We start from the raw sequence: 72,089 nt of genomic DNA, 5'->3' as shown, positions 1-72,089 counted from the left end.
AAGTTATCAAAGCCCTGCTAAGATGTGATGTAGTAAATTTAGCTCCCTATGATTTCTATGAAATCACAGAACATAATATTCACATAAGTGAAAAAAGTTTCCCTAATAATTATGAACCAGTGTCTTAAGTTGTATTGTGACTTATCACACAATACCATAATTTCATGTGATTTCAACATAACTCTGTCATTCCTTTCTTAATTCCAGAATTTTCAATATTTACACCAATATATAATCCCAAATATTTCCATAGTTACAAACATACCAAGCTTCATGTAGAACCTCATAACTTTCCTCTAAACAGACTTAATTATATTATTTTGAAGTCATATGTGAGTCAAAGTCTTTAACCAAATAATGTACTAAATATTGACTTTGACTCTATACAGTCATTTTCATTTTGGAGCTTCTCTGGCTTTTTTTTTCTTTAGGACTGGTGAGTAAAAATAAACTGCTGTCTAAGAAGTGTGAAGCATCCTAAAAACAGATGAACTTCACAATTCAATTAGCCATAAATCTGCTACTTAGCCAATGAACATATTTTTTCAAAGTCCAAAACTTACCATCTGTGACTTTAAAAATATGGAACCTCAAAGAGTAGGATGAAAAAGGGGGGAAATCAGAATCTATAATATTTTTTTAAAGTGTAGCATATGTAATGGTCAGTTCATAGGGCTGCATTTTAAGTGATTTTTTAAAAAAAAATTTCTACTTATAAATAATTGTTTAAAAAAAACTAGTAGCAAAACATTAAGAATTATGAAAAAAATTACAATGTAAAAAACAGGCATAAAAATGACGCAAAGGATAAAAACCATCTTCATATAAGCACACAAAAACATTCACAACAGCCTATTAGAAAACCAGATTTCAAGAGGTCCATGAATAGGGATGGAGAAAAATGAACTTTTTTCACTAGTGTCCAACTGAAATTTAGTATTTCCTTCAATTATGAATGTACACAACAAATCATTATTCTAAGGAGTCGGGAGGGCTCACCAGATTACAAAAATGGTCCATTATGGTAAAAAAAAAAGACTAAGAATCTTTCATCAAAACTACTGAGTTATAAAGCATTTTGAAATATTAACCAAAAAGTAATCAGGAATGAATGTTAAATTTGGGAATAAACCATAAATAATTAATTTTTGTAGCTAATTGATACATTCTAATTATTAAAGTTTTCTTATGGGAACTCATTAAATAAACTGGTTAGTATTTTTTAATATTAATTAATTTATTTTTAGTTTTCAACATTCACTTTATGAGATTGAATTCTAAATTTCCCACTCTTTTCCTCCCCCCTCCCCAAGACAGCATGCAATCTGATATAGGCTATACATGTATCATCATATTAAACATATTTCCCCATTAATCATGTTGTGAAAGAAGAATTAGAACAAAAGGGAAAAACCACAAGAAAGAAAAAATAAACAATCAAAAAAGAGAAAATAGTATGCTTCAATCTGCATTCAGACTCCATAGTTCTTTTTTTGGAGGTAGATAAAATTTTCCATCAGGAGTCTTTTGGAATTGTCTTAGTAGATCATTGCATTAATCATTGCATCAAAGTTGGTTGTCTTGCAATGTTGCTGTTACTATGTACAATGTTCTCCTGGTTCTGCTCACTTCACTCAGTATCAGTTGATGTAAGTCATTCCAGGTATTTTCTGAAATCTACCTGCTCATCATTTCTTATGGAACAATAGTACCCCATTACCATTCACACACCATAACTTGTTCAGCCATTCCCCAGTTGATGGGCATATGCTCAATTTCCAATTCTTTGCCATCATAAAAAGAGCTGCTGTGGATACTTTTGTACATGTATGTCATTTTCCCTTTTTGTGCTCTTTTTGGGATACAGATCTAGCAGTGCTATTGCTGGATAAAAGGGTATGCACAGAATAACTGGTTAGTGTTAAAGACAACATGTCAATTAGGAAAGTTTCAGGGTAATCATATTGTTGATATAGTCAGTATATAAGGAACATAAACTAAATTGATCTTTAAATTGCACTTATAAAATGTGGTGCTTATAAATGAGGTCAGCTCTCTGATATTCTTACAAAACCCTTCATTAAATCCTGATATTTCCTCAAAATGTCATCCTTTATGTCATCACCATTTAGGAGCTAAAAGGGCTAACTACTCTCCATTTTCTTAACACCTAACTCTCCTCTTGATTCGTTTTATTCAGATTTCATATTCTACTAATCTTCATTAAATGGTCCAAGATTACCAATGATATTAACTTCTAAACCTGATTCTCTCTTCCCTGTCCACATTCTTCTTTACTTCTCCGTAGATTATGGGACATTTGACCTGCCTTTTTCATATAATACTCTCTTTTTTTAAGCCTCTGTTATATTGATCTTTCCTGGTTTTCCTTTTACCTGATAGATTTTTTTGCACTATAACCTTTGCTTGTTTATCATCTATCACTCACTCCTCAAACCTGGGAATCCTTCAAGGCTGGGACCCAGATACTTTACTTTTCTAACTTTTTATTCTATTTCATCATTTCCCATAGGCTCTGAGCATCTCTATAAAGATAATTGAAAATCCATATATCTAGCCATAGTCCCACTCTTGAACTCTAGTCAGACATCACTAACTCCTTTTTTTTTCGTGAAAGCAGAGAAATTCCGTAGAGAGATAAAGTGAATGTGATGTTCCCAGTTCCTCAGATATAGTAGCAATTCTCATTGTTAGATTTTATTTTTAGAAAAATTCATTTTGTAGTTGTATTTACAAAGCATGTTTTTGTCTTCCACTGGTTGACCAGCTGATATGTAATACATTTTGTGGTCATCTTAGATAAAATTCTGTTTCCTACTTCTTTCTCTTGGGAATTGTTAATAATATAGAGAAAAGCTGATAATTTTTTCAATTTATATCCTAATTTACTAAAGCTAGTAATTCTTTTGGCTAATATTTCGGTTGATTCCCTCACATTCTTTAAGATTCTCATAATATTTGCAAGTAGAAAGAGTTTGTTTGGGGTTTTTTTTGCCTGTACTTAATCTCTATTTTTTTTTCTTAATTGCCATGGCTAATATTCCTAGTACTATGTAAAATAATATTGGAGGCCATGCACTTTGCTTCACCCTAGTATTATTGGGAAACATTCTCATATTTATCCATTACAAAGATCTTGGTTTCGAAAGATACTTTTAAATTAAGGAACAATTTTATTCTGTGGGTTTTCACATTTTAACATAAATTAGTGCTGCAAAATTTTTTGATTTGATCAATTATGATTTATTTTTGTGATTAATGTTTAATTATGCTAATATATTCCATAATATTGAACCATCCTCTTCCATATCTGTAACACATGTAACTTGATCTTGGTGAACATGTATTTTTACTTATTGCACTAGCTTCTTTACTAATATTTTATTTAGTACTTTTGTGTCTCCTTATTTTATCTCTCTCTGGTCTGGGTATCAGGTTCTTCTTTGTCTCACAGGAGGATATCAGCAAGGTATCTTTTCATCATTTTTTTCTTAAAATTTCTGTAATATAATAATTTATTTTCTTTAAAGACTTGACTAAATTGGAATAGAAATACATTCGGAAATATGTTTTGTTTTGTTTTCTGTTACATTTTCAGTTTTTTTTTAGCATTTCAATGTGTATGAGTATTTCTGTTAAATTTATTTTCTATTCATTGTGAATGCTTGTCTTGATTTTGATCTTGATAATCTGGACTTAAAAAAAATCAAATTAGCTAATGTGGTTTACTGATTTAAGAAAATCAAATAGCCATAGAGAGGATACTCATATTCAGGTAAGCTTAAGTAAATGTTTATACTTTCATGTGCTGTCCAAGAGAAATCATTTTTCTTTAACTTCTCTCTGACATGACAATACAATGAAAGGCATAAGTCTGAGTTTAAACAGATAATTAGAACAGTTCCAAGATGAACAAAATGTAGCTGTGTCTGAAATGAAAGGTTCTAGTCAGTATTTAGACAATCAATATGCCAACATCTTCTCATAAACAATTTATATATAGAGAAAAAAAAAGTAGTCAGATATTTTCTATGTTAATTATCACTTCATCTGCAAAAGGGATAATTTTCTTTTGGCTGAATTTGCAGTTTTAAGCTCTCATTTGTCATATTTTTACAGACAGAATTTCTGAAATTACCACACAAAACAGTGAGGAGAGAGAGAATTTTTTCCCCCTACTTTTGAACTAATTAGGAAAGTTTCAGTATTTCTTCAATACAAATAACAAAAGACACTGGTTGTAATTATACACAAGCATCATATTAAAGAAAGACCCATCAGTGCCTGTATTTTAGACTTTTAAAATTTTTCATAAATAGCTGCAATATTTAGTTGAAGTCTTTTTGCATGTCAATTGCCACAATTATGGGCTTTTTTGGTACTTCTGTTGACATTATTAATTTGTTAATTATTTTTATTTAGTTAGTATACAACTGATATAGCACAAGTTAATCATAATGTGTACATTTTAAGCCTATTGTTACAGTGTCTTTAATAATATTTTATGTAAAATCTGAACATCAAGTTGCAATAATGAACTTATATAATAGATTTTGTTCTCAATTCTACCCTCCTTTGTGTATGAAGAACTTATCTGTCTCATAAATTGAGTTTTGTACAATATTTCCTTCATTTTATTTATTAAAATAATTTTTTTGGAGGGGGGAAGGCAAGGCAATAGGGGTTAGGTGACTTGTCCAAGGTCACACAGCTAGTAAGTGTGTCAAGTGTCTGAGGCCGGATTTGAACTCAGGTCCTCCTGACTCCAGGGCCAGTGCTCTACTCGCTGAGTCACATAGCTGCCCCCCAAAATCAATTTTGTAGCATATAAATTAATTTTTTTTAATATTTGGTATAGTTCAACTTTAAATAATCTAGGTCAGAGCTACTGTTGTTTTTTGTTTGTTTTGTTTTGTTTAAGATTTATTCCATTTCTCATTCTGACATATGGTTAATACTTTTATTTCTTGTTTTGCTGCTATTGGCACTTTTATATTTTTGGATATAATCATCCATTTCCTCTCAGTTTTGCTAGTATATAATCAAGGTTGGTAGTTCTTGCACTTATTTCCTCCTTTATTAAAAACTTGAGACATTTATTTTGGAATGTAATTTTCTCTTTTCTGTTTTGATTACATATAATTAATGGTTTCTTGATTTTGTAAATCTTTAAAAAACAGCTCTTAGTTTTCTAGGTTATTTCTATAATGTTTTTGTTTTAATTTCATCCTTTATTCTCTACTTTCCAATTTTTTGTGCTAGTTTTTTCTTAATTCATTTCCTAGCTTCAAAAAATCTATGCATTTTGTCCATTAAATCCTGTCTTTTCCCATTTTCCTGATATATATTTTCAAAGATTTGATCTTTATTCTTAGGATTCCTTTAGCTACACCTCTCGCCCCAAATTATATTGTCTTAGTGTAATTGTTTTTGCTTTTTTATGGTTTATTCTTAAAACTATTTTTTATTCAGGATACAAATACTTAGTATATATTTGTAATTACTTTGATCTACATAGATTGCTTTTTTATCTCTGTATGATTTTTATTTTTTTGTAAGCTATGAAGTTTTTTTCACTTTTTACATTTTAAATGTTATTTATGCCCTAGCACATGTTTTTGTTGTTATTGTAAAATGCTGTGAAATATGTACATTCTTTAGCATTACCCTTCATAAATACCATGTCTTTCAAACTTGATTTTTCACCACTATTTTCCTTTCTGTTTATCTTTTTAAAATTAATCTACATCTGAATGTGGAAAATTAGTCTCTTAGAATTATTAGATTACTACATTTTTCTCTTAGTAATTGAGCTGTTTTCCATTAAGAATTTTGGTGCTATACTATTGATTACAAGCATATTTAATAATAATAGAATTTGATTATCTACAATACTTTTGAAAACATTTTGTAGCTTCCTCCTTTATTTTTTTAAATTGTGAACTTCTATTGCTTCAATGAGTTTCAGTGCTTCTTAAACTGCAATTTATGAATATAAAAAACAGAACTATATTTCACTATAATTGATTTATTTTTAATACTCTATAGTTTATATAGTTAAAAATATTATTCTGATAAAGATTCTACAGGCTTCACCAGATTGCCAAAGAGTTCTAGTATGGGGGGCAGGGAGTTAACTCCTGCGTTATACATGTAAGACATTACATGCCATTCTCATTTCATTCTCTATATGCCATTATTTGTAAACATATTTCAAGCAGCCTTCACCAATGGATTTCTCTCATTTTCAATCCATTTGTCTTTATATTTAGTCATCTTCTGGTTTATGTTCATTTGTTCTGGCTCTTTCATTAGATGGCAAACTTCTTAAGGACAGGGATCATGACTTTTATTTTATTAACATCTAACATAAGATTGGGCATGTTTGCTGGTGTTCGATGTTTCACTGATTGATAAGAATGCATTTAGTTTTGACACTGTCAATTTTTAAAAGCTGAATCACATTTAGTTAAGATCCAAGTAAACTGCTAAACCTATTTACAATTTTTTAAAAGATGCTTAAGAAAAAATAATACCACAAGCAATATTTTTAAATGTTAAGGATGTTTTTATTTTTATATTCATATATAATTCAGAAGTCACAATTATAATTTCTCTTTCTATTATATTAATAATGTCCTAAAAGGAGATTGAAAGGTGATGATAAGTCAAATTAAGACTGGAACTCTTTAACACCTAGCCTAATATCAACTATTCCACTGTTAGACAGTCTGCCAGGGTGCTTTGCATGCTTTTTCAGTAAGTGAGTTCAAGAATCTGATGGCTAAATCAAAGATTGCAATATTTGTTTAAGCATAGATAGATAGACAGATAGGTAGATAGACTTAATAATTTAAAATGACATTTAAAAATCCTTTTGTTGAATAGTTTTTCACATCTGCTTTACCTCATTTACACAATACTACTGAAGACAAAACATACATTGCATTCTGTACTTGTTGTGCACTTGAATTGAGTAAGCTAAACACATTCCCTAGTGCCATTTGTGGTTAGCACAGCCCAGATAATATCTAGTCAGACAATCCCCGAGGTGAATTCAGCTTTAAACCTCTTGGTTTCCCTTCATAAGCTGGGAATTAATGATTCAGCAAGCAGAGTGGGCTTCTCAAGAGCATAGCGGGGGGCAAGAATAATTGACTTCTGCTATCACCTTGCTCTCCATAAAATATTTGTCATTTAGAAGAATCCAGAGTTCACTACAATACTCTAAAGTTGAAGTTGAACTCATGGTGAATGCAAAAGAATGAGACAGAAAGGGAAAGAGGGAGAAAGGATGTCCAAGAGAAAAGAAAAAGGAATGAGCTATATAGATACGTACCTATACATAAATAATCAAGAATAATAATAGATATGTCAATAGATAATCAAGAATAATAAGAGATAATAATAGCTAGCATTTCCATAGTGCTTTAATGTGTGCAAATAATTTTGTAATTTTTATGTCTTTATTCTCACAGCAACCTTGGGAAATAGGTGCTATTATCATCCCTATTTTGCAGATAAGTTAACTGGGACAAAGTTATTTTTACTCACAGTCATACAGCTAGTAAGTTTCTGAGGACAGATTTGAACTCAAGTCTTCTTAACATCAGGTCCAGAACTATATCTACTGCACCAGCTAACTGCCCAGAATATAGTTATCATATAGTTATCATATATGATTGCATTACAAAGTGCAAAGCATTCAAACATTCTAGTTGCAAGAGTAGTCTAGCATTATAGGATATGAGAAGAAGACCTGGTTAAGTCAAGAAAAATTTGGGAGAAAAAATGGAACATGCATTCTCCATAACTATTTAGAGTATTTTAAAACAAAATGTCATTCATCTAGCCTGTTTCGTCCCCGAAACAGGTTTCTCTTTTGGCTAATGTGAACAATTGTCCAGCTGTCAAGAGAAAATTTGGTACAACTAAACCCACTAATCTGTGCCAAGAACACAAGGTCAGATGAAGAGGGTTGGCCTACCCTGTCACTTATTGGGTTTCATACTAAATTACCCTATGATGAACAGATGGGCTTGGAGAGATTAAAATTCATAATCACTGAGTTATCATGGGGAAGAGTGATCCCATTATTTGGGATCTTTTGTTGAGCCACCAGAGAAAGACATTTTAACCAAGCTAAGACATGTGGAGGTTTGAACACAATTCAAGAAACTGTTCTTGATAAACTGTGATAATTAGTCCACAGCTACTTGAAGTTCTTGTCTACTCTAAAAAAGTGGACATTTCATCAATTCTCTGAATAATTTAGATGTATGTACAATAATCATTACAGCATTACACTATGTCAATTGGTTATGAATTGTAGAAGACAATGGTGTCTCAGCTGATTTCCTCTTTTTAATCTAGACAGAAATTTTATCCTTTATTACATAGCAGTGAACAAAATTGTCTCTAGATTCCCTATTAAGTCACCATTCAAAACCATTCTCTTCCTTCTTTTCCAAAGACAGCACATCTGAGTATATAATTTCATAACTTGCTGTTCCTCATATAAGGCACTCCATCTTGATATTCTGAGTACTTTCCATTCTTGGAATTCTCTTTTTCTTCATTTCTGTACCAGTTTATCTAGTTTCCTTAAAATCTCAATTAAAATCTCACCTTTTATAGAAAGCCTTGCCCACCATCCCCTTTAATTGTAGTATGTTTTCTCTGTTAGTTATTTCCAATTTGCATTATATATGTCATGTTTGTATGTAGTTATTTGCATTTTGTCTCCCCCCATTAAGATGTGAGCTCTTCCAGGGCAGGGAGTGACTTTTGCCTTTGTATCCCTAATGCTTTACAGAACACATGTTTACTGAGTGACTAACTGACATATTGGAACCCTGCGCATGAGTGAACATGACAGTTTTGTTTTTTTTTTCCCCAGAGCCTCTGCACTAGTTGACCCTAAATTGTTATTTTAATAGTTTCAGTCATGATGTCACAGACAGGAGAATGGATAATCAGGAAAAAATAGTAGGAGAATATGAAGAGAATCATAGATTTCAGAATGAGAAAAGACCTACGGAATCATCTGGCACAAAACTATCTTTTTTACACACGAGGAACCTAAGTCCTACAAAAGTTAGAATTGATCTACAGAAAGATATATGTTAAATATGTGAGAAAGAATTCAAATTCAGGTACTCTGACTGCCAATCTAGTCTTCCCTCCCATTATACCAAAGGATTAAAGGATCTTAGTACTCTAGCTGAAAGAGATCTTGAAAGAGGTTCAGCCTCCTAATTTTACAGATGAAAAAACTGAAGCCAATGGAGAGTAACTGGCATGCCCATGGTCAGAAAGGCAGTAAGTGTCAAAGGTGGAAATGAACCTCAGTCCTTTAACTATAGAGCCAGTGCTCTTTGTGACAAATGATACTGCCTTCTTTCCCTCTATCCCTCTCAGAAACAATCATTTAACAAACATGTCAGTTCTACCTAAGTAATATTTTCCTCATCTATCACCTTATCTCTGTGTTCCTACTCCCTTCCTAGTTTAGTTCTCATTACTAATCACCAGGCCTATTACAAAAACCTTCCAAATGATTTATCAATATTTACTCTCTCCATCTCAATTCTTCCTTCATACCATGACCAAATTAATCTTTCTTAAGCGTAAACCTAGTTATGTTCCTCTTCTCCTCAAAAATCTTCAGTGACTTCCTAATGGTTACAAAATAAAGCTCAAGCACCTTTTTCCAACATCTGAGCCTTCTATAACACAGCATCATCCTACCCTTCCAGCCTTTCCTCATATCATTTCCATAAATCAAACCAAATGGAAATACTTAATGTTCTCCAAACATTTCCCATGCTTTCCTGCTCCTGTCTTTTCCATTCACACCTACTGTAATCCTTTTCTTAAATTCTGATGCAAATGCCCCTGCCTAGGGTATATGAATCATTTTCCAAATCCTCTTTCCTCCCAACACAAATTAGTAAAAATTTCTCCTCTTCTTGTACCTCAATTGGCACTAGGTTTAGGTCTCTGTAATTAATTTATATATTATCATATCAGAGTTATTTGTACATATACCATATTTTGCTCCTGGAATGGAGGCTCATTGAATTGAACTGAGTCATAAATTCTTTGAGGACAGAAACCGTGGTGATTTTTGCCTTTGCTGATCAAAATGTCCTGGGCATAAAAGTTTTTCATAACTCTTTGTTATTTTGAATTGAATGCAATATCTTAGATTTGATAGAGAATAACTGAATATAGAATTTTTGATCTGGAAAGGGTCCTAGAAATGATATGGTCCATCCCCCTCATTTTAAAGATGAGAAGACTGAAAATCATAGAGGTAAACTGACTTGCTCAAGGTAATACTTGACCCAAATTGTTGAAAAGGAAATCCATTTTTCTTTATTCAAGAATCCACATTGGGGATTCTACATCCAAATGCTTTCCTGAAAATTTATAGAAGCACTATGAGATGCGCAAACAGAAAGCCAGAGCAACTTAGAGAGAGGAAAATAGCCACAAAAATCTGACACCACTTCTGTGATCAGTCAGCCATTATTAATAAAATAATGCACAACAGAAGGTGAGTTTTGATTTGAAAATTGAAAAGGAAAGGTATAACTTCGTAACAGAGAGGAAAGAGCATAGCATACAAATGGCATACAAAAAGACCAGGAGAGAAGTATTATATATGGTTAATAGCAAGTAGAGTTCATTTATTGACATTGCAGTGAAGAGTCTGAGGCTAGAACTATTATGGAGGGAGGTGAATTTAATCATGAATTGAACACTATGGCTATAGAGTTAGAAGGTTTTTCCTTAAAAACAAAAAACAAGGAAACAAACAGAAAACCTCTAAATGACACAATTCTGAATCCCATAGGGCCAATGAATATACGATAGGAGACTCACAAAAGTGTGTATTATGTGCACACATATGTGTATAGCCAATGAATGAATCAAAGGAGATACTATATAGTAAATCCATATGCTAGGTAATAGAAACAAAAATATGAAAGTGAAATAGTACCTGCCCTCAAGAAACTTATATTCTAGTGCAGGGAAGCAAAAGATATAAGGGAACAGCAGCCAGGGAAGACAATTTTTATCTGATAACTCACAGAGTTTGTGAATGGAGACAGGCAATGATTGTCACAGCTCAATCTGCTATCAGATCAAAATAATTATGGATACATGAAGACCTAACACAATCAAGAATATATATCTTAAGTAAAAATATGTTTATTGGGGCCAAAAAAGATGTAAAATAAGTTATGTTACATTTCACAGAATGGATTTATATAATAGATTGACTGATGAGAAAATTAACTTTAAAATCCCATTTCTACCATTACCTTGTAGTCCCTTTATTACTTTATTCCACAAGTTTTCTCATTGAAATATTCAGTCAGCAGGCATTTCCTACATAAAGCTCTTAATTGGTTACTTGAAAATATGATGTTAGGGGAAACAGCATTACAGGGGGGCAGTTGGTTACTTAGGAACAATGCTGCACATGTTACAAATGAGAGATTAACTGAATGATGCTAGAAAAGGCTTTTAGAATGTAAGATGTGGCTTGGCCATAATGTTACAAGGTTACTGAGAAATAATGTTCAATGGGGTAATGTTATGTAGGATATGCCTATATGCCACTTGTTCTGAGATAAGAGTGGATACAAAATAAAGATATAGATCCCAATCACTTTGTTGTAGAAATTCTAATAGAGCATCTCTGTGTGTTTAGTATTTGTTTGGATAGGCTGGCACCTCACACAAATTATCCCTGATTGCTAGCACCTGAGATTAACCGAGACTTGAAGTAAGAGAGCAGCCAGAATGATTTAAATGCCCTTTTCCCACAATGTGTCCACAAAAGCCCAGGATCTCAGTGGTGAACAAGGAATAAATATGAGAAGACTGTGGTAGTGTATGAAAGGATGATACTTCATCTTGAGAGCAAGGAAGAAGATATGTCAGGACCCATTTACAGCACAGCTGCAGCCCCTTAAGTTGGAAGAGATGAAAAACCCATCCACCAACCGGTAGTATTAACTCTGCAGGTGAGCTGCTGAAGAGTGGGTTATGCAGTCTGTTCTGTCGGCTGCGTCTCTTGTGAATTCCTTCACCTGATCCTTCTAACCAAATTGGTGAACTTCCTAGAAACTCTCCTTTCTTCCTCTTGGTCTTCATTTGCAGATGGACCTGTGACTATTTTCATTTCTTATTAGCTGATTTCAGTGCCATTCCTCCTCTCCCCAAAAGGATTGATTCATTTGTTGTGCTTGTATGCCTAACTAGTACCTAGCAGAGTTACTGGAATGTAGTATTCATGTAAGAGATACTTGGCTGTTGATTTATTGATCTTCACTCTGGCTCTTCCCAGTAATTAATATAAGTAACAGTGTATGGTCTTATCTCCAATGTTGACTCTCTATAAAAACTTCTACCTTCATCTGCCTCAATGGGCTCCAGACAGAAAATCTAGTAACTGCATCCTACCTCAGAGCTTGCAGAGTTCACATTCCCATATTGCAAAGACACTTCCCTCTGTTATCATCCCTGTCTGTAGGGTGGAAATGTATGATTACTGGAAACTTATCTAGTGTTCTCCTATTTGTGCTCCAAATAAAAGCTGGTTTCTCAAAGGAGAAATTAAAAATCCTTGTAGGCAATGACTGTCAAAAGAAAGTTTCTCTCTCTCTCTCTCTCTCTCTCTCTCTCTCTCTCTCTCTCTCTCTCTCTCTCTCTCTCTTTCTCTCTCTCTCTTTTTTGTCTATTTTTGTCATTTCTTTGTATCCTCAACTCTTAGCTGAGTACCTGGACTATAGTAGGTGCTTATTAAATGCTTATTAACCTACTGAGAAGATGAATGAATTCAAGAGAAGACAGAAGGAGAGGGAAAAAAGGAAGAGAAGAAGAAAATGTTTTTTAGAAGGTATAGGTTGTCAAAAGCAACATGTGATGTAGGATAAAGAAAAGAAACTTTGCCAATAGAGTTATAAAGTAATGCTCTGCCCTAAGAGCTGAGATCTTTAATCTAAAGTCCGTGAAGTATGTGTGTGTACACACACATATGTATATATCTATGTGTGTATATATTTATATGTATGTGTATATATATATTTCAAAATAATTGATTTTTACTATATAATTCTGTTTGTTATATTTTGCATTTAAAAAAATGATTCTGATATGGGTCCACAGACTTCACCTGATTTGCAAAGGGGTCATAAGATGAAAAAGATTAAGAACCCCTGGCTAGGAAGATGAGGTTAGACATTCAGAAGCAGTAGCAGCAGGATCCCATATGTCACAGAATAGTGATTATTCACAGATATTAACAATTTGAGGAATTCTATTTCCTACCACAAAGGGAAGGCACACAAAATTGTGGTTTAAGACTCCCTGTTAAGGGATATAGAGGTGATCATATGTAGACCTGATGTTGCTAATTGAGAAAGATGGTATCTTCTTGAAATATCCATTCAAGATATAACTGAGAAGCTACCAAAACGTACCAAACACCCCGACTGATTTTTCTGCAGATTCATATGGGAATGGAAGACACTGCCAAAATAAATATAGAATGTATCTGTAAGGACATTGAAGTATTGGTTTAGGAAACTGAAGGATAGGGGCTACAGGTGGTGTTTTCATCTCTTCCTCCAGTTGAAGGTCATGTCTTTGGAAGAAAAAGGAGGTTATGAGAAATGAACAGCTGGTGGCATGGGATAGTATCAAACGAGAGGATTTGGTTCCTGGACCAAAATGATAGACTTTTGGCAAGTGATGGAGTTCATTTCATGAGGAATGGGAAGAAGATATCTGGCAAGACCTGATCAAGAGAACTTCCAATTGAAATTTGAGGAGAATGAGGAAAAAGTCCCAGAAAAAACATATCAAGCTGGATGTCATGGAAGAGAATAGATGGAAGAGAATGGAATGGAAGAGAATATATGAATACATATGCATGCTAAAAGAGGGTGTATTCAATAACTAAAAGGTGAAAGTAACAGGGAAAAGCTTGTCCTAACATTCATAGCCTTAGATAAAAAAATAATGATGATTCCACTGTACTCTGCCCTGCTCATCTACAATACTGCATTCAGTTGTAGTTTCTACATTTTACAAAGGATACTGATAGATTAAAGAGTGTTCAGAAGAGGGCAACTAGGCTGGTAAACCACATGGAGTATATGCCTGTTGAAGGAACTGGGTGTGTTTAGACTAAAGAAAACTAAGGAGTCTTCAGTTATTTGAAGGGCTGTTATAAAAAGCAGAGATTAGATTCACGGTTTATCCCCATAAGTTAGAACACAGAGAAGAAGCTGCAGAATCTTTACTCCAATTTCAGCACTATTTTCCTTTCTATAATGCCACACATGAAACCAAAATCTTGATTGAAATTTATGCATAAGTTTTGACCACGATAGAAATCATAGTAACCACAGCTGGAATGCACCTTGTAAGTCACCTAGCTAAAACCCTTCTTTTTAATAATAAAGAAACCAAGATCCAGAGAGGTCACATCACATGACAAAAGGAAGTAACACAGGTAGGACTGTGGTGCAGATATTCTGACTTTAAATGCTGCACAATTCTGTCTCCAAAGTTGTTCTTTACTTTCACAGTACTTGAGGAAAAAATATAAAAGTTTATGTCAGAATGTACTTTTTATGTTTTATGAGAATGATAATCTTAAAATAAAGCAAAGGGAAATCTGGATTGGAGGCTCATCGCTATGCATTAGCTGTGTGATCATTATCAAAAATTGACTTCTCTGAACTTCAATGTCTTTGTGAAATGGAGATAAAAAGATCTAGAATACTTAGTTCAGAGGGTTGTTATGGCTCTATAATGAGATGATGTATGTGACAGGTTTAAAAGTAAAAAAAAAAACAGGGATGAAGCCAAGATGGTGAAGAGAAGTCAAGACTTTTCCGAGCTCTCTCCAGTTGCCCTTGGAAACAATGTTAAGTCAAGCCTCTAAAATGACTGGAGTGACAGAATCCACAAAAAGACAGAGTAAAACAATTTTCCAACCCAAGATAGCTTAGAAGAACTTCACGAAAGATCAATCAGTCTCTCTTTGGCAAAAGGGGAGTGCAGCGAAATACAGGCATTGCCCAGGCAAGCCAGCAGGAGGCTCTTAGCCACAGCACAGATCAGAAACCAAGACCCCTCAGTCCTGGCTCAGTATGCCAGTGGCACGGCAAGCTAGCTGTAAGGCCTCCAACCCCAGCACAGCAGGCAAACTGACAGCCCCAGAAGCCAGGGAACAATAGGAGCAAATAGGCCAGGCCACCTTAGTGCAGTTGGTAGTCCAACAGCCCTGGAAGCTTCCGTGCAGAAGGCCAGTGACCAGACCCATGGACCACAGTGCAAAAAGCTTGGGACAGTGCCCTCTTTACCTCATGAGGAGACATCAACATTAAAAAATGAGCAAAACAACAAAAACAAAAAAGAGCCCTGCCCATAGAAAACTACAATGGTGACAGGGAACATTAAAACACAAACGACACAGAACAGGGCAACAATGTCAAAAAGCCTACAGGCCAAACCTCAAACGGGAACATGAATTGGTCTTGGAAGAACTCAAAAAGGATTTTAAAAATAAAAAACATTTCAGAGGTCGCCTCTCTGCTATCAGAGGTCTTCTCTTCCACAAGTTTCTGCCCTTAAGTGAGTTCCCCTCCTTTGTTAAGCAAATTCTTGCAGCTTAGCAAGTTCTTTATGTCCAGCGAGTCCCCACTGCTGCTGCTGTGACTGCTTTTCTCAATGCTCTTATGCTGAGCACTCAACCTCTCTCTCTATATATATACAGTTTTATTAGACACCTGATTGGCTTAGTGAAGAAAGGCATGAAAGCCCACATAGGTAGCGCTGAAATGCAGCACCTGATGTGTTACAGTGGTGCAAAATATCTGGGAACAAGAGATTGTTATGGCCATAGATCCTGGAAAAGCAAACTCCAAGATATCAGGGCAAGGGTAAAATATTGCAAACAGACTGAAAGAAACAATTTAAACATCATGAAGCCATGAGTTAAAGAATCAGAGGGCTTAGAATATAATATTGCAGAAGGCAATAGAACTTGAATGACAACCAAGAGTCAACTACCTAGAAAAATTGAGCATAATTTTTCAGGGGAAAAGATGGACATTCAATGAAATAGGGCAGTTTCAAATTTTCCTGATGAAAAGACAAGAGTTGAACAGAAAATTTTATCTTCAAATATTGGACTCAAGAAGCATAAAAAGGTAAACAGGAAAGAAAAAAAAAACACATGTTATTCAGTAAGGCAGAACTGTTTTTACATCCCCACAAGGGAAGGTGATACTTATAACTCTTGAGAACTGTATCCCCATTAGGGCAAATAGAAGTGGTATACATAGACAGACGATGTGGGTATAAGGTGACTTTGATGTGCTGATAAAAAAATAATTAAGGGAGGGAAAAATGATTATTATTAGGAGAAAAGGAAAGGGGAGGCAGAATAAATTATATCACATGAAGAGGCATGAAAAACCTGTTACAGTAGAGGGAAAGAAGGAAGGGTCATTGTTTGACCCGTACTCTCATTGGAGTTGGCTCAAAGAGGGAATAACATATACATTCAGTTGGATAAAGATATCTATCTTACCGGGTTTTTCTGAGAGTATTCTGCTCATCATTTTACTATTGTACAATAGTATTCCACCATAATCATATAGCACTTGTTCAGCTATTCCTGGAAAGATGTGCATGGGCTGAGGCAAAATGAAATGTACTGTGTACAAAGTAACAGCAATACTGCAAGATGATCAGCATGAAGGAAGCAATGCAATGATCCAAAATAACTCTAAAGGACTCATGATGAAAAATGTTACCCTTCCCCAGAGAAAGAACTGATGGTGTCTGGATACACAATGAAGCATACTTTTTTAAAACTTTATTTTTCTTGAGTTTTTTTGTCTATCTTTTCTTTCACCTCATGACTATTATGAATATGTTTTGCATGACTAAAAAAAAGAAATTTTTCTTATCTGATGTGGAGATAGGAGTGGAAAGGGAAAGGAAATGTTGGAAAGCTGATAAAAGGGAGGACAGATTGAGGGAGGTGGTGGTCAAAAGCAAAACACTGGTGAGGAGGGACAGGGACAGAAAATATGAACAGGGATGAATAGGGTGGAGGTAAATAAACAGTTAGTAATAATAACTGTAAATGTGAATGGGATAGACTCTCCCATAAAATGGAAACAGAGAGCAGAGTGGATTAAAAACCAGAATCCTACAATATAATGTTTACAAGAAACACATTTGAAGCAGAGACACACACAGAGTAAAGGTAAAAGGCTGGAGCAGTTTATTATGCTTAAGCTGAAGAAAAAGAAAAGCAGGGGTAGCAATCTTGATCTCAGACAAGGCAAAAGCAAAAATAGATCTAATTAAAAGAGACACGGAATAAATTGCATCTTGCCAGGTGGTACCATGGACAATGTAGTAATTTTAATATTAAACATATAAGCACCAAGTGGAACAGCATCCAAATTCTTAGAGGAGATGTTTACTGAGTTATAAGAAGAAATTATCAGCAACACTATACTAGTAGGGGACCTCAATCTTCCCCTAACAAAACTAGATAAATTTAGCCACAAAATAAACAGGAAAGGTGTCAAGGAGGTTAATTGAATTTTAGAAAAGTTAGATATGATGAGCTTCTGGAGAAAATTAGATGGGGAAGGAAGGGAATATAAGTTTTTCTCAGAGTACCTACAGAAAAATGAGGGCATAAAAACCTCACAATCCAATATAAAAAGGCAGAAATATGAAATGAATGTTTCAGATCATGATACAATAAAAATTACATGTAACAAAGGGGATGGAAGGATAGAATAAAAACTGGAAACTAAATAATCTAATCCTAAAGATTAAATGGGTCAAACAGTATATCACAAAAACAATTATAATTTCATCAAACAGAATGACAATATCAAAACTTATGGGATGCATCCAAAGCAGTACTTAGTGGAAATTTTATATCTCTAAATGCTCACATAAAAAAAAAATAGAGAAAGAGGAGTTCAATGAATTGAACATTCAATCAAAAAAAAGCCAGAAAAAAGGAAAAAAAAATTAAGCAACAAATTAGAAATTCTGAAACTCAAAGGAGAGATTAATAAAATGGAAAGTAAGAAAAGTATTCAACTAATAAATAAAACTAAGAACTGGTTTTATGGGAGGGGGGAACAAATGAAATAGATAAACCTTTGGTGATTTTGATTTTAAAAAAAGAAAACCAAATTACCAGTAGTAAAGATGAAAAAGGTAAATTCATCGCCAAGTAAGAGGAAATTATGGTGGTATTTAGGAGTTATCTTGCCCAATTGTATACAAATAAATCTGACAATCTAAGTGAAATATATGAATATTTAGAAAAGTAAAAATTGCCCATATTGAGAGAAGGGGAAATGAAATACGTAACCCTATTCCAGAAAACAAAAGAAATTGAACAAGCCATCAATGAACTCCTCAAGAAAAAAATTGCGAGGGCCAGATGGATTTACAAGTGAATTCTCCCAAACATTTAAAGAACAAATAATTCCAATACTATATAAACTATTTGGGGAAATAGGCAAAGTAGTACTACCAAATTCTTTTTAATGATACAAATACGATGCTGATATCTAAATAGGGAAGAGCCAAAACAGGGAAAAAATGAGAGACCAATTTCACCAATGAATATTGATATAAAATACTAAATAAAATATTAAGGAAAGAGATTAGAGCAAATTATAATGAGGATACTACACTATGAGCAGGTAGGATTTATACCAGGAATAAAGGGGTCATTCAATATTAGGAAAACTACCAGCATAATGGATCATATCATCAAAAAGCCAACAGAAATCGTATGATTATTTCAATAAATACAGAAAAAGCTTTTGACAAAATGCAGCACCCATTCCTATTAAAAACACCAAAGAACACAGGAATGAATGGAGTTTTCCTTAAAATGATAAGTAGCATCTACCCAAAACCATCAGCAATCATTTTCTGTAATGGGGATAAATTAGAATCTTTCCCAATAAGATCAGGAATGAAATAAGGGTGTCCATTGTCACCACTGTTATTTAATATTGTACTAGAAATGTTACCTTTAGCAATAAGAAAAGAAAGATAAATTGAAATCAGAATAGATGATGAGGAGAGACAAAAGGAACTAGCACCCTGATGATATGATGGTAAACTTGGAGAATCAACTAAAAAACTACTTGAAACAATTAACACCTTCAGAAAAGTTGCAGGACATAAAACAAAACATACATAAAATATCAGCATTTCTTTTTATTACCAACAAAACCCAGCAGCAAGTGATAGAAAAAAGAAATTATATTTTAAATAACTGTGGACAATATAAAATATTTGGGAGTCTGTTTGCCAAGGCAATCCCAAGAATTATTTGAACACAATTACAAAACACTTTTCCTACACACACACACGTCAGATCTAAGCAAATGGAATAATATCAATTGCTCATGGATAGGCCATGCTAATATAATAAAAATGATAATTCTGCCTAAATTAATTTACTTATTCAATGCCATACCAAACTACCAAAAATTATTTTATTCAGCTAGAAAAAAATAATAAAAAATTCATCTGGAGGAACAAAAGGTACAGAATATCAAGGTAATTAATGAAAAAAATACAATGGAAGGTAGACTAACCATACCACATCTAAAACTACATTTTAAAGTTGCAATTATCAGAAGTATTTTATACTGGCTAAGAAATAGAGTGGTAGATCACTGGAACAGATGAGTTATACAAGACACAGTAGTAAATGATGATAGTAATATACTGTTTGACAAACCCCAAAATTCAAGCTTCTGAGATTAGAACTCATCATCTGACAAAAACTGCTGGGAAAACTAGAAAACAGTATGTCAAAACTTCAGCATAGACCAACATCTCACTCTATGCTGAGATAAGGTCAAAATGGGCACATGATTTAGACATAAAGGGTGATACTGTAAGTAAATTAAGAGAGTAAGGAATAGGTTAGCTGAGATATCTGTAGAGAAGAAAATAATTTATGGCCAAATAAGAAAAAGAGAACATTTTGAAATGCAAAATAGATAATTTTTATTACATTAAATTAAAAATGTTTTCACTCAAATAAGTCCAAACATAACCAAGATTAGAAGGAAAGCAGAAACCTGGGAAACAATTATTGTTGCCAGTGTTTCTGATAAAGGCATCATTTCTCAAATATATAGAGAGAAATGAGTCAAATTTATAAGAATACAAGTCATTACCCATTTGATAAATGGTAAAAGGATATGAAGGGGCCATTTTCAGACTAATAAAAAGCTATCTATAGTCTCTTGAAAAAATGCTTGAAATCACTATTGATTAGAGAAATGCAAATTAAAAAAAAATCTTTGAGACACCACCTGATACCTATCAGATTGGCTAATATGACAGAAAAGAGAAATGATAAATATTAGAGAAGATGTGGGAAAATTGCAACACTAATGCACTGTTGGTAGAGTTGTGAACTGATCCAACCATTCTGGAGAGCAATTTGAAACTATGCCTAAAGGGCAATCAAATTGTGCCTATAATTTGATCCAGCAACAGCAACAGTACCACCAGGTCTGTATCCCAAAGAGATCATAAAAAAGGAAAAGGACCTACATATACAAAATATTTACAGCAGCTCTTTTTGTGGTGGCATATTATTGGAAATGGAAATGATGCCCACCAGAATGACTGTTCAGGTTGTGGCATATGAATGTGATGGAATACTATTGTACTAATAAGAAATGATGAGCAGGTGGATTTCCAAAAAAACCTGGAAAGACTTACATGAATTGATGCAGAGTAAAGTAAATAGAACTAGGAGAACACTGTACACTGTAATCATAACACAGCAATGATCAACTGTGATTGACTTAACTCTTCTCAGCAATACAATGATCCAAGATAATTACAGAAGACTCATGATGGAAAATGGTATCGGCATCCAAAGAACTGTGGAGTCTGAATGCAGATCGAAGGATATCATTTTAACTATTTTTGTGGATCCCTTTTCTTCTGTTTCTTCTTTCACAACATGACCAATGTGGAAATATATTTCTATGATTGCACATGGATAACCTGTATCAGATTACTTGCTGTCTTGGGGAGGAAAGAAAGGAGGGAGGAATTCAAAATCTTATAAAAAAGAATGTTGAAAACTATCTTTACGTGTAAATGGAAAAAATGAAATAACATTTTCAAAAACACCCCCATAAGTGTTAAAAGGTTTTTAAAGATGTAATCACTATGGGCTTCTGTGCAGATCTGTGATTTGATTGAGAAGAAATTCTACCAATCCCCAAAATAATATTAGCAATTATATTAATAATAATAAATAATTATCCTCCAAGCATAATCTGAAAAAAATTTATTTGGGTACTAAGAGGTTAAAGAATTGCTCATACTGAGAACTACATCCTCAGTTTAGGCCTTCTTGCCCCCAAGAACAATTCTCTCTATTCATTATATCCGATATCTCATTATCAACATGATTTCAGTAAATTAATTTTACTTCTTTTTCTTTATCTGCTACTACTTCTCACTTCAAAGTGAGTTTCAAAGTTACTTTCTTGAACCTAACTTGAACTCTGGCATTTTCTAGATCAACTAAAATTCTAACTCCCTGACTCAAAAGTGCCTTAGCCATCCTAACACTGAGCAGGCTGAAAGTTCAATAGTCTATCAACTCTCTAACTGTTGCCCCTGTACCCACAAATTGCTGCAACCATCTGTGAGGAGATTCCTAATGTTTCTCATGACCATAAACTCCTAAAGGGAAAATAACTGAAAAAAGCAATTCTTCAATACAATTGCAAGTGATTCTTATGAGGAAAGAAAGGGTGAGGAAATTAGCTAAATAAATGTGGTTTTATAGGGAGCTCTCATTGGTGAGCTTGGTTTTTAAATGTACATATAAAAAAAGATAGAAAGGGAAACGCACAATTGAAGATAAATGGGGGGGGGGAAGTAGCATATATTTGTAAAATAGTGTTGGGAAAGTTTGCCATACATGAACTGAGTTTTTCAAGTTCTTCTGAGGATATTTAACATCACATTTTTATATGTACAGAACAGGAGGATAAATCAAGGAAGGGCTATATTCATTGCTTTCTTATGAGAATGTAACATTACAGATGACAGAGACAATGGAAATCAATTCACACTTTATTCTTGTCATCTTGTTAAGGGACAATGACCTTCCAAGGTGAAAGTATAACCATAGTTGGAAAGGAATTGAAACCAAAGAAGAGTGAATAGATAGGATAGTAAAATTTCTAATTGCTTACTCTGATTTCACATCCCTAGATCCAGCTGAATTGTATCACAAGGTACTGAACAAATTTGCAGATGTAATTGTGGAAACACTGAGGAATCTTTGAGGAATCATGATAAAGGGGAGAGGAGACAAAAGACTAAATGTCCCGAATTGTTAAAGGGAGCAAATAATGAATTCCAGATATTATATACTGTAAAGCTTGATGCCAATTCCTATCTATAGTTCAGAAAATATTATTAAGCAGGTAATACAATCACTACTCCCTCTGTTGATTCTCACCTAAATGCTTACCACTATACTTCTGATTCCTTCTGAATTTCCTCAGAGGAACATGTATTCTTTTTTTTAATTTTCTTTCTTTTTGTATTTTAGTATTTTCCCTTTTATATGTAAAAACACTTTTTACATTTGTCTTTTTAAACTTTGAGTTTCAAATTCTCCTCCTTCCTTCCTCTCCACCTCCCCCCCCCCTACTCCATTGAGAAGGCAAGCAGCTCGATATAGGTTATACATGCGTAGTCACGCAAAACATATCCACGATAGTAATGTTGTAAAAGAAAACATAGATTAAAACATAGATCAAAAAAAATTAAAAATCCTTCAGTCTGTATTCAGACACCTTCAGTTCATAAGTCCTTCAGGATTGTCTTGGATTGTTGTGTTGCTGAAAATAGTTAAGTCATTCACAGCTGATCATCTTATAATATTGCTGTTACTTTGTACACAGTACATTCCACTTTGTATCAGCCCATATGCAAGGCTTTCCAGGTTTTTCTGAGAGCATCCTGCTCATCATTTCTTATAGTACAATAATATTTAATCATAATCATATACCAGTTTGCTTCTTCAGCCATTCCCCAATTGATGAGCATCCCCTCAATTTCTAATTCTTTGTCCCCCCAAATGAGCTGCTATAAATATTTTCATACAAAAGGTCCTTTTCTTTCTTCTTTTTTTGGTCTCTTTTGGGATGCAGAGATAGCAGTGGTATTGCTAGGTCAAAGAGTATGCGTGGTTTACATTCCTTTTGTCATAATTCCAAACCATCCTACAATGATTGAATCAGTTCACAGCTCCAAAAGCAGTGCATCAATATCTCATTTTCCCACATCCCCTCCAACATTTGTCACTTTTTCTGTCCCATTAGCCAATGTAATAGATATGAGGTAGTAACTCCGAATCAAGGAATATGTATTCTTAATGTACTTCACATTCTATCTAATCTATTCTTTTTAAATGATATATGGTATTGTATAACTTTATTTATGTCATGAAAAATGTATCATCAAGTCTCACTGTTATCTGTACAGGTGAATTACATTGCCCCACCAATAGTGTAATAGTGTCCCAATCTCACCACATCCATACCAGCAATGAATTTTGCTGTATTTTAACTTTATCATTTTAATAGATAACAGGGAGAAATTCAGAGTTATTTTAATTATTATTTCTATAATAAGAAATTTTGAATACCTCAAGCAGTTACTGATAATTTCATTTTTACTGTGTATGTTTGTATAAACATATGATTTTACACCAATGAATCACTTTCTTCATAATCATAATTATATCTGATAAAGCTTTTCGAATTTTGCACTTCACTTCACATGCATCATTTCATTTGAGGTTCACAATTATTGTGAATAATTGAGGAACTACAAACACAAATATTATTACCTCCATTTTACAAAGGAAAAAGCTGAGACCCAGAAATCTAGGTCATTTCTAGAGGTAGGAAAGTCCTCACCAAGAAACTAAAGAAGTTAGGGCCATAATATGTGGGTTTATTTTTTTAAAAATAACTTTTGCCAATTAAAGTTAGGAATTTCAGAAGAGAAAAGTAAATTTTTTTTTTGCTTTTAAAAATTTTTTCCCTTCTGTAATTTTTTATCTTTTTTTATTTTAAATTTATTTATTTAACATATTTAGTTTTCAGCATTGATTTTCACAAGAGTTTGAATTACAAATTTTCTCCCCATTCCTAACCTCCCCCCCACTCCAAGATGGCGTATATTCTGGTTGCCCTGTTCCCCAGTCAGCCCTCCCTTCTGTCATCCTACTTCCCTCCCATCCCCTTTTCCCTTCCTTTCTTGTAGGGCAAGATAAATTTCTATGCCCCATTGCCTGTGTATCTTATTTTCTAGTTGCATGCAAAAACTTTTTTTTTTGTTTTTGAACATCTGTTTTTAAAACTTTGAGCTCCAAATTCTCTCCCCTCTTCCCTTCCCACTCACCCTCCCTAAGAAGTCAAGCAATTAAACATAGGCCACATGTGGATCATTATATATAACCCTTCCACAATACTCATGTTGTGAAAGACTAACTATATTTTGCTCCTTCCCAACCCATCCCCCTTTATTGAATTTTCTCCCTTGACCCTGTCCCCTTTCCAAAGTATTTGTTTTTGGTTACCTCCACCCTCATCTGCCCTCCCTTCTATATTTTTTTTATCTTCTTCCTACTTCTTTCCTGCGGGGTAAGATACCCAATTGAGTATGTACGGTATTCCCTCCTCAGGCCCAATTTGATGAGAGCAAGATTCACTCATTCCCCCCTCACCTGCCCTCTCCCCTCCTCCCACAGAACTGCTTCCTCTTGCCACCTTTATGTGAGATAATCCACCCCATTCTATCTCTCCCTATCTCCCTCTCTCATTATATTCCTCTCTCATCCCTTAATTTGATTTTTTTTCTTTTAGATATCTTCCCTTCATCTTCAACTCACCCTGTGTCCGCTCTCTCTCTGTCTCTCTTTATATATATATACACATACACACTTATATATATACATACATATATATATGTGTATATATATATATATATATATATATATATATATATATATATATATATACATATTCCCTTCAGCTACCCCAATACTGAGGTCTCATGAATCATACACGTCATCTTTCCATGTAGGAATGTAAACAAAACAGTTCAACTTTAGTAAGTCCCTTGCCATTTCTTTTTCTTGTTCTTTTTCTTGATTACCTTTTCATGCTTCTCTTGATTCTTGTGTTTGAAAGTCAAATTTTCTATTCAGCTCTGGTCTTTTCACTGAAAAAGCTTGAAAGTCCTCTATTTTATTGAAAATCCATATTTTGCCTTGGAGCATGATACTCAGTATTGCTGGGTAGGTGATTCTAGGTTTTAATCCTAGATCCATTGACCTCTGGAATATCGTATTCCAAGCCCTTTGATCTCTTAATGTAGAAGCTGCTAGATCTTGGATTATTCTGATTGTGTTTCCACAATACTCAAATTGTTTCTTTCTGGCTGCTTGCAATATTTTCTCCTTGATCTGGGAGCTCTGGAATTTGGCAACAATATTCCTAGGAGATTTCTTTTTGGGATCCATTTGAGAAGGTGATCGGTGGAGTCTTTCAATTTCTATTTTGCCCTGTGGCTCTAGAATATCAGGGCAGTTCTCCTTGGTAATTTCTTGAAACATGATATCTAGGCTATTTTTCTGATCATGACTTTCAGGTAGTCTAATAATTTTTAAATTCTCTCTCCTGCATCTATTTTCCAGGTCAGTGGTTTTTCCAATGAGATATTTCACATTGTCTTCGATTTTTTCAATCTTTTGGTTGTGTTTTATGGTATCTTGATTTCTCATCAGGTCACTAGCTTCCACTTTCTCCAGTCTCATTTTGAAGGTAGTATTTTCTTCAGTGGTCTTTTGGACCTCCTTTTCCATTTGGCTAATTCTGCCTTTCAAGGCATTCTTCTCCTCATTGGCTTTTTGGAGCTCTTTTGACATTTGAGTTAGTCTATTTTTTAAGGTGTTGTTTTCTTCAGTGTATTTTTCAGTATTTTTTTGGGTCTCCTTTAGCAAGTCATTGACTTGTTTTTCATGGTTTTCTTGCATCCTTCTCATTTCTCTTCCCAATTTTTCCTCTGCTTCTCTAACTTGCTTTTCCAAATCCTTTTTTGAGCTCTTCCATGGCCTGGGACCAGTTCATGTTTTTCTTGGAGGCTTTTGGTGTAGGCTCTTGCACTTTGTTTACTTCTTTAGGCTGTATGTTTTGGTCTTCTTTGTCACCAAAGAAAGAATCCAAAGTCTGAGACTGAATCTGGGTGAGTTTTTGCTGTCTGGCCATATTCCCAACCAGCTAACTTGACCCTTGAGTTTTTCAGTGTGGTATGACTGCTCGTAGACTAAAGAGTTCTATGTTCCATGTTTGGGGAGGATGCGCCAGCTCTGCCACACCAGCAGTCCTCCTTCCCCAAGAACCCCCAACCTGGACTGGGCTTAGATCTTTAGCTGGCTGTGCACTCCTGCTCTGATCTGCCACTTAATTCCTCCCACCTGGTGGGCCTGGGGCTGGAAGCAACTGCAGCTGTAGCTGCCCCCCCCTCTGCTGCCCTGGGGGCAGTGGCCGAACCATGAACTCCTTCCACTCCTGCAGCTTTTCCCACTAACCTTCTCTGTTGTCTTTGGTGTTTGTGGGTTGAGAAGTTTGGTAACTGCTTCAGCTCACTGATTCAGGGCGGTAGGGCCGCTCCGCCTGGCTCCTGGTCTGGTTGGTCCAAGCTGCTCACACTGGTCTCTGCTCTGCTCCGTTCCCAGCTCCAGCTCCCAGCTCTGTGTGGGATTGACCTCACCCAGAGACCATCCAGGCTGTCCTGGTCTGGAGCCCTGCTTCCCTCTGCTGTTTTGTGGGTTCTGCAGTTCTAGAATTGGTTCAGAGCCATTTTTTATATGTTTCTGGAGGGACTCGGCAATGAGCTCACGCTAGTCCCTTCTTTCCAGCTGCCATCTTGGCTCCACCCTGCCCCAATCTAATTTTTAAGGTGGTATTTTCTTCAGTGGTCTTTTGGACCTCCTTTTCCATTTGGCTAATTCTGCCTTTCAAGGCATTCTTCTCCTCATGGGCTTTTTGGAGCTCTTTTGACAATTGAATTAGTCTATTTTTTTAAGGAGTTATTTTCTTCAGTATTTTTGGGGTCTCCTTTAGCATGTCATTGACTTGTTTTTCATGGTTTTCTTGCATCACTCTCATTTCTCTTCCCAATTTTTCCTCTACTTCTCTAACTTGCTTTTCCAAATCCTTTTTGAGCTCTTCCATGGCCTGGGACCAGTTCATGTTTTTCTTGGAGGCTTTTGGTGTAGGCTCTTGCACTTTGTTCACTTCTTTAGGCTGTATGTTTTGGTCTTCTTTGTCATCAAAGAAAGAATCCAAAGTCTGAGACTGAATCTGGGTGTGTTTTCGCTGCCTGGCCGTATTCCCAACCAGCTAACTTGACTCTTGACTTTTTCACCGGGGTATGACTGCTTGTAGATTAAAGAGTTCTATGTTCCATGTTTGGGGGGGATGAGCTGGCTCTGCCACACCAGCAGTCCTCCTTCCCCAAGAACCCCCAACCCGGACTGGGCTTAGATCTTATGCAGGCTGTGCACTCCTGCTCTGATCTGACACTTAATTCCTCCCACCAGGTGGGCCTGGGGCCGGAAGCAACTGCAGCTGTAGCTGTCTCACCTCTGCTGCCCCTGGGGCGGTAGCTGAACTGCGAACTCCTTCCACTCCCATAGCTTTTCCCACTAACCTTCTCTGCTGTCTTTGGTGTTTGTGGGTTGAGAAGTCTGGTAACTGCCGCAGCTCACTGATTCAGGGTGCTAGGGCCCGCTTGGCCCGGCTCCTGGTCTGGCTGGTCTGCTCCGCTCATGCTGGGCTCTGCTCTGCTCCCAGCTCCCAGCTCCCTGTGGGATAGACCTCACCCAGAGACCATCCAGCCTGTCCTAGGCTGGAGCCCTGCTTCCCTCTGCTGTTTTGTGGGTTCTGCCGTTCTAGAATTGGTTCACAGCCATTTTTTATAGGTTTTAGGAGGGACTCGGTGGGGAGCTCATGCTAGTCCCTGTTTTCTGGCTGCCATCTTGGCTCTGCTCCCGAATGTCCGAAAAGCAAATTTTAAATGTGAAAAATCTGGCTAAGAATATTGTGCTTGAGTATAAGGTCTGATACCCTTTCTCTTGATATCTGTGAATCTGTGTATCTTATACTCTGGAGAAAAAGAAGCTTTTTTATTCTGACAGGGTCCAAGCCTTTACTGGAAGAGCCTTATTTCTATTTTATGGATCCAAGGTTCCTTAGCCTTATCTTCTGTTTCTCTGCCACATGCTTCTATCCCTCCATCTCCAAACATAAAGTAAGAATCTTCTTTATTTCTTGAGAATCTTTTCCCTTAGCTTGCCCCTTTGAGTATCTCTTCTACTCTTTCCCTGAATAGTTCATTCTCCTTCAACTCTGGGCAATTGAGAAATCCCTCCAACATTTTCACATTTTCCTCTAGCAGTAAGACAAGCCCATATTTTGTATAGACCAAGCTCTTAATTGGCATACATAAAAAAAAATCCTGACCAACTTTTTTTTTTTTAAATCACTGTTTCCATGGCAGAGTTTTTCATACCCTTGTGCTGACTTGATTTAAATATTTCATGAATAACAATGCTATGATGACAAACAAAAATAGAGAAATAATTAACAGTTTCATTTTTGTTAGAAGGCACATTTTATTGCCCCTTTCTGCTACTGTCATAAAACAAGTAAATAAATAAACATAGGAAATGGAGCTGACACCAGGTCTGAGATCTCATGCCCTATTTAAAATTTAATAAAGAAAAATCCCAAGGAAACATTTTAACTGTGTTCTGAATATGTGAACTTTCAAGACTTGAACCATTTATTCTTAATGGTGTACATAGTAAGATGTGCAACATTAAAACAATTTTTATTCATGTCAATTCAGGATATAATGCATTAATGGGTTACTTTGATATTGTTCTAAGGGCCCTGGATAGATAAAGAATTACATGCTATCAGTAATATATTCTAATCCTTTCCTACTTTAAAAGCATAGGTTTTTTTAAGTATTAATAGGACATTACTTTCATTTTCAATTCTTTCTTTCTGGGCACTCAAAGTTTTTTTTTTTTTTCTACTTTCCACATACTTCTAAAATGAACCTTTGTTCTTTTCTGGTCTCACTGGCAAGTTATCATTGTCAAATATGACTTAACAAAACACAATTACAATTGCTGCTATTTGAACCTTCAGGTAGAAAACTCTTCTACATGTTTCATATTGAGTTGTATATTTTTAAGTAAGTTCTCGTTTGCAGAAAAGGACAATTTAATGTTTTCTGGCCATGAAGAGTTCCTGAAAAAGTATTGCTGTCAAACAAGCTGGGATTTTGTTCCAAGGAGAAGCTCAAGTTCATTGAAAGTGCTGCACAATTTCCCAAATGCAATCTAACTCACTCTCTTTCTCCTATTCAATTCTGTATCTAATACATTTACATTTTCAGTATACATCCTATATATGCATCAACACACAGAGATACAGAGACAGACAGTGTACTCTCTCAGGCAGGCATTCCTAGGTTTCATGGACCTCTTTGGGAGATTGGTGAAGTCTATTGAATCCTTCTCAGAATAATGTTCTTAAATGTATAAAATAAAATGCATAGAATTGTAAAGTAAACCAAAGATTAGTGAAAACAAAAGTGTCTTTTTCCATTCCCAAGTTCATGGACCAACTGAATTCTATCTACAGATCTCTAGACATTAGATTAAGAATCTCCACTCTAGTTGAGTTCTTCCTAGGGAATTCATTTTTCTATAGGATCCTTTAATGTAGTCTTATTTAACTTACCAACAATTTATAGATTCTCCAAGTTTTTCCCTTTATGAACAACTTTGGTCATAATTATGAATAGTTCATGTGAAACAAACCTTATTTCTTTTCTGCTAAAATTGCTACAATGGCATAGCACTGGAATTCTGTAGCTATAGCTTAACCAGATTTTGGTGAAACATTGCAAAGTCCCTCACACTATAATTTTTAAAAATATGGAAAGAAATGGCCTTGACACTATAATTTAGTAATTTTAGAACTGTCAAAACGCTAAGACCCAAAAAGTAGTCAATGGCTTGATATTAACACAGAAAGATTTCTCCAGTGGAGGGCACCAGGAATTTGACTTTGGCCTTGCAGTGTTTAACATATTTACTAAGGACTTTGATAAAGTCATAGATGGAGTGCTTATAAAATTTGTAGAGGGCACAAAGCTAGAGGGCTACATAAAACATTTAATTATAGATAAGTTTAAAACATATTATGATCCTCTCAAAAAGTCTGATATTTAATAAGATAAAATAATATGAGGCTAAATGTAAATTCTTATTCTTAGGATTAAAAAAAAATCACAAGTAGAAGATGAAGAAGATATAGCTAGACAAAAGTTTATCTATAAAGATTTAGGGGTTATAGTGGACTTTGAGACAGCAAATATCATAACCAAGAAAGCAAATATGATATCCTGAAGTAGACTATTTTATCTAGGATTTGGCAGGTAAAAGATCTAAAGAACTCTGCTGCAGTCACACTTTATCAGTCAACCAACAAGCATTAATTAAGCATCTAGTGTGTTTGTCAGACACTGTGATGGGCATACAAATGTAAAAGTGTCCTTAAGGTACATTTAGAATTTCCACTGTGTTAAGGGTATACAGTTCATAAAACATAATGGTAGCCAGGGAAAAGAATTTTGTAGTCAGGTAGTCATGAGAGTTGTGAAATAAACAATAGGGTAACATATTATCATGTCTTTTCTATAATACAAATGACCTTACTGATTTGATTAGTATTCCTTGAACCAGAGGTAGAAAGAATTGGTGAAAATTTGAGGGTGGGGTGAGTTATTCATGATGGTATGGCTAATAGCAAGATATCTATGCTTGTTAAGCCCCTCATGTCCTGGTTGCTGACTAGATTGGATGAATCAATGTCTTGGGGGTATGGGTTCAATTAGATGTAGAAGACTGAATTGAAGATTTACTCAATCTTAAATCTAGGCGCTCCACCCCAAAGTAAGATCCAAATCCACATAAATCAGTTTCCCAAGGTAAGGGGTGGGGCAGTGTTCATTGTTGTTCAATACTGTGTTCAATGCCACATTTTAGGAAGTACAATTATAATCTTGAAAACATACAGATGAAGGAAAACAGGATCACGCTTTACATGCTGAATGAGGATCGGCTTATAGCACTGATTGGGTTTAGCCTGGAGAAGGGAAAACCTAAGGGCTAGCTAGGGGAGAGAGAATGACAGCTGAGTATTTAAAGGAAGATCACATTCATGTAGAAAAAGGATTTGACTTTTTCCATCTTCATGTCTGATGGCAGAACTGGGAACAATGGGAAGTTGTAAAGGGGGAAGATTTTGGGTCGAAGTAAGAAAGACTTGTCAATAATTAGAATTATATAAAAGTGAATTACGTTACTTTGGTAGGTAGTGGGTTTGTCTACATACAAGGTCTTTAAGCAAAGGCTGGACAATCATCATGTCAAAATAGGGTTATTTGGATCAAGTGACATCTGATGTCCTCCCAACTCTGAGATTCTGCAAATTATACTATGATTAACAAAAACCCTAAAATGAAATTCAAGATTTTGTAATATTCTCTTTAAAAGTATAGTCATGGAAACATGGGCTAAAGAATTCTTTTTAGTTTTTACCCTATGGAGCTTTTTGAAGATAATCTTTGAAGTGCAAATAGCCCAACCATAATTCCATCATCAGCTTATTACCATTTTTGATTTTCTAGGATGCAAGAAAAACTGTATATTGACAACAAGTTCCAATGCTTAGCTGTTCTTATTGAACTCCTCTTAAATAATTCAATTTAACTTCATTCTTTAGCTTATCTATTCAATTTTAAAACCAGTGATATAAGGTAGGAGCTAAAGATGTAGGTTTCTTATTTTATGTAATAAATACAGAGCATAATCCCATTATCCACATTTCTTACTGTTTTTTCTTGAAAGCCTGACACAGTCAAATAAATAAAATATATATGACCCAGACCTTATACTGGTGATGAGCCTCTCTCAACTTAAAAATATATTTATTTGAATTTGAATCTCCTTAGGTATTAGGAGTTTTATCCAGTTGACCCAGTGATGGATAAAGGCAAATTTAAGCTGCCTTGGTCCTGAAGCTGTAGGTTGCAGGAAGTAAGAGATCAAAGGGGCAGGAACTAAAAAGCTGGGAATTGATATGGTAAGTAGGGGACCAGCAATCCTACAATTGCTTAACTCTATCAATAAAGTGGAGATTTTTCATGACAATTGGAATAGTTTTATTTGCTTTAATTGTAATGGCTATGGTAATCATCATTGAGATATCCCTGTATTAAAAAGAAATTTCATGGTTGGTTCACGAATGAGGGAAGGAGAGGCAGTAGGTATGCTGTTTATGATGCTAGTAAGAATATTTCTTAAAATGACTTTACTATGTCCAAAGAGTAAATCAGCCTTGAGTTCTCACTAATGTCCTGGGATTCATAGATGAGACCATTCACGCTCTAAGGCATACATGGACTGACTCTTCCAAATTGTACTTCTGCTAGGCCACAGGAATAATGGCCTAGAAGGTTTTACTCTGGCAGAAAGTTTTGGGTTCCTGGGGTGTGACACTATTTTATGTCTTAGCCAACATAAGGATGGTTACATCAATAAAGATTCCCCTCAGCCATATTGTCAAATCAATTAAGTCCAGCCATCTGGCATGGCTCTGTAGATAGACCCAAATGAAACTTTAGCATAGAATTATTCAGGATGTTGAATTAATCATTTTTTCCCCTTCTTGCATTTCTAGTAGCATCTTGCTTTAATGACTAATCATTGTTTAGAAATGAAATGGGTTTATCAAAACTATTCTAATTGAGTAAAACCTCTAGCAGTTCCTTCCAAGGAGTATAGGTTCAGTGAAAAATTACATTTCTATTATCTAAAGACCATCTTAGCAAAGTTTAGAGAATTTTACCATTAGGGAACACAGGGTTAATAATGTTTGTGCCAAAAAGACTTTTTTCTTTTGAGATGGGGCTTCTGTATCTCTCCCAAATTCCCTCTACTAGTGAAAGTTTATATCTTCTCTGATTTATAGACTTCAATTATATAGAGCACTGAAAGGAAGTATAGGGAACACTCACCAGCCTGATCTTAAGACTGACTAGCATGACAATTTTGACCTATTCTGTTCTTAAACTGGGCTGGTTCACTACTCCTTAGGCAACCTGGTGGCTTCTCATTCCTAGGGAACTCAACTTGACACACATCATACAAATACCTAATCAACTTAGTTCCACTGTAGCTCAAAACTCCAGAGCTTAAGAGATTCACTAGCCTCAGCTTCCCTAGTATCTGGAATTGTAAGTGTGCACCACCATTCCTGGCCAAGACTGTTGTAGAGTACCTACTGAATTGCTCTGCAATCTTATGCTATAATAACAAAAAATAAGTATTTTTTATTAATATTATTTTAAAAAAATTAGTTCCAAAACTTTCTCTCCTCAGCACCTCACTCACAAATTAAGGCAAGAAATATGGTATGCATTTTACATATAAAGTCAAGCAAAAGATATTTCCACATTGGCCATATTTAAAAAAAAAGAAACTAGGAAGATAAAGAAGGCAAAAGAAAATATGCTTACATTTGCACTTATAGTTCATCAGTTCTCTCTCTGACAGTAGATACATTTTTCATCATGAGACCTTTGGAATTGTCTCATATCATTGTATTGGTCAGATTATCTGAGTCTTTCCCAGTTGATCATCCTTATGATATTGCTGTTACTATGTACAATGGTCTCCTAGTTTTACTCACTTCACTTTGCATTAGTTCATATAAATCTTCCCAGGTTTTTCTAAAACCATCTCTGTCATTATTTCTTAGAATACAGTAGTATTCTATGAGAATCACATATCACAACTTTTTCAGCCATTCCCCAATTGAAGGGCACCCCCTCAGTTTCTAAATTTTTGTCAACACAAAAAGAGCTGCTATAAATGTTTTTGTACATATGGTCCTTTTCTTATTTCTTTGATCTCTATGGGGTCCAGACTTAGTAGTGATATTGCTGGGTATGTGCAGTTCTATTGGTTTTGGGGCATAGTTCCAACTTTTTCCCTAGAGTGGTTGGTAGATCCTTAATGTGATAAAACAAGCATTTTTTTGTGGTATGTGGGGTAAGTGATGATAGCAAACTAAAATCAAGAAGCACTTGATTGTCTATTATATGTGAGGTACTGTGAAAGGAATTAAGAGAAAAAGACAAAAAAAAAGTTTCTGCCTTCAGAGCTTGCACTGTATTCGATTTATGTAACATATAGGTGGATAATTAATTACAAATTACATAAAAAGTAATGGAAAGAAATTTCAAAAATGAAATACTATTAATATCTAGGAGAAGATCAGGAAAAGCCTTTGGTAGGAGGTGGCACTTTGTTGAAAGAAACTAAAAAATCTAAGAGAGAGGGCTGGAGACCTAGTGCACTCCAAGAATGATAATTAACTGTGCACGGAAGTAAGATTTTAAATGTTTTATACAGAGAACAGCTACAAGGCCATTTGATTAGAACAAAAACTGCATGAAGGGGAGTAACATGTAATAAGAAGAAAAATGTAAATGGAAGCTATATTGTGAAAGACTTTAAATGCCTAGGCAAGAAATTAATATATTATCTTAGAGGCAAAAGAGAACCAATGAAGCCTCTTAAAAAGGGATATGATGTGGTCAAATACATATTTCAAGATTTCAGGAGTGTCAATTGGACAGATATGTATAAGAAAAACTAGAGTGGGGACAAAATGGAGGTGGAGGGATCAATTAGGAGGCTTTCCCAGTAATCCAACAGATTGAAGAGGACCTTAAACTGACTGGTAACAGTGTAAATGGAAAGGAGGCAGTAGAAGAGAGTTTGTTAAAGAGTTAAGTTTAAAAAATTAGTTACTGGATATGGAAGCTGAAGAAGGAACAATGAGGGATGGTTCCAAGGTTGCTGGAAAGGTGGCAGTGCTCTCCAGAGAAATAAGCAAGTTTAGAAGAGAGATGGTACATGCAGGAAATATTCAAGAGTAAGTTGGTGTTGTGGAGCTGGAACTTAGGATGGATGGGCTTGATAGATAGAAATAGGAATCATAAGCATAGAGATGATAATTGTACTCATGGAATTTAATGAGACCAATGAGGGACAGAATATACAGAGAGAAAAGAGGAGGGCCCAGCATGGCACTTTTGTGGAATATCACTACTTAGTAGATAGGACAATAATAAATATCTATTTAAAAAGATGATACGTCTGAATTACCAACAGCAGTGGTGAATACCAAGCCTCTCAGAGCAGGATGGGAGTCTATTGGATCTAGGTGAGACAGAAGCACAGAGCCTGTGAGCAGTGGCAGCAGCTACTCTTGGGACTATCAGCCCACAAACTAAATGTTTTAAAGTCACTTTCTTGAACTTCTGGTAGACTTGATGATAGAGTAAACAGTAAGGCCTCTCATCCCTCCCTTATTGACCTTGAATAACCCAGAAAATAGTATCCAAGGAAAAACTCTGGAATAGTGGAGCCAGAAGCAGGGGCACAGCAGTATTTTAGCTCAGGAAGCTAGGGAGAAGGGGCCTTCTTGCTGCGGCAGAAGGGGACAAGTGTAGGAAGGGAGGTGTCCCAGCAAGCCCCATCTCAGCAGACCAGTCGGAGTTCCTGATCCCTGGGTGTGGGGGGGTGGGGGGGTGGAGCTGGCAAGTGCCAATACCAGGATTCCAGGTATGCCTTCTCACAGCCCGGGGAATTGGCAGACACCAGCACAGACAAGGGCTGAGGCCACCCATGCTATAGCACAGCCATAGGGGCAGAGGAGACTTTCAGCAGCCAGACTACACCTCCTCTACCCCTCAGATTGTGAGCTTCAGTAGAATCTTGAGGAAACTCAGAAAGATGTCATCAGCATCAATCCTTGGCACACACCAGCCAGCTCCAGCTCAGCACCAGGTGAGCTGTAGCATTATATAGCTTCTAGCTGACAGAAAAGGAGACAATAGCACACAAAACCAGCAAACAGGCCACTAGTTCCCAGCACAAGAAGCTTGTGACAAAGCTTGTGTCCCAGAAGCAGAGATCCACTTTAAAAGACAGGAAAAAGGCAACCACGATGAAGAAGCAAATTAGAAAAGTAAAAAAGACCATAGAATCTTACTATGGAGACAAGGAATCTCAAAATACAAATTCAGAAGATGACAGAGTTGACACTATACCCACATTTGAAACTTCAAAAGGGAATATGAACTAATCTCAAGCCCAAAATTCATTCCCAGAAGAGTTGAAGGAGGATTTTAAAAGCCAAATTAGAGAGGCAAAAGAAAAAATGGAAAAAAAATCCACTGATGACTACAAATTCTTAGAAAGTAAAATGGATAAGGAGGTACAGTACCTAACAGGAGAAAATAACTCCTTGAAAAGTAAAATTGGATAAATGGGAAGAGAGATACAGAAGCTATCTGAAGAAAATAATTTGTTAAAAATTATAATTGCAGAAATAGAAGCTAATGACTCTATGAAGCACCAAGAATCAGTCAAACAAAATCTAAAGAATTAAAAATAGAAGTAAACCTAAAATATTTCATTGGAAAAACAACTGACCTGGAAAACAGATCCAGGAGAGAAAATCTAAAAATTATAGGTCCAAAAGCAAGAGATAGAAAGAGAAATTCCATTTAAAGTTATTGTAGACACTATAAAATATTTGGGAGTCTACCTTCCTAGACAAACCCAGGACACATATGAACACAATTACAAAACACTTTTCACACAAATAAAGTCAATCTAAATAAATGGAAAAAAAACATCAGTTTCTCATGGATAGACTCAGATAATATATTATAAATGACAATTTTACCCAAATTAATTATTTAATGCCATACCAATCAAACTACCAAAAATTATTTTATAGAGCTAGATAAAGTGATAACAAAATTCATCTGGAACAACAAAAGGTCCAGAATATCAAGGGAAAGAAAAGAAATGCTAGGGAAGGTGGCCTAGCCATACCAGATCTTAAACTGTATTATAAAGCAGTAATCATCAAAACTACTTTGTACTGGCTAATAAATACAGTGGTGGATCAGTGGAATAGGTTAGGTACACAAGATGCAGTAGTCAATGACTACAGTAATCTACTCTTTGAGAGACCCAAGAAGTCCAGTTTCTGGGATATGAACTCACTATTTCACAAAAACCTCTGGTAAAACTGGAAAACAGTATGGCAGAAACTGGGCATAGTCCAATATCTTATACCATATAGCAAAATAAAGTCAAAATGGCTTCACGATTTAGATATAAATAGTGATATTACAAGAAATTTGGGAGAGAAAGGAATAGTTTACCTGTCAGATTTATGGAGAAGGGAAGAATTTATGACCAATCAAGAGATGGGGAGTGTTACAAAATGCAAAATGGATAATTGAAAAGTTTTTGTACAAACAAAGCCAATGCAACAAAGATTAGCAGGGAAGGAGAAAATTGGGAAAGAATTTTTATGACTAGCATCTCTGATAAAGACCTCATCTCTAAAATACATAGGGAACTGAGACAAATTTATAAGAATACAAGACATTCCCCTATTGATAAATGGTTGAATGATATGAACAGGCAGTTTTCAGAGGAAGAAATTAAAGATATCTATAGTCACATGAAAAAATGCTCTAAATCACTATTGATTAGAGAAATGCAAATCAAAGCCACTCTTAGGTACCACATCTCCCCTGACAGATTGCTAACATGACAAAACAGGAAAATTATAAATGCTGGAGAAGATGTGGGAATATTGGGACACTATTGCATTGTTGGTGGAGTTGTGAACTCATCCAACCATTCTGGAGAGTATTTTGTAACTATGCCTAAAGGGCTATAAAAATGTGCATACCCTTTGACCTGGCAATACCACTTCTAGGGCTGTATCACAAAGAGATCATACAAGTGGGAAAAGGACCCATATATGCAAAAATATTTATAGCAACTGTTTTTGTAGTGGCAAAGAATTGGAAATCAAGGGGATGCCCATCAATTGGGGAATGGATAAACAAGTTGTGGTATGTAAATGTAATGGAATACTATTGTGCTATAAGAAATGAGGAGCAGACAGACTTCATAATAACCTGGAAAGACTTACATGATCTGATGCTGAGTGAGGGGAGCAGAGCCAGAACACTATACACAATTACAGACACATGGTATCTGCAATGACTAGCATTGATAGACTTGGCTCTTCGCAGAAATGCAAGGTTCTAAGACAGCTCCAAAAGACTACATCCACATCTAGAGAAAGAGTTAAAGAATGCAGATTGAAACAAGCTATTTGTTCTCTCTTTTTTTCTTTCCCTTTTTCCCGTTTTTGGTTTTGTTTCTTCTTTCTCATGATTCATTCCCTTGGTCATAATTCTTCTTTACAACCTGACTATTGTGAAAATAAGTTTAATGGGAAGGTATGTGTAGAACCTATATCGGATTACATGCTGTGTTGCAGCAGGGAGAAAGGGGGAGAAAATATGGAGCTGGAAAACTTGTAGACCTGAGTGTTGTAAACTAAAAATAAAAAAAAAATTATAAAAAGAAGATGATAATCATCTATTAAAGAAGAAGCGCTAAGGCAGGTAAGAGGAGAATCAAAAGGGTTTTGTCATGAATGCTCAGGAAGGGGAGACTGTCAAGGGGTAGTTCACAGCATCAAAAGCTGCAGAAAGTTTCAAGTAGAATGAAGACTGAGAAAGGACAAATATAATCAGTTTATATATAGGTCTTGACACTTTGAAATAATTTCCCCCTAAACAAAGCATCAACAATTTTAAATCAATTAATCAAAAGATTATTCTTAAATGCTTACTTAACAATACTATACTAAGCCCTATACTAAGCACTGAGGATAAAGAGAAAAAAACATGTACTTAAATATTAGTGTCCTTATTACTGCCTCTAGACCCTGGCAAGCAGGTTAGGACCTCAGACCTGAACCTCAGAATACTGTTACTTTGGAGTATTCATAAAAATGAAATAGGCAAAAAAAAGATTTAAAAATTATGAATGACTTGTGCCTTTTTAGTAAGGAATAAGGGAGTGTCTGAATACACAATGAGGGATGGGGAACTTATGGTATTGAGGCCACATGTGGCCCTCTATGTTTTCAAGTGCAGCCCTTTGTGGTGTTCTGTGAAGTTTAGATTCAGTCAAAGAGCCATGCTTCAGGATCTAGGAGGCCACAGATTCCCCTCCCTGAGACCAGCCGATACATCTGGACCATGTAGTTTGAAGGTGCTGCAAAGGTAGTAAAAGTGAGGGAATAAAAGTGAGAAAATAAAAGAGAAAAAGCAATTTTGACAGTGCACCCCATCAATAACAGTATTGTTTATTGTTAAATTATATGCATAGAGCAAGAGCAAGCATCATATTAAATTTGGACACAATAGAACCTTTTCAAATTAATGTGGGAGCAAAGCAAGGACATCTACTCTCCCCACTATTAACTGATTTATTTTGGGGGAAATGCTAACAGTAATAAGATAAGAGAAAGAAATTAAAGGCATAAAGACAAGTAAAGAGGGAGGAGATAAAACTATCTCTATTTGCTGATGACCTGGTGAATCCTAGAAAGTCAGCAAAGACATAAAATGAGACAATGTTAATAGTAGGCTGCAAAACAAATTCTCAAAAATCAATTGCAATTCTATAGGATAACAAAATCAAAGAAGCAATAAAAGAAATTAAAACCACAACAATAACTACAACATATATAAAATATGTAGGGATCAGCCTAACAAAGCACCCACAAGACTTGTATAGATTGAATTACAAAATGTTGTTACAAAGAAAAAAAACTTAAAATATTCATTGTTCATGGCTAGGTCACACCAGTAAAAATGATAATACCACAAGTTAATTTACACTTTTATTGCTATACCAAATTACCAATGGGCTACTTTATAGAACTTGACAAAATAGTAACAAAATTAATTTGAAAGAAAAAACAAAAGATATAGAACATCAAATGACATGATGAAAATAGGTGGGGATGAAGGGGGGATGTTAATTTCAGACTTCAGATTATATTATAAAGCATTAGTCATCAAAACTATCTGGTTTGGGTTAAAAAATATATAGAGAGAAATAAATGGAAAAGACTAGACAAATTGATTTTAAAAAAACTGACTGGAAAGTAGCCTGGCAGGAATTAGGATTAGTCCAATGTCTAATGTCAAATTCCACAACACATTCTAAATGGACACATGACCATAATAGTAAAGATTGTGCCCTGCAAATAGAAGAGAAACAGATCATGTATAACTCACAGCTATAGGTAGGAGAGGTTTTCTTTTTTTCCCTCTTTTTAAAATAGTATTTTATTTTTTTCTCAATTATATGTAGAGACAAGTTTAACATTCATTTTTTGAAAATTTAGAATTCCAAATTTTCTGCTTCCCTCTCTCATCTCTCCCTTCCCTAAGATGGTAAGCAATTTGGTTTAGGTTATATACGTGCAATCACGTAAAACATATTACCATATTAGTCATGTTGTGAAAGAAGAAACAGACCAAAGAAGAAAACTACAAAAAAATAAAGTAAAAGTAGTATGCTTCAATCTGCATTCAGACTCCATCAGTTTCTCTGGATGCAGATAGCATTTTTCATCTTGAGTGCTTTGAAATTGTCTTGGATCACTGTATTGCTGAGAATAGCTAAATCATTCATAGTTGATCATCACACAATGTTGCTCTTACTGTATACAATGTTCTCCTGATTCTGCTCACTTTGCTTTGCATCAGTTCATGTAAGTCTTTCCAGGTTTTTCTTAAATCTGTCATTTCTTATAACACAATACTTTTCCATTACATTCATATGCCTCAACTTGTTCAGCCATTCTGATGGGCACCTCCTCAATTTCCAATAGCTACCACAAAAAGAGTTGCTATAAGTATTTTTGTACATGTAGGCCCTTTCTCCTTCGTAATGATCCCTTTAGGATATAAACCTAGTAGTGGATCAAAGGATATACACAATTTGGTTTTTCTTCGGGTATCATTCCAAATTGCTCTCTAGAATGGTTGGATTAGCTCACAGTCCTGTCATAAACATTACAGTAATGTCCCAGTTTTCCCTCTTTAACCTTTTCCTCTTTAACCTTTATCATTTTCTTTTCTGTCATATTAGCCAATGTGATAGGTATGAGGTGGTACCTCAGAGTTGTTTTAATTTGCATTTCTCTAATTAATAGTGATTTAGAGAATTTTTTTTCATATGATGATACAAAACTTTGATTTCTTCATCTGAAAACTGCTGGCTTACATCATTTATACTCTTTATCAATTGACTTATGTTCTTATAAATTTGACTTAGTCTTCTAAATATTTGAGAAACGAGGACTTTACCAGAGACACACTGTAAAAATTGTTTCCCAGCTTTCTTCTTTCCTTCTAATCTTGGTTACATTGATTAGGTTTGTTGAAAACTTTTTAATGTAATTAAAATTATCCATTTTACATCTTGTAATGCTCTGAACCTCTTATTTGGTTACAAATTCTTCCTTTCTCCATAGGTCTGACAGGTAAACTATTTGTTGCTCTCCCAATCTGTTTACAGTACCACCCTTTATTTCTAATCAATGCCCGCATTTTGACCTTATTTTAGTATTCAGTATAAGATGTTGGTTTATACCTAGTTTCTGCCATACAGTTTTACAGTTTTTCTGTGGTTTTTTTGTCAAATAGGGACTTTATCAAACACTGGGTTACTATGGTCATTGTCTACTACATCTTGTGTACCTAATCTGTTCCACTGATCTACCACTCAATTTCTTAGCTAGTACCTGATAGTTTAGATTCTTATCACTTAATAAATAGTTTAAGATCTGGCACAGCTAGGGCACACTGGTAAGAGACATATTTTTAACCAACAAGAGATATTGACAATTATAAAAGATAAAACAGATAAAACAGAAACTGAAGACATAAACTGAAAAACTTAAGGTACCCAAGATTAGAAAAGAAATGATCAAATGGGAAAATTTGTTTGTATTCAACTTCTCTGACAAGGCTTTGGTATCCAAGATACATAAATGAGAAATGTGTGTGTGTGTGTGTGTGTGTGTGTGTGTAGTATAATAATTATTTTTTTAAGGCTTCATCAATAAATCATGGGCCCATGAATTTTGTAATTCACTTTTAATCAAATTGTTCAAATACACAGGGGCCCAACCAAAAAAGAAATGCCTGAAGACCTGCATACTTTAGGGGTGACCCTGAGCATACTCATTGGCATTCTTAAACATAAAGAAACACAGAATTTAAAAGATATTTTGTTGTGTGGAAATATTTAATTGAATTTATGGAAAATATTATGAAATGAGAACCTTTGAAGACCAACATAGGTAAGCCTTGCTGAGTAATTCAGAGAGCTTGGACTTGTCCTTTTAAATACATACATACATACATGTGCGCGTGTGCGTGTGTGTACACATATATGTACATATATATATATGTACACATATATATATATATGTACACACACATATATGTACCTTTTATAACTTTCCTATTTAAAGCTATAAAATGCAAAAGTCAGTAAATAATAAATATTTGTGGCACCATTCAAAAAGAAAATGCTGTTATTAACAGACTTGCTATATTACTTTCTTTTTCACTTGAAATGCTTTAAGAAGAATAGAAGGTATCTCTGTGTTTGATTTGTTTCCTTTCAACTGTGTGCTAATTAAGAAAAAAACCAAAATCAATGGCAAGTAAAATTTTAATGCTGTGATGCTGAGAGACATTTTAATTATCATATAATGTAAATCCATCTTTAAAATCTGGCTCATTTTGAACTCTTCGAGTATATATTAAATAGTAAGGATAATTTGCCAAAAATCAAACCTAGGAAATAGTTATTCTTTGTCAAAAATAGTAAAGTACCACTTACTTGAAGCAGCACTTTCTAATCCTTCAACATATACTGTACAAAGGCAACAATTCTGAAATTATTTCAAAATGAAATTTGTCCACAAACCATTATCAAATTAATAGAAAAGAATTAGGGATGGAATGCTTTTACATAAATCATACTTAATTGTACAAAGAAATCCATTAATGGCATTTGAATACAGAGGTAGTCAGCTAATTATATTGCAAATTTGCTAAGAACATAAAACATATGTTCATAGACGCAAATTCACTATAGAAGTGTCTTCTGACTCAACGATAATAGCACATATAGAATATATGTATTTGTATATATATATATATGTATGTGTACATACTTACATTTCTGTATATGTCTCTGTGTGTAACATTACTTTTTATTTAACTTTTTACATTAAAATTTTAAGGCAATAACATTCCCAAGCCAGAATAATTACTCACCTAAAATTCAATATATCCAATACTCCTCATTTCACACACCTCATTCCCAGCAAAACTACGTCCATCTCCTTTCTACTCTATCTCTATTAATAGTCATCCAGACTCTGAAAATCCAAACAAGCATAAGGTTTCACTATATTTCCTGCAAATTGGCAAAAATGATTATAGATGAAAAGCAAGAATCAATGTTGAAAATGTTGTAGAAGGGGAAGCAGAGCCAAGAGGGCAGCTGGAAAGCAGGGACTCACTTAAACTCTCCCCCAGGTCCCTCCAAACACCTGTAAAAAAAGGCTCTGAACAAATTCTAGAGCCTCAGAACCTGCGAAATAGCAGAGGGAAGCAGGGCTCCAGCCCCAGACAGCCTGGATGGTTGCCAGGAAGGGTCTATCACATAGTGCTGGGAGCAGAGCATAGCCCAGCATGGGGTGCCAGGACCAACCAGACCAGGAACCAGGAGGAACAGGCCATAGGACCCTGAATCATTGAGCTGTGGCAGATACCAGACTTCTCAACCCACAAATGCCAAACACAAAAGAGCAGGTTAGTGGAAAAACTGCTGGAACAAAGTGAGAGGAGTGTGTGGTTGGCCCCAGCCCCAGAGGCAGAGGAGGTGGTACAGTGCTGCAGCTACTTCCAGAGCTCCAGGTGTGGTTGCTTCTGGCCCCAGGTCCACCACGTGGGAGGAATAAAGCAGCGGATCAGAGAGGGAGTGCAGAACCTGATGACCCTGCTTGGATCTGGTTCACAATCCTGGTTGGTGGTTGGGGGAGGAGGAGCAATGCTGTGGCAGAGCTTGCTGTGTAGAAGTAGCTCTGAAAACATAAGTGGAGCCCCTAAAGCTTGGGACAAAGTACTCTCTATTCTATAAGCAGTCATACCCTGACAAAAAGCTCAAAGGTCAAGTAGTTGGCTGGGAACATGGCCAGGCAGCAAAAAGAATGCGGACTCAGACTCAGACTCTAGAATCTTTTTTTGGTGACAAAGAAGATCAAAACATACAGCTAGAAGAAGTCAACAAAGTCAAAGAGCCTACATCAAAAGCCACAAGAAAAATATGAAGTGGTCTCAGGCCATGGAAGAGCTCAAAAAGTATTTGGAAATTCAGGTAAGAGAAGTAGAGGAAAACTGGGGAAGAGAAATGAGTGATGCCAGAAAACCACGGAAAGAAAGTCAATGACTTGCTAAAGGAGACCCAAAAAAATACTGAAGAAAATAATACCTTAAAAAATAGACTTACTCAAATGGCAAAAAGCTCCAAAAAGCCAATGAGGAGAAGAAGGCCTTGAAAGGCAGAATTAGCCAAATGGAAAAAAGAGGACCAAAAGACCACTGAAGAAAATACCACCTTAAAAATTAGATTGGAGCAAGCGGAAGCTAGTGACTTTATGAAAAATCAAGATATTCTAAAACAGAGCCAAAGGAATGAAAAATGGAGGACAATGTGAAATTCCTCATTGGAAAAAAAACTGACCTGGAGAATACATCCAGGGGAGATAATTTAACAATTACTGGATTACCTGAAAGCCATGATCAAAAAAAAGAACCTGGATATCATCTTTCAAGAAATTATCAAGAAAAACTGCCCTGATATTCTAGAACCAGAGGGTAAAATAGAAATTGAAAGAATCCACCGATTGATCACCTCCTGAAAAAGATCCCAAAAAGAAAACTCCTAGGAATATGGTCACCAAATGCCAGAGCTCCCAGATCAAGGAGAAAATACTGCAAGCAGCCAGAAAGAAACAATTTGAGTACTGCAGAAACACAATCAGGATAACACAAGATGTAGCAGCTTCTACATTAAGGCATCGAAGGGCTTGGAATATGATATTCCAGAGGTCAGTGGAGCTAGGACTAAAACCAAGAATCACCTAGCCAGCAAAACTAAGTATAATGCTCCAAGGCAAAATATGTATTTTCAATAATATAGAGGACTTTCAAGCTTTCTCAGTGAAAGGACAAGAGCTGAACAGAAAATTTGACTTTCAAATACAAGAATCAAAGGAAGCATGGAAAGGTAAACAAAAAAGAGAAATCATAAGGGACTTACTAAAGTTGAACTGTTTTGTTTACATTCCTACATGGAAAGATGATGTGTGTAATCTATGAGACCCTTTTCAGCATTAGGGTAGTTGAAGGGAATATACATATATTCATACATATATACATACATACATATATGTGTATGTATGTATACACATATACATACAGACAGAGGGCACAGGATGAGTTGAATATGAAGGGATGATATCTAAAAAATAAAATAACATTAAGAGGTGGGAGAGGAATATAAAATATATTGAGAGAGTGAGAAAGGGAGAGATAGAATGGGTTTAATTATCTCACATAAAATTGGCAAGAAAAAGCAGTTCTGTTAGAAGGTAAGAGGGGATAGGTGAAAGTGAATGAGTGAATCTTGCTCTCATCGTATTTGACTTGAAGAGGGAATAATATAGACATTCAATTTGGTATCTTACCTGACAAGAAAGTAGGGGGAAGGGTATGAAAAAAGGGGGAATGATAGAAGAGAGGGCAGATGGGGGAGGAAGTAATCAAAAGCAAACACTTTTGAAAAGGGATAGGGTCAAGGGAGAAAATTGAATAAAGGGGGACAGGATAGGATGGAGGGAAATACAGTTAATCTTTCACAACATGACTGCTATGGAAGTGTTTTGAATAATGATGCATGTGTGGCCTATGTTGAACTGCTTGCCTTCTTAGGGAGGATGGGCAGGAAAAGAAGAGGGGAGAGAATTTGGAACTCAAAGTTTTAAAAGCAGATGATCAAAAAAAGTTGTTTTTGCATGGAACTGGGAAATAAGATATACAGGCACTGGGGAACAGAAAATCTATCTTGCCCTACAAGAAAATAAGGGGAAAGTAAGGGGAAAGGCTGGGGAACAGGGCAATCAGAATATATGCCATCTTGGAGTGGGGTGGGAGGGTAGAAATGCGGAGAAAATTTGTAACTCAAAATCTTGTGGAAATCAATGCTGAAAACTAAAAAATATTAAATAAGAAAATACGGAATTCAGAAAAAAAACAAAAAGAAAAACAAAGAAAAAAAGAAAATGTTGTGGAAGGATAGGAACACATAATCTAGGGACTGCGAAATGGTACAATAGTTCTGGAAAGCAATCTGTAATTATATAAACAAAGTGACTAAAATGTCAATATTATTTAAAACATTCCATCACTGGGCTCATACCTCAAAGAAACCATCAATAAGGAAAAAAAAGTCCCCAAGTACTCTAAAATATTTATAACAGGATTTTCTGATAGATGAGAATTAAAAGAAAATGAGATATCCTTCAATTTAGGAATGACTAAACTGTGGTATATGAATGTAATGTAATATTATTTGTTATAGGAAATGATATTTGAGGTGAATACAGGGGAGCATGGATGATCTATATGAACTGAGGTAAAGTAAAATAAGTAGAGCCAGGAAAATCACATACACAGTAACTACAACAATGTAAATGAAAAGAACTGCACATCAAAAAATCAAAAGTAAATGTAACAAAATAAAAAAGATCAAGCAGGAATCAAATGAATATGAGAATAAATCCTCAATATACTTCTCCATGGAGGTAGGACCTCAATAGGTTTTACATATTGCATGTGTTTTCAGCCTTTTAAAAAAATCTTTTCTTTTTTTGCATTTAACAGCAATTAATTTTTACAATTACATGTAAAGATACCTTAAACATACACTTTTCCACTTAATAGTATTTATTTTCTTCCAATTACATGTAAATATAGTTTTCAACATTCATGTTAATAAGATTTTTTTTTGCAGGTGGGAAGGCAGGGCAATTGGGGTTAAGTGACTTGCCCAAGGTCACACAGCTAGTAAGTGTGTCAAGGGACTGAAGCCAGATTTGGACTCAGGTCCTCCTGACTCTGGGGCCTGTGATCTACTCACTGCACCACTTAGCTGCCCCTTTAATAAGATTTTTAATTCCAAATTTTTTCTCCCTCCTTCCTTCCCACCCACTCCATTGCCCAGGATGGCATGCAATCTGATATAGGCTATACATGTACAATCCTATTTGACATATTTCCACATTAGTCATGTTGTGAAGGAAGAATCAGAACAAAAGGAAAAAAAAATCATGAGAAAGAGAAAAAAAAAAGAAAACAGTATCCTATCTGCATTCAGACTCTATAGTTCTTTCTGTGGATATGGATAGCATTTTCCATCATAAGTCTTTTAGAGTTGTCTTAGATCTTTGTATTGCTGAAAAGAGCTAAGTCTATCAAAGTTAGTCATTGTACAATGTTGGTGTTACTGCGTACAATGTTCTCCTGGTTCTGCTCACTTCACTCAGCATTAGTTCATGTAAGTCTTTCCAGCCTTTTCTGAGATCTGCTTGCTCATCATTTCTTAGAGAACAATTGTATTATATCACATTCACATACCACAACTTATTCAACCATTTCCCCAATTGATGGGCATCCCCTCAATTTACAATTCTTTGCCACCACAAAAAGAGCTGCTGTAAATACCTTTGTACATGTGTGTCTTTTCCCCATTTTTATGATCTCTTTGGGATTCAGAATTAGTAGTGCTGTTGCTGATTCAAAGGGAATGGACAGTTTTATAGCCCTTCCAGCTGTTCCAAACTGCTCTCCAGAATGGCTTGCTCAGTTTACAACTCCAACAATGCATTAGTGTTCCAATTTTCCCACTTTTTCCCTAATATTCATCATTTTCCTTTTCTGTCATATAAGCCAATCTGTTAGGTGTGAGGTGGTACCTCAGAGTTGGTTTGATATATATTTCTCTAATCAATGGTGATTTGGAGCATTTTTTCATATAGCTATAGACAGCTTTTATCTCTGCATCTGAAAACAGCCTCTTCATATCGTCTGCCCACTTATCACCTGGGGAAAGACTGGTATTCTTATAAATGACTTGTATTTTTTATAAATTGGATACAGTTCTCTATATATTTGAGAAATGAGGCCTTTAACAGAAACACTGGCAACAAAAATTGTTTCCAAGCTTTCTGTTCTCCTTCTAATCCTGGTTGCATTTGCTTTGCTTGTGTAAAAACATTTTTAATTTAATGTAACCACAATTATCCATTTTGTATTTCATAATATTCTCTATCTCTTGTTTGGTCATAAATTCTTCCCTTCACCATAGATCTGACAGCTAAACTATTGCTTGCTCTCCTGATTTGCTTATGGTATCACCGTTTGTGTCTAAATCATGAACCCATTCAGACTGAGGCAAAATATTGCTTTCTCTTTTCTTTTTTTCCTTCTTTTTTGGTTTTATTTCTCCGTCCTCATGATTCATTCAATTGGTTATAATTCTTCTTTGCAACTGGTCTATTATGTAAATAAGTTCAATGTGATGTATATGCTCATGTAGAACCTACATTGGATTACATGCTGTCTTCAGGGGCTGGGGGGAGGAGAGGGAGGGAGAGAAATTTTGCAACCCCAAAACCTATGGAACTGAATGTTGTAAACTAAAAATAAAAATAATAATGAAAAAAATCATGAACCCATTTTGACCTTATCTTAATATATGGTGTGAGATGTTGGTCTATGCCTAGTTTCTGCCATACTATTTTCTAGTTTTCCCAGTAGTTTTTTTTTTTTTTTTGGTCAAATACTGAGTTCTTATCCCAGAAGCTGGAGTATTTGGATTTGTCAGGCAGTAGATTGCTATAGTCATTTACTACTGTGTCTTCTGTACCTGATCTCTTCCACTGATCCACCACTCTATTTCTTCATCAGTACAAAATAGTTTGAGACTGCACTTTATAACATACTTTTAGATATGGTATGGCTAGTCCACATTCCTTTGCATTTTTTCATTGATATTCTTTTTCATATTTTATTATTTAATATTTTAGTTTTCAACATTGATATCCACAAGATTTTGGCTCTAGAATATCAGGGCAGTTTTTCTTGAAAGATGATGCCTAGCCTCTTTTTTTGATCACGACTTTCAGGTAATCCAATAATTTGTAAATTAACTCCCCTGGATCTATTCTCCAGGCCAGTGGTTTTTCCAATAAGAAATTTCACATTGTCTTCCATTTTTTCATTCCTCTGGTTCTGTTTTATACTACCTTGATTTCTCATAAAGTCACTAGCTTCTACTTGCTGCAATCTAATATTTTTATGATTATTATTTAGTTATTTTATTATAATTTTATTGGTTCCCTTTGTTTTTGAAGCATAATTATCTCTACATGATATTCTCCTTTCTTCAATCCCACATTGAACTTTCCCTTATAATGAAGTACAAGGGAGAGGGGTGCTTCTCCCTTTAACTCAGTTATCACCTAGTGATACCTTTATAAAATGTGAATACCTTGAATCAAAAGGGATAATCTCATTTGTTGATGGAAGACAGCCATGTCTTGGTGATTATTATTATTTTTTTATATTTTCTTGTCATTTATGTATTTAATATTTTTAATTTTCAGCATTAATTTTCACAAGAGTTTGAATTACAAATTTTCTCCCCATTTCTACCCTCTCCCCACTCCAAGATGGCATATATTCTGATTACTTCATTCCCCAGTCAACCCTTCCTTCTGTCACCCCACTCCCCCCATCCCCTTTTCCCTTACTTTCTTGTAGGGCAAGATAGATTTTTATGCCCCATTGCCTGTATATCTTACTTCCTAGTTGCATGCAAAAACTTTTTTTTGAACATCTGCTTTTAAAACTTTGAGTTCCAAATTCTCTCCCCTCTTCCCTCCCCACCCACCATCCCTAAGAAGACAAGCAATTCAACATAGGCCACATGTGTATCATTATGCAAAACCCTTCCACAATACTCATGTTGTGAAAGACTAACTATATTTTGCTCCTTCCTATCCTATCCCCTTTTATCCAATTTTCTCTCTTGACACTGTCCCTTTTCAAAAGAGTTTGCTTTTGATTACTTCCTCCCCCTATCTGCCCTCCCTTCTATCATCCCCCTTTTTTATCCCCTTCATCCTTCTTTCTTTTGGGGTAAGATACCCAATTGAGTGTCTATGTTATTCCCTCCTCAGGTCAATGCCGATGAGAGCAAGATTCACTCATTCCCCCTCACCTGCCCCCTCTACCCTGCCAACAGAACTGCTTTTTCTTGCCAATTTTATGTGAGATAATTTACCCCATTCTATCTCTCCCTTTCTCCCTCTCTCAATATATTCCTCTCTCATCCCTTAATTTGATTTTTTAGATATCATCCCTTCATATTCAACTCACCCTGTGCCCTCTGTCTATATATTCCCTTCAGCTACCCTAATACTGAGGTCTCATGAATTATACACATCATCTTTCCATGTAGGAATGTAAACAAAACAGTTCAACTTTAGTAGGTCCCTTATGATTTCTCTTTCTTGATTACCTTTTCATGCATCTCTTGATTCTCATGTTTGAAAGTCAAATTTTCTATTCAGCTCTGGTCTTTTCACTGAGAAAGCTTGAATGTCCTCTATTTTATTGAAAATACATATTTTGCCTTGGAGCATGATACTCAGTTTTGCTGGGTAGGTGATTCTTTGTTTTAATCCTAGCTCCACTGACCTCCAGAATATCATATTCCAAGCCCTTTGATCCCTTAATGTAGAAGCTGCTACATCTTGTATTATCCTGATTGTGTTTCAACAATATTCAATTTGTTTCTTTCTGGCTGCTTGCAGTATTTTCTCCTTGATCTGGGAGCTCTGGAATTTGGTGACAATATTCCTAGGAGTTTTTGGGATCTTTTTCAGGAGGTGATTGATCAGTGGATTCTTTCAATTTCTATTTTACTCTCTGGTTCTAGAATATAAGGGCAGTTCTCCTTGATAATTTCTTGAAAGATGATATCTAGGCTCTTTTTTTGATCATGACTTTCAGGTAGACCAGTGATTTTTAAATTATCTCTCCTGGATCTATTTTCCAGGTCAGTGGTTTTTCCAATGAACTATTTCACATTGTCTTCCATTTTTTCATTTCTTTGGTTCTGTTTCATAATATATTGATTTCTCATATAGTCACTAGCTTCCACTTGCTCCAATCTAATTTTTAAGGTAGTATTTTCTTCAGTGGTCTTTTGGTCCTCCTTTTTCCATTTGACTAATTCTGCCTTTCAAGGCATTCTTCTCCTAATTGGCTTTTTGGAGCTCTTTGGACATTTGAGTTAGTCTATTTTTTAAGGTGTTATTTTCTCCAGTATTTTTTGGGGTCTCCTTTAGCAAGTCATTGACTTGTTTTTCATGGTTTTCCTGCATCACTCCCATTTCTCTTCCAAATTTTTCCTCTACTTCTCTAACTTGCTTTTCCAAATCCTTTTTAAGCTCTTCCATGGTCTGAGGCCAGTTCAGGTTTTTCTTGGAGGCTTTTGGTGTAGGCTCTTTGACTTTGTTGACTTCTTCTGGCTATATGTTTTGGTCTTCTTTGTTACCAAAAGAGATTCCAAAGTCTGAATCTGAATCTGAGTCCATTTTTGCTGCCTTTTTATGTTCCTAGCCAACTACTTGACCCTCGAGTTTTTCATGGAGGTATGACTGCTTGTAGAGAGTACTTTGTCCCAAGCTTGAGGGTCTCCATTATAGCTTTCAGAGATATTTCTATACAGCAAGCTCTGCCTCACCAGCGCTGCTCCTCCCCCAAGAACCGCCCACCCCGCCTGGACTCAGATCTTCAGCAGGCTCTGCACTCCCACTCTGATCAGCCATTTAATTCCTCCCACCAGGATGGCCTGGGGCAGGAAGCAACTGCAGCTATAGTTCTGTCCTCAGAGCTGCACCAGCTCTTCTGCCCCTGGAGCAGTGGCCTAACTGTGAACTCCTCCCAGCAGCTTTTCCCACTAACCTTCTCTGTTGTCTTTGGTGTTTGTGCCTTGAGAAATCTGGTAAGTGCCACAGCTCACTGATTCAGGGTGCTAGGGCCTGTTCCACCTGGCTACTGGTCTGGTTGGTCTGAGTGCAGCCCATGCTGGGCTCTGCTCCCCTCCACACCCGGCTCCATGGGATAGACCTTACCCAGTGACCATCCAGGCTGTCCTGGACTGGAGCCCTGCTTCCCTCTGCTATGGTTCTGCAGCTCTAGAATTTGTTCAGAGCCATTTTTATACATTTTTGGAGGGACCTGAGTGGGGAGTTCATGCAAGTCCCTGCTTTCCAGCCACCATCTTAGCTCTGCCCCTGCAATCTAATTTTTAAGGTGCTATTTTCTTCAGTGATCTCTTTGCTCCAGACTTTTACTTTATTCTGTGTGTATCTGTCTTCTTCAAATGTGTTTCTTGTTAACAACATATTGTCTTATTCTTGTTTTTAATCCACTCTGATATCTGCTTCAATTATGTGGGAGAGTTCATCCCATTCACACAGTTATGATTACTAACTCTGTATTTCCCTCCATCCCATCTTCCCCCATTTATACATTTTGTTCTCCGGTGCCTCTTCACCAGTGTTTTGCTTCTGACCACTGCTTCCCTCAATATGCCCTCCTTCTAAGCCCTCCTGCCATTTTTCCCCTTTCCCATCCTACTTTCATATAGGGTAAGATAAATTTCTATACCCTCTTTGAGCCAAATCCAATGAGAGCAGGATTCAAACAATGCTCATCCCTCCCTTCTTCCCCTCTGCTGTAATAGGGTTTTTTTTGCCTTTTCATGTGATATAATTTACTCCCATTCTGTCTTTCTCTTTCCTCTTCTCCAAGTGCAATCTTTTTTTCACCCCTTAATTTTTTTTTACGTCATCTCATCACAGTCAACTTATACACAACACCTCTGTCTATGAACCACCTATATACTATCTTCTAAACACCCTAATAGAGATACAGTTCTCAAGAGTTACAAGTACCACCTTCCCATGTAGGAATGTAAACAGTTTAATGTTATTGAATAACATGAGTTTTTTTTTTTTCTTTCCTGTTTACCTTTTTATGCTTCTCTCAAGTCTTGTACTGTTAGATCGATATTTTTGTTCAGCTCTGGTCTTTTCATCAGGACAGTTTCAAAGTCCCCCTTTTCAACTGAATGTCCATCTTTTCCCCTGAAAATTATACTCAATTTTGCTGGGTAGTCGATTCTTAGTTGCAAACCAAGTTCCATTGCCTTCTGGAATATCATATTCTAGGCCTTCTGATCCTTTAATCTAAAAGTTACTAAGTCCTGTGTAATCCAGACTGTGGCTCCTTGATATTTGAATTGGTTTCTTCTGGCTGCTTTCAATATTTCTCCTTGACCTGATAGTTCTGGAGTTTTGCTACAATATTCCTTGGAATTTTCATTTTGGGATCTCTTTCAGGACGTGATTAGTGGATTCTTCTCACACTGATTTACCTTTTGGTTCTAGGTTATCAGCACAGTTTTACTTCACAATTTCTTGAAAGGTGTTTTCCAGACTGTTTTTCTTTTATCATAGCTTCAGGTAGTAAAATAATTCTTAAATTATTTCTCCTGGATCTATTTTTCAGGTTGATTGTTTTTCCAATGAGGTATTTTACATTTTTGCCTATTTTTAAAATTTTGTTTGGCTGATTCTGAATGTCCCATAAAGTCATTAGCTTCCACTTGCCCAATCCTAATTTTAATTATTTTCTTCAGCTTACTTTTGTACCTCCTTTTCCATTTGGACAATTCTACTTTTAAAGGAGTTGTTTTCTTAAGTGGATTCCCCCCCCCATTTTATCAATTCTATTTTTTAAGGAGTTCTCTTCTTCAGTAAATTTCTGTGTTTCCTTTTCCAAGCTATTGGCTTTTTTCATAATTCTCCTGTATTACTCTCATTTTCCAAATTTTTCTTCTATCTCTCTTATTTGATTTTTAAAATCCTTTATGAGCTCTTCTAAGAGGACTTTTTGGGCTTGAGACCAATTCATATTTCCCCTTTGAGACTCTGCCTATAGGTGAGTGTCAGGAAGTCCAGCATTCATCAGCAGAAATATTTCATGTAATAACTTGTTTAAAATATAATCCTATATGGTTACATGATGCAATATTGCATCATCAAAATGCTAATGCAGGAAAAACCCATAAATTTACAGTAAATTATTAAATTTAAGATGCATCATTTTAAAAATATATTTTTTGAAATGATGCAAATTTCAAAAAAAATCATTAAATTTGTAAAAAAAGTATATTTTCAGGAGGACAATGAGTAATTTTTTTAAAGTGAATGTTAGGCCAAATAAGTTTGGGAACCTCTGATTTATAGCTTCATTTAATGTTGTTGTTTCTGAGGGAAACTGGGGAGAACTCAGGCAACTTCTTGGCTTATCTCTGGCATCTTGGCTCTGCCTCCCAGACTTTTTCAATGAATCTTTCTTTCCTGTCTAAAAACACTAGTTGTCATATTGGATGGCTTCATGTTTGGGGGAGAGTCAGGGATACTTGAGATAACTATGGTGATGTATAAAACAGAAAATAGCAATAAAATCTTCTATCTTTATACCTACAGATATTGGCTATTAAAGAGTTGAGTCAAAAATGACTATCTTTCATATACCCTACATGTGATTACCCTAAAATCTTGACCATTCTTCTTTAGAGTGCTTTTGGTATCTTTCACTTCACTTCCATTTACTCTTCTATTGTAGGTCCTCATAATTTTCCTCTTTGGTGGGAAAATGTCCTAGTTGACTCCTGTACATATTCCATGTAATTACCTCGCAAATCTTCTCTAAATACCCTATTCTTTGCATAATTACTACAGAAATGCCTTGAACGTATCCCTATTTCATACCACATCATCTATATGTATTTGTTATTTTGAAGGCTCTCCTTAATTTGGATCCCCACTGTGTGCCACAGTTTATTCAAATGTCAAAAAGGTTATGGGTAGGGATAGGGTTAGGCTCTAATATCCATCTCTTCTACATGTATGTCATATGACAATCTAGTCCTATTCTATGCTATCAATTCAAATTTATTCCCAACTGTATTTCCACACATATCTTCTGTTCTAGTCAGACTGCTCTACTATCTTGCAAACACTACATTCTTGTCTCTGTGTCTTCACTCATTCTTCAAAGTACATAATATTCCTTTCACTCTTGACTCTGAATATATAAAAACATTCCTGTCAGTCCACAACAAGTTCTCCTTCCTCCCTGAAGCCTTTCCTAACTATTTCAGCTGTCACTGACTTACTTCAACATCCTTGGAAATCATAATATCCATAGAATTTGTACCACATACCTCAGAAGCCTGTCTTAAAGTTTTAGTAGGTTTATAAATGTTGGTCTTGCCTACTCAACTCAAGTATGATTTCCTTGAGACAGAAATCACATCTTAAGTAATGTTTACATATAGTGCTTAGTACAGTGCTGAATACATAGTAGGTCTTTGATAAATATTTGATCTGTTGAAAGCTGAACTAACAATGTCACACACTGACATATCTATTAGTATGATAAAATAATTAATCTTACTAAGTAATAGGATACTATCTTTTGAATCAAAGGGAAGGTAGAGCTGACACTAGAACCCTGGTCTTCAGTACTTTTTTTCTAATATATTCCACCATCCACATCTTATACTATAAATGAGAAGAACCAGCAATTCTTAAATTGTCTTACAAAGATTTTGGAGGACACTCAGGGGGAACCTCTGATTTTGAAATGGTGAACAAGTCAGACTTTGGCTACATGGTGAAGGAAATATCCAGAAAAAGATAAATGTATTCTAAGTATGTTGTTTTTGAAGCCATGGTTCCCACAACTTAGCTTAGATGTTTGCTAGGATGGAAGAGTATTGGTATCAAAAGATAGATGAGAAAGCTTGATTTGCATAAACAAAGATACTGGCCTGATAAGCAGCAAACAAGGATGGAACCAGAGAAAAGAAAATAGAAAGGTAACTGAACTTCAAATTGGACTGAGATTAGATCCTGTCACCTTTTGCAACATATTTCAATGTTTTAGTACTTTAAAAGATCTATGACTGTATCAGTGTGTGTTTTCTGAGGATTCTAGGTGCATAACTCGGGGAAAAAACTCTCTGAGGACACCTAGTCCAACATCCTCATTTTATGACTGAGAAAACTGAGGACTTGTCCAAAGTCATTCAGGTAATCAATATCAGAGGTAGAATTTGAGTCAGTGTTTTTTTCCTCCCACGCTGTATCATGCCATACTTTCAGCCATACTTTGGCTGATGGTAACTTTGTCATCTGGCAACAGAATGTAAAAATCAGTATAGCTATAATTTCATCCAACATCTCAAAGACCCTAGGCCTTACTTATAAAAAAAATTCAGCAGTGTTAGGCTTTTCTGCACTGGCCTAGATTACCCTTCAGAGAGCATAAACTCAGTGACAGTCCTTATAGTTTATTGGTATTTGCCAGAGCTTTATATACTGCTGTGGCTGATAAGGATGTAGGGTTATCTAAATACTGTGGTAAAACCTTAATATGGAACTTTAAAGGAATGAGTCTAAAAAAATATTTTCCCTTGATTTGTTGGATATATAGGATCAAAGAGTTAAGGTAAAAAGGGATTGTAGAGATAATCGATTCCAACTCCCTCAATTACATAACAGAGACCTGAGGCTCAGACAGATTAAGTAACTTGCTGAAATGAAAGTAGCGACAGCAGCAGAATTTGTGCATAGGCAATCTAACTTCAAATTCTTCATCATTCCCATTGTAGGATATTGCCTGGGATGTGAGAAGACACTGCCCTCAAAGATGTGGATCGCCACAATCCGCAACCTTTCTTTTATCCCCTGTGACCCTTGCCTATCATTTCCCAAAATAACTCCTTAGTAATATTGAGATTGGGTGGGCTTCCTCTACTTAGGACATTTCCTGGATGCTAATAGAGTACACGTACAATCCATTGGTTATCTCTTGACCTTAATGGATGACAGCACATTTTCCTTTCCAGTCATAAATCTCAGTGACAGTAATCTTTAAACTGTTTCTCATTGACCAAACAAGAATTATTGATACATGGTGAAGAAAATATGAAACATAAGAAATCTACCTCCATACACAAATCATACACAAACTCCAAAATTATTCAAGTATTCACAAAAGCATTACTTTAACCTTTGGAAATACATAAATTTTCTCATTTTATGATTAAAACATGACAAGGTAGCTATTTAGAAAGGGAGTTAGTGAATTCAAGCTTATTCTTATAACTGGATCATCCAATTCATACTGTATTTTCCATCTAGGTATCTACTTTTGAATGGAAATTATTATTATTAGTAGTATTAATTATTATTTTGGCTTTATGTCTGTCACTCTACATTTTATTCATTTCAACAAACATTGATCAGGCATCTTCTATGTAAGGTACTGTGGTAGATCCTTGCTCTACAAAAAGAAAATGATATGATCCTTGCCCCTAAGGAACTTGCAAGCTAGTAGAGAAAAAGAGAAGCAAATACACAAGAAAAAATATAACACAGAGCCAGAAACATAACACAAATTAGAATTGTGGTAAAGTTCATAAGTGCGATCAAAATAGAGTGGTATGAGAGATTCACAAAGGGATAGACCCCTTAGAGCTGCCAAAATCAAGGCAAACTCCCTGGAATAGACAGTATCTGAGCGAAATCTTGAAGGAGGACAAACATTTTAATAAATAGAGATGGTGGGAAAGCAAAGATGGGGAAGGGCACAAGAATTAATTAACCAGCTATGTATGCATTATTTTACCAAATTCACTAGATGATTGCTGACATTCCCCTTTGTTGGCAGATCTGGCATGAGTCAGAATTGGCATTATATGGCATTAGTTGACTAAGACTGAGATGTGATATTTTGTAGGAATGGGTATTTTTGATACATCCTCTGAATTTTTATCACCTATCCCTTTTGCCACTACAATGATCGAGACATTCATTAATAATAAGACCTGCCTTCTAGTCAAATGGCAGTACCATGGTGGCCCTTCAATGCTGCTGACAATGAGCATCAGCTTGTCATACATAATAAAAATTCACTTGACGTTTGTAAGAGGTCATCTGTTTAAAGAAAAAAATATATATTAGAAGCAAGTGTAAGAAACATTATTTTCCTTTTTAAAATTTATATTTCCTTTTGTATTTTAAAAGGTAGATATTGTGTATTTTTAAAAATATGATAGACATTTCACTATGTTTTCATTTGTCCTAACATCCTAAATAGTTATCTTCTAAATTTGCATAAAATATAATGGGTCTACTTTGCCTATCTGAATGTAGTTTTGCATTTTAAATATATTTTCCAAAACTATACTATGGCTATATATTTTTTCATGATCTTAAGGTTTTTCCAAATAAGTGTGTATTTTGTAGTGACTGCAGAGAGTTGGTTGTGGGTTACAGTTGACAGACCACATTTTTCACAATTATCTGGTGAAGTTCTTTTCCTCTGTATATCTAATCCGAATGATAAATAAGCCAGTCAATAGTGTACAAGGGCATAACCACAGATCTAACTTTATATTGTTGCTTTTTTGTTCTTTTTCATCTTTTTAAAAAATTTATCTTTCCCATAAGCAAACCCGTTCTATAAAATGTGGTGAAAGACTTTGCTTATGGGTACATATATGTATGCATATAAACATATATTCATATGTGTGTATATACACATACGTATATACATACATATTTATATATGCAATACCTAGCAAGATGCTAGATAACAGAAAATATGCAAGCATAAATAATACATGATTTCTGCACTCAAAAACATTAGATTATTATAGCAAAGGTTTTTTTCAATCATACAAATGACTATAAAATTACTATAGGGTATAAATGCATAAGTAGTAATGACAAGGTAAAAAGTGAATTCACAGGTTGGATATAGCATTCCCTTCTGGGCAACTAGGACAGTTTTGTGAAGGAGATGGTATTTGAATTATGCCTTGATCAATTGAAAACCCTATGTTGCTCCATTCACTAAAGGTAGTTCTAGGCAAGGTGATTCTAATTCAAATGAGCCCATGGGTTTTATGAGCTCTTTAAGTATGTTCATAAAATAGTTCTGTTTGGATGATGCCAGAGATGTCTGTACTGAATAAGTTTTCCAGATTCCATCCTGAAACATATTAGAATTGATTCAAAATCTTGAGGTTGGATCAGATTCAACCTGCTGCATGAGTGAACTCAGTATGCATGGTACTCTTGGAACTTGAACGCTCTCTCCAATTCCACTGTTATCCTCATAGGCCTTTCACTTTTCATAACGAGACTATTAAAATTAACTCATACCTGATCTTTCTGTCATCACTATGTCCATTCTCCAATCTATTTAGCCACGTGATTTACTGAGATCCCTAATTTAGGAATTTACCTAATTTACTCCTCTACTGAAAAAGTTTCAGTGACTCAACTTTAACAAATGAATCAATTACAAACTTCGGATATTGTCATTCATTTAATAGAACCTAAGTTCCATAAAGCTAGGGACTATTTTCATATTTATCTTTGAATTCCTAGGTTCCACCATACTGCCTTGTACCTGGTAAGTATTTAATGTTTTCTTTTTTAATTGTTGAATTCAAATTCCATTCTATGCAATTTACCTCCAACATAATGTTCTAGCCTTATCCTACATTATTCCCCTTCACATCCATTAACTTATAGTCTAATCAAACTCTTCTACCTCTCTTCTCATTTACCCTCTCTAGTGCCTCTGTATTCGCTCATACCCACAAAGCTAAAATGGACTTTTATCTATTAAAGTTCCTTTTTTTCTTGCAAAACTCAACAGAGGTGTTAAATTCTACTTGAAACTTTTCCTTATCTTTTTCTTCTCTTCTTCCACCAACATCTGAAAATGATTTGTTACCAAATTCTCACAGTACTTTCCTTAGACTTCCTCTTTCCAATTTTCACCAATTCCCTTATATTTTAATGATTGATGGGCTCATTGCCCACCATCACTATTACAGTGTACAGTATTTGAGAGTTGAGACTGTACCATGGTTATTTTTCTGTTCCTTGCACAGAGCATAATAGGTGCTTAATAAATATATTTTTAAGAAAATATTGACTAAATCAGATAACACTGACATTATTCCAATGGTCTTCCAAAAACTACTATACTCTGGCAGTGAATCAAGACTGAACATTTCATCTTTTAACTGCAGAAAAATTGCTGACAAAGTGCCTGACTCTATTCAGTGATAAAGGACAGGTGTTGTGTCCGTCTGCTAGGTTAAGCACTCCACCCAGTACCAGGGGCATTCTCATAATGCCAAGCTTACAGCACTCAGAAAACTGCCTCTTTCCCCTGTCTTTGCTGTGTTGGAGATACAAAGTCAAATCTCAAAGTTGAATGCAAGGCATCATAACTTTTTTTTTCTATGGGCCCCAGATTAAGAATCCTTTGTCTAATATGTTATTATGGATATTTTTCGACTCTGGCTACGTCTCCAGGCACTGGAAACTTTACTCTCTTCCTTTACAATTTCTGATTTTTTGATGGAGCTAAATAATACAAGAAAAGAATAAATTTATACTGTGCATTCCTTATAATAACTACAGGAAAATTCTTCTAAAGCTCCAAATCCTTTGTCTAGAGGAAAGCAAAACCCAAACAAAACTATGAGGTAAAAATACTTATACACATGTTTTCTATATATATATGATATGTATAAATATACACATATATGTATGTGTATATATATATATATATATATATATATATATATATATATATATATATATATATATAGTGTGTGTGAGAGAGAGAGAAAGAGGGGGGTCAGCGGGGAGAGACAGAGAAAGACAGAGTCTGTGTATGTGCACACACGCACATGTGATATATGGCATTCTCGACATTTGTAGCTCAACTCAGATCCAAAAGCTTTCCTTTGTCTGAAGGGAAGGAGAAAACCCCAGGACTTCAAGGAATATAATTTGGGTGATCAGACTCAAGTTTCCCTTTTGTCTACAAACTAGCCAATCAACCCAGGAGTCACCTGCAAGAGAAATACTAAAGGGAGTAATTAATTGTCAATCATACTAAGACCTATGGTTCCTTTAAATGTATCCATCAACCAGCCTATTATGACTTGGAACTGTTTGTTTTTATTACCCCCACCCATACTCAGTAATCTCCATTCCCCACTAATCTCTTGTTCAAAGACCAAAGATATATTAAAATTACTACTATCATTTGTCTTATGAATCCATATTCTTTGAATATGCATGCAATAGAAGATATGTTATTATTGGTCAGTTATTCAGTTGTGTATGTCTCTTTGACCACTATGGACCATACTGTCCATGGGGTTTTCTTGGCAGACATACTGGAGGGGTTTGAAATTTCCTCTTCCAATGGATTAAGGCAAATTGAGATTAAGTGTCTTGCCCAGGGTCACACAGTAACTGTCTGAGGCTGAATTTGAACTCAGGTCTTCATGACGTCAAGACCAGTGCTCTATCCATTGAACCATCTAACTGCCTGGGTGGTACAGGGATGAGCTGAAACTGATATCTGTCATCCTTGACTTGTAGATTTACTAAATGTAACTTTAGTAAACCAAATTATCTATAGAGATATTTTTGATAATTCAGTTTATCTTAGTGCCTGGTACATAGTAAGTGCTTAAAAGTAGGATTGATACATTTTACCTGGTTACTCCTCTCTTTACTCTCTTGGAATAATAACCCTTTTCCTGATTCATTGTAGGAGGTTTTCATCCCATTCAATAACACTTAGCCTAGTTTGTGAACTATTTCATCATAGTCACTTACATCTTTGTTGCTTACTAATGCATATTAATTTTAAAAACAGCAAAGAAATGTAAATCTTTAATCCTTTCAATGTAGAGATTAATTTTCTCTTTTTATAGCAGTGAAGTATATTTAAATGTTTGGGATAATGCTTGATGTATATGATTTTATATTCCATATTTTATTCATCTTTTGAGTTCAAGTGGATCTTCTCTGGACAATTTAAATAGAATCTCTAATAGGAAAAGAATCTCTGTTAATGGGCAGATTAGCAGAGAGCCACAAAATGAATGCTAAACTACATTTAACAAGTTTATTATAAGAGAATAGCTAATGCAGCCATCAAAGAGCTAAATAAAGCCTCCAATCTCTGCAGTATTATTAGCATCTCAGATCTGGCATCCGATGTCTGTCATTGTTTTGGAGAGGTTTGATTCTATTGATGTCTTTGTCTCCCACACATGTCCCTGTGTGACTATCTTAGTGTTCTTGTTTTGACTTGCTATGTTTCCCAGGGACAGTTCTAATATCTATGTCAGGGCAGTGTTGGATGTCAGATTTTTTTTCAAACCAAGTAGAGCCACCTGCCATTCAGGAATTCAGCTTTTATTATCACTGGAGTATATTTCTGTTTCAACTTAAATGCATCACCAGACTCTTCCCTGTGATCAGAATGTAATGACAGTGTCAGAATTCTACCCCTTTTCTGATGATTTTTAAAAATTCTGAAGTTGTTGTCTGACTAAGGATACAATGAAGCATTTTCAGGCCCTGTGAAATCACATATCAATTAATAAATATTTATTAAATACCTAGTACTGTGGAAAGTGCTGAGGTGAGAAAAATGGTAAAAGAAAACCTCTCTTCTCGATGAGCTCACAGTCTAATGGGGTAGATAACATATAAATTGCTATCTAGAAGTAAGTGAGAGATAGGATAAATTGGAGTTATTAAACAGAAGGAAGGCTTTACAATTAAGGAGTGGGTAAGAAAGGATTTCTTTATTTTCCTACTTTAAGAGTATTATGCATATCCTGGCAGTGGGGTATTGCATTGATTAATCAGCTTTCCACTCACTTCCAAACTTCTTCCTCTTGGAAAGGCAAGATGGAATCAGAGGAAGTTTATCAAAATGCATATTTTAGATTCAAAGTCAAGTAAAACTGTCTCATCTTGCCCTTTTGAAACTCAACATGCTTACGGAAAATGGTGCTTCCTTTTATCCCTTTTCATTTCTAGGAAATATATCTTCCTCAAGATGAAATTTAAACATAGGCCATGGATGTCACAATAATCTACATAGATAGAGGCACACAAGTTCATACGTGACAGAAACATTCACCTGTAGGATGGGGAGATGGGAGATATTGTCCATTTCAAAATGCTGCTATTCCTGGTGCCAGGCAATGTCTATGCCAGTTTGAGTGACCATATCCAACCAAAGAGAAATCTCTACTAGGAGACTTGGATAATTGTACTAGTAAAGAATTTGTCGAGTCTTTTCAAGACATTCAGTAGTGACATTCTATTAGAGAATTCTGATTTACTAAGTGGTTCCCAACAGCCCAAATTAATGTAATCCCCAAAGAAATGGCACTTTCATTAGATTCAAAGGCATAATTTGGTTGCCTCTACCTTTATAAAACAGAATGGTCATTTTATAATACTGATGCTTTTTTAAACTAAGTAGTCAAATGGATTTCTTAAATTCAGGGTCATTGAGGTTTCCCCACATGTTCTTTTAGTAAATGGAGTAATTTCAGCATAGCAAATGTGAATCCCTACTATTCCTATTTGTTATAATCTCTAGATTGTCATGAATATATCTTAGCAGGAGGAGACTCTTTTCAAGTAAAAAAATACATTTTAAACCACTTAGACAATAACTATTTAAAATTTATTATTTTAAATTTCTAATGTTAGAAAATGAACATTTTCTCAGATTCCTTTGTATTGATATGCATAATTTTTGATGCTGATGGACTAAATAATGAATTACTTTTTACATTCTTTTATAATTAATGCCTAGCTATAACCATTTCTTACATATATTGCATCCTCCACACTTTGCCAATGACTCAGTTCTTTTTCAGAGATTTCTAACTTTATTTTCATAAATCTTTTTTATTTCCTGTGAAGTTGCAGACAGAACTTCAACCCCTTTAGGATTTTTCCAATGGGTGCATTTTGTTCTTGTCATGAAAAGAGCCACCTTTTCTCTTTGACAAAAAGTTTCTTTTTCTTTTGATGTTTAATGGTATCTTTTTAGACTTTTTATACATTTCTCCCCCCTCCCCCTTTTTATTGGTAGAAGCTTGTATAAGAAGCATATTCTTTTTATCCTTCCTACAACCCATCACATCCCACAGAGGACTAACAATCTGATAATTTTCCAAATCTAATGTATCAATATTCTCTTTTTCTTCTAAGCTTTGGCCGATAGAGAGCAATAATTGATACTCCTCAATGTATAAGGTACTATACTATGTTTCTGCTGAATATATATATATATATATATATATATATATATATATATATATATATGGAGAGAGAGAAAGAGAGAGAGAGAGAGAGAGAGAGAGAGAGAGAGAGAGAGAGAGAGAGAGAGAGAGAGAGAAATCACTCTTTTCTCATGGCTTAAGAGTTAATACACCTAGAATTAGAGCTGGAAAGGACTTTAAGGGTTATTTTTCAATCCTTTCCTTTTATAATGAGTGTAGCAAGGCCCAGAGAACTCAATGGACATTTTAAATATTATATTTGGTTCATATAGTGGTGGAATCAGGATTCTAACCTAGGTCCTTTGACTCTAAATCCAGTACTTTTTCCACTGGACAACAACGCCTCACTTCAAGGAAATATTGTGTTCATAACATGTTTAATCACAGATTTTTACTCTTACAAAAAGTGGATCTAAGGTATCTTGAGGATTTCTGCTTTCTCATTTGCTAAAATCATAGGACAGAGGAGGCATCCAAAGGATCGTGAATGAAAATAACTGCTAGCATGGTATGGAAGTGGCAATTCATCCATCTTCTACTATATTCCTCCAGTATATCCTACAAAAGGAGAAACTGCACTTTTCAAGACAGTTTCATGTAATTTACTTTCCCAGTGTTAGAGTTGAAAGCTGACTGGCAGCAAATCTTCCCTACAGACCAAAGAAAAGAATCATTTTTGCCTTTGTTGGCCATGTAATATCCTTCTGCATCTTAAGGCACGGAATTAGATACAGTGTATGATATTATGTTGAAATTATACTGTAACTAAAGGAAAACATATCCTACAATATGCTGAACTCATACTCAGAAAATGAAAGTTTAGGAGAAACATATTCATTGTACCCAAGTAGAGATCTATTAGGAAAGAAAAGGTGAAAAATTAATTGAACATACTATTTTATAATTTTAATAGATATAATAGATTATAACATTTTAAAATTTTGAAAGACTACTTTTGTTTGAGGATATTTTAATCATACCTTTAAACATAGCATTCTGCATGTTTTAAAAATGTGAAAGCTATTTTTAATTATTCTAAACTTAAGTACTAGAACTTAAATACACAATAAGAAAAGAAAAGAAACATTATAAAGTTAAATATTAAAATTTAAATATAAAATAATAAAAGAAAAAACATTGCTACATGCACAGCAGAACATAAGAGAATCCAAAATATATAGGAATAAATTTCCATTTTCAAGAAAGCCTATATAGTAAATACTACACCTTGTGTTCTGAGCTGTCCATCTTTTCTTTGCTTCCTTGTAAGTTTCCTTTTGTTCTCTGCTGTGCACTTTTTACTTTATCCTTTTTTTCTCTCCTTCCTCCTCCCTTCACCCAATCAGGCTGCAATTAAGCATGGATACATGTGCACACACACACATATACACACATATCTATATATCTATATCTATATATATATATGTATATACATACATACATAGATATGCATATGTACATATACATTCAAACATATGAAAACTTTTATTTTATTTAAATAATTCTCTTAATTTTATTTCCCAAAGTCAAAGACATATAAAACAAAATGAGGGAAGCGTTCTATGAATTGAATTCTATAAATTGCCCATTCAGCATGTAGTCCATTTTTTCTATTATCAGATAGTTTATCTGACTGTTTACTGATCTCCAATTGAATTATTTTACCATCATTTTTATTCACCATGTTTCAGAAACTTTTTTAGACCCCTAAGCCAACTGAGGAATAGTCATGTTGTATTTTGAATAATATTAAGAACAATAAAAAAAACTCACTGAAATCTTGTTCACAGGATTCTGTTTTGCAATGAAGCTATTATATTGCATATCACTGATGTTGCAACCTAATTCGGCATAAGAAAAATGCTTCAGGGAACAAAAAAATTGATGGTAATGATGCTATTCCATTACTCAATTATTAAAATCTGATATCCTTTTTGCAATGTAGCTGAATATGTGGTCATTTCTAATTCCAGACAACCTTCATCATGTTAGAAAAATCAACTAACAAATAAAACAATGTAAAAGGACAATATGAAGAAAAGGAGAGGAGGAAGAAAGAAATCCTTACCGGAAAAACTTAAAAATTACTGAAGATATTTGAAGACATAAGTAAAGCAAAAATAAGTTGTAATAAATAGGAACTAATTTTAGTGTAACAACAACTAATCTCCCCAGAAGAGAAAATGGAACACAAGAGCACCTACAATTTGTTTATATACTGATAAAATAACTGATGGAATATTTTATTTGTTTGTTTCAGTCCTGACCTGTGATTTTACCTATACAGCCTTTCTGTGTGAAAATTCTCTCATTGATGTGGTCTCTGTCTTACAATTTTAGATAATAGTTTGGGACATTCAAGTTAAGTAACCTATTTATGATCTCATAACTAATATGTGCTGGGGGAAGACTTGAACTGAAGGGCTTCTGAGTTCTCCAGTGGCCCTCCATTACCTCCAAAATAAAAACAGTAGTCTTCTGTTTGCATTTTAAGGCTCTTCATTGTCTGGCCATTTCTTGCCTTTCCATTCTTCCTACACAGGACTCCCTTTCTCATACTCTGCAATCCATTCCCACTATGCTCCATACTGTTCCTTACATATGATATTTGATCTCCCATGTCTGGGCATTTTCACTGGCTAGTCTTCCCCACCCCACCATACCACCCCCCACCCAAAATGCTCTCTATTTTTGGCTTCCCTGATGTCCTTCAGGTCTTACTTTGTGTTAGAAAGGAGGGGAAGGGATATGGGAGAGAAAAGGGAGGGAGAGAGAAAGGGAAAGAGAGAGAAAGAGAAAGAAAGAGGGGGAGGAAGGGAGGGAAGAGAAGGAGAGAGAGAAAAGGGAGAAAGAGAGAAATTCATAGACCAAAAAGAATAATTCAAATCTCATTTGATTATTTATAAATAATGATAAAAGAACATGTAGAGGGAATTGGCTTATACTCCAAAATAACATATCCTATAAAACTGAGCATATTACTTCATTTAACAAATGACCCCAGCAGGATCAGAGCCTTTCAATCATTTCTTCTGAGAGAAAACTAACAAGCAAATATCAACATTCTTTGATTTTTAAAATCAGCAAAAGAAGAAAAAAGATTATGAGGAAAGGAAAAGAAACACAATAGCATAAGTCTTGATAGTATGAAATGGGTGATGACTCAATTTTAAAAGCTGTAAGAAATCTCTTGCTCCTTAGAAGATCTATCTTTTTAAAAATCATTAAGTAAATAAAGAGTAGGAATTTGAGGAATTAGTCCCTTTGACAGAGATCAGACAGAAGTGAAATACCTCAAGAAGAAGAAGGGAGATGAGCAGGGCAAGTATTTGTTGGAACAGAGCCCCATTATTTGGCATTGAAATAGTAAACATAGGCATGCCTATAAGAAAAATAAAATGAGAGAGTATGTAATAGTAAACAGGAGGAAAACATCTTTGTTATCTCTCTATATGGAGAAGATAATGGTTCATTTACTTTCTTTTTACTTATACGTGATTTGTATTTGCAGTTCTTATCATAGTGTCTGGCATATAGTAAGCACTTAAGTGTTTTTTCACTTGTTGGCAGAAATGACATTAGAATACTGGAAGAGTGCTATGTTGGGAGTCAGAAAGACCAGGCTTCAAATCCTACTTCTAATAGATACTAGCTATGCATTCACAGGCAAATCACTTCATCTCTCAGTCATAAGCTATTCTCAAAAAACAAAAAGTCTCATAGTTACAGAACAGTTTTCAATTTGTATTGGCAGGAGTGTCCTCAGCAGTTCATGATGCCAATGAAATTACATATCTACAACTATCTACCTATCTATCTATCTATCTACCTACCTGTCTCTCTACCAACATAGGTATAGAAACACCTACATTACATCATTAAATGAAAAACACATAGATTATAACCCTTACTACTTTGGATATCAGATGATTTTATAACTAGACATATGATAGAAAAGATTCAAAATGACAAAATATACTCTATAAAATAATCAAAACTACACAAGTAAAATCAATGCACCTATAATTAGAAGAAAATATATTTTGCAGTAAAATCTTGACATTAACATCTCTCATGAAAGTTTGTCATTCAGTCACACTAATATATTGGTGATGAAGTGATGAATTGATACGATTCAATAAAACATTTTGAAATAATATACAGAAGGCACTACACTGTTAAAATCCTTTAACCCAAAAAAGTCAGTCAATATTGAAGATTCCAAACATACTAAAATATGAATAGTAACATCTTTTGTAATAACAACAACAAGAAACTTGAAACAAATGACTTAGCAAACACTTATTAAACACCTATGAAATGACAGGCCCCATGCTAGATGCAAAAGATAAATACAAAAGTGCCCAAAAGGAACCTACATTTTTATAAGATTTATAACACATAAAGGTCCTTGGGGAAATAGGAAAGGGAGTTTTGGTCCAAAAAGTCACCAGTAGTGTGAGTTGAGCCAAAGGACCTTTGAAGGTCACACCCTGTCTACCAGTAGCATTGATAGGGCTAACTGGACAAATTCCTTAAACTCAAAGCAATAGATGGAAAACAAAAGTGTGAGTGTGAGTGAGTGTGAGTGAGTGAGTGTGTGTGTGTGTGTGTGTGTGTGTGAGTGTGTGTGTGTGTGTGTGTGTGTGTGTGTGTGTGTGTATGTCTGCTTAGCAGGATGTAAGTACACATCAGTATGCCAGAGCAGATGGGAAGTTATTCATGATAGGTAGGCTCTGGTTTCCTAAGGATGGCTGCATAGGATTCGATGTACTAAATGGTCGGGGCTTGGCTATATGTAATGAGTTTCCCAAGTTTCAACTCATATATCCAATAACAAGGAAGGAAGGGAACAAACATTTATCAAGCACCTACTATATTCCAGGCACTTTGTTAAGCAGTTTACAAATATCTCATTTGATTCTCACTACAAGTCTGAGATGTGGGTACTATTATTATGTCCCCCCTTTTTTCTTACAGTTGAGGAAACGGGGGCAGATGGATGTGAAATGACTTGTACACACTTAGTATATGTCTGAGGATGGATTTTTACTCGTCTTCCTGACTGTAGATTCAGCACTTCCACTCCATCTATTGCATCACCTTGTTCCTACTCATTTTCAGGGTGGAGTGAAAAAGCTTAGAGGATTAACAAAGTGAGCTCCCAACAATTAGGGAATGGCTGAGTGAATTACGACAGCTGAATTTAATGCAACTGTTTTGTTCCAACTTTGAAGTCCTTGTCAATTCTCAATATATGACAATAAAAGTATTACCCGATGCAGAATGATTGAATCAGAGCCAAGAGCATATATACAAAATGGTTAACAATAAACAAAAGGAAATACCACTAAAATTTTTAGAATTCAGGTTAATCCAACAAATAACAAGTAATCTTGTTTGCATAGACCCACTGTCAAAAACCTACTTCCCTTCTCTTAGTAGGGAGGTAAAAGACTTGCTTCATATACTATAAAATGGGATAAATGTCTTAGTGTATTTATCTTGACTTGTGTTGATGTTATTTGTTGCTGCTGTTATAACGGAGGTTCCATGTTAGAGACCTTCATTAAGAAACAGCGTTACTGTTTTAAAAAGCATTAAAGCAAAAATGGGAAAGGGGAAAAAGTAATGCAAGTGAGACAAGTTTATTGGTGGGATAGAATGTTGCTGCTGCTGTTGCTACCATTGGTACTGCTGCTCAGTCACATCCTACCCTTCATGATCCCATTTGGGGTTTTCTTGGCAAAGAGACTGTTTTGGTTTGCCATTTCCATCTCCAGGTCATTTTATAAATGAAGAAACTGAGGTAGACAGGGTGAAGGGACTTGCCCGGGATTATACAACTTGAAAGTGACTAAGGCCACATTTGAACTCAGGTCCATCCACTTAGCCACTTAACCATCTACTGCTAGTATTACTACTATGACTCCTATTTCTCCTACTCCTCCTATTCCTCTTACCCCTCCTACTCCTACTCCTTTTACTACTACTGCTACTACTGGTACTGCAACTACTACTGCTACTATTACTACTATTACTACTGCTACTACTTCTACATGATGAGGTACACATTACCCCCACCATCCTGTCTAATACTGAATTGCTACCAAAATTGCTTTATATTTACCTGCAGAAAATGAGTTCACATCCTACTACTTATTTATTCTTTTTATATTTATTTTTGACATTCTTTTCTTTTTAAATTTTGAGTTTCAGATTGTCTCCATTTCTCCCATTCCTTCCCTTTCCCCTTAGAAGGCAAACAATATATCAATTATATACAAGAAATCATAGAAAACATATTTACGTATTAGTCACAAAAAAGTAAAAAAAAAGATAAAATTATGCTTCAACTTGCACTGAGTTCATCGATTCTCTTTCTGGAAGTGGATAGTATTTTTTCATCATGAGTCCTTTGGAATTGCCTTGGATCACTGTATTGATCAGAGTAGCCAGATTTTTTTTTTTTTTACAAATGATCATATTGCAACACTGCTGTTACTGGGCACAATGATCTCTAGGTTCTTCTCACTATACCATGTTCTTGCTATGTTTTTCCTTGAAACCAACCCCATTTTTTATAGCACAATACTATTCCATCACAATCATATGCCACAACTTATTCAGCTATTCCCCAATTGATGAACATCCCCACTATTTCCAATTCTTTGCCACTGCAAAAAGAGCTGCTATAAATATTTTTATATGTATAGTTCCTTTTCTTTGTTTTTTCAATCTCTTTGGGCATATAAACCTAGGAATGGTATTGCTGGATCGAAGGGTATGCACCATTTTATAACCCTTTAGGCATAGTTCCATATTGTTCTTCTGAATGGTTGATCCAGTTCACTACTCCACCAATAGTTCATTAATGTACATATTTTCCCTCTTCATGTCCAACATTCATCATTTATGATGGTTGTAAGGTTGTACTTGAGATTGTTTTCATTTGTCTTTCCTGAATCAATAGTGATTTAGAACATTATTTCCTATGATTATAGATAGCTTTGATTTCTTTGTCTGAAAATTGCCTGTTAATGTCCTTTAACTCAATTAGGGAATAAATCTTATTTTTATAACTCTAAGTTGTCTTAGTCATAGAAGACTTTATCAGAGAAATGTGTTGCAATTTTTTTATATTACTTTGTTGTTTATAGTGTTGTTCAGTCACTTAAAACATAAATAACTCTTTGTCCCATTTAAGACAAAGAAATTTGGGATTCTCTTGGCAAAGATACTGGAGTGGTTTGCCATTTTCTTCTCCAGCTTACACCTATGCCCTTTTTATGCATATTCCTCCTAACAAATTCCTTAATGATTATAATGTTCTTAGCAGCCATATGTATCATTG

Source organism: Trichosurus vulpecula, chromosome 4 (assembly GCF_011100635.1).
Source record: "Trichosurus vulpecula isolate mTriVul1 chromosome 4, mTriVul1.pri, whole genome shotgun sequence".
Taxonomy (NCBI): domain Eukaryota; kingdom Metazoa; phylum Chordata; class Mammalia; order Diprotodontia; family Phalangeridae; genus Trichosurus; species Trichosurus vulpecula.
This window is presented reverse-complemented; position numbering follows the sequence as displayed.